The sequence below is a fragment of the Canis lupus genome, chromosome 33 (genome assembly GCF_048164855.1).
Source record: "Canis lupus baileyi chromosome 33, mCanLup2.hap1, whole genome shotgun sequence".
Taxonomy (NCBI): domain Eukaryota; kingdom Metazoa; phylum Chordata; class Mammalia; order Carnivora; family Canidae; genus Canis; species Canis lupus.
The window spans coordinates 4,549,557-4,621,645 of NC_132870.1; the positions used below are offsets into that span (position 1 = coordinate 4,549,557).

A 72,089-nucleotide genomic window follows, 5' to 3' on the forward strand; every position below is an offset into this window, starting at 1 on the left:
GCAAAGGTTCCCAAGACTATGGATGACAGCCCCTATGTCAGTACTTAGTGGCTCCACCGACAGGTGTTTCTCTGTATAACCAGACAACAGGTGTTTCCCTGGTGCCGCCTGCCAAAAGCCAAGGAGCCAGCTAGAAAACAAAGCCCATTTGTGAAAATGATTAGTGTAATTAAGAGCTATAGTGATGCAAACAATAAAAATGCATACATTCACACTTACACTTTCCCAAGTCCTTCATCCTCTTGATAGAGGAAATCACAGACCACATCTCCCAGCATTACAATGTACTTTAAAAAACTTTTTAAGCTTTATTTATTGTTTCCCTGATGTTTTTCCTTTCTTAATTCCCATCACTCATTTTGCCCATCCCCTCTCCTCTCTCTCCTTTCACAACCATGAATTTGTTCTCCACATTTATGGGTCTGTTTTTCTCTTGGTTGTTTGTTTGAAAGCATAAAACTCCTATAAGAAAACATAGGCAGTAATTTCTTAGACATCATCCTTGGCAATATTTTTCTGGATCTATCTCCTCAGACAAGGGAAGCAAGTGAAAATAAACAATTGGGACTACATCGAAATAAAAACCTTTTGTACAATGAAGGAAACCACTAAAAAAATAAAATTTTCTCTACATCTTGTTATTTCCTACCAACATGAACTGTTGGTAGGAATGCAAACTGGTGCAGTCACTATGGAAAACAGTATGGAGTTTCCATAATAAACTAAAAATATAAATACCATACAATCAAGTAATTCTACTTCTGGGTATTTATCCAAATGAAATGAAAACTTCAATCTGGAAAGGTATATGCACCCCTATATTTATTACAGTGCTTATCTACAATAGCCAAGATATGGAAGCAACCTAAAAGTGCCCACTGTTCGATGAATGGATGAAGAAAATGAGATATGGGGTGCCTGGGTGGCTCAGTTGGTTGAGCGTCCGACTCTTGGTGTTGGCTCTGGTCATAATCTCAGGTGGTAGGACTGAGCCCAAGTCAGGCTCCACTCTTGGCACAAAGTCTGCTTCTCCTTCTCCCGCTGCTTCTCTCCTGACTTTTGCACTCTTTCTCTCTCCAAAATAGATAAATAAATAAAATCTTAAAAAGAAAAGATGGTATATATACACAGTGGAATATCACTCAGCCGCAAAACGGAATGAAATCTTGTCATTCACAACCACATGGGTGGACCTGAAGGGTATTATGCTAAATGAAATATGCCAGACAGAGAAAGGTAAATACCACATGATTTCACCTATATGTGGAATCTATAAAATAAACCAAATGGACATACAATGTACTTTTTAAAAAGATTTTATTTATTTATTTTTTAGAGAGAGAAAGAGTCGAGGGAGAGGCAGGTTTCATGCTGGGAGCCTCACGTCGGACTGGATCCTGGCACTCCAGGATCACGCCCTGGGCCAAAGGCAGGTGCTAAACTGCTGAGCCACCCGGGCTGCCCCGGGCTGCTCTACAATGTACTTTTAAAAGCTAATGTTCTTGGGACTATTGGGTGACTCAGCAGTTGAACATTTGCCTTCGGCAGCTCAGGGCATGATCCTGGGGTCTGGGGATCAAGTCCCATATCCAGCATCCTGTGAGGCGCCTGCTTTCCCTCTGAACTATGTCTCTGCCTCTTCTCTCTCTCTCTGTGTTTCCCATGAATAAATAAATAAAATCTTTAAAAAATACTAATGTTCCTGCCTCTTTTGATGATAAATGGAAATGATTAGTAAGCCATCTTTTCTGATAAGGATCCTCATTCTGGATTCACATTATTGTGTCTTTGGGGGATTACAAGGCAGTGTATGCTGAAAGGAGGCTGCCTTTGAGGAACTTATGATTTATTGGAGACCATTTATACCCATAAGAAAAGTGAAACAGCTAAGCAATAATTGAGCCACAATACATTTGGTCATGGCCTTCATCACAGCACCGAGTTCCATTGTATGCCCCTCTGGGTTCCAGCAAGAAACTGCCTCATCTACAACCAAGAAAAGTCTTGATAATAATATAGTATGTGTTCCTCAACCTCTTACTTAAGGATCATGCAGGAGTTTCAAAGAGGGAGCAGATAGCAAAGTAGTTTGCATAATGCAAATTTAAAAAAATCTGTGAATATGAATTAGTCTTTTTTTTTTTTTTTTTTTTTTTCCAGGATCTAAAGATCCTGTCACTGCTCTGGTCTGGTATGGGCCAATGGTAAAGACACAGATAGATTAGAAAAAGTCATGGACTTTATCAACATGATTTTTATATTATATATATACAATCACAATATTCAAAATAAATTATCTGTGTTAGGTCCTTTGGCTTCATTTAAATCTCATTTGTATTTGTTTACATGGGAACTCGGGGTAGTCATGTGAGTAGTTCAATTTTATCTGTGACATACTGTGATTACTGAATGCTTTTATACTGTGGTTACCAAAAGAATGGTCCAGGATTTTTGAGCTAGCAGTTTTGCAATGTGGAAAAAAAAAAATAAGAGGAATAAAAAAGGCTTTTCACAAATAATTCTCCTAGATGTCACAGAAATGGGATACTATTTTACAAATTTTTTGTCATTGTCATTGCTTTGTTTTATTTATATTTATATTTATTTATTTGCTTTGTGTTTTTTTAAAAGATTTTATGATTTTATTTATTTACTTGAGAGAGAGAGAGAGTAGGAGCAGGGGGAGGGGCAGAAGGAGAAGCAGACTCCCCACTAAGGATATCCCAGGATCATGACCTAAGCTGACGGCAGACCCTTAACAGACTGGCTCCCCAGGTGCCCTTTGCTTTGTCTTTTTAAAACAGCTTTTGGTGAAGCTGAAATCACTTTTTGGACTTCTCAGAAAGTTCCAGATTTTAGAAAAAGTATGTAAGGAGTATTTCTCTAGAATGTGATACCTATGCTTTTCTTGGAAAAAAAAATCGAAACAAAAGCAAAACATCCACTTGCTATTGCTGAAGATATCTTTACGGTTTTGTGTATTTCCCTGACAACAGTTTCATCTCCGATTTTGGCCCCCCTGTCCCTTTAACACTGAAAAAAAAATAAGCATCTTGTTATTAGAAAGAAAAACTTAGTCTGCGTGGACTGGCTTTCAGACTTTGAGAAATCAGTTTTGATCAAATAACTTTTGGAACAAATGGTCTTTGACTGGGGTGGTGAATGGATAGCCCATGTACCCTGGGTTTCAGCAGCTTCCTATCTGTTTATCACTGGTAATAGACTTGGTCTCACTTCTGTTCTCTTCTCTCCTATCTCATTTGGCACAAGAAGGATGTCCTAGAAGAGGACACTGTGCCTCCATTCTCTCTATCCCCCCGCCCTCATTTTTCTTGAATGAGTGCCCACTTGCTTATGGCCTCTCTGGATACAAACCAAACATCCAGAATGCTAGAGCTATTCCAATGGCAGTATTTCTAATTCAACCATTTTTCCTCTCACAGTCAAGAAAAGTCTCTGATTCCCCACTCTTACCACTGAACACACTTCGTATGGGGAATTAAGACCAGAAGTACCTACATCTTTCCACGTATGCTCAAAATGACCTCTCTAAACATGATTAGATACAGAATGTGCCAGGAACAACCTGTTACAAAGGGCAGAAAGGGCTGTTTGGGGAAGGGAGGGTGACATGATCTTTAAAAATATACCTATTTTTTTGTACTCATGTATAATAAGCACTAGGAATCACACCCTTCATATTCTATGACTAGTCATAGACTATATAAGAGGCTTCCAGTACTCTCAGAACAGTGATTCCCCTAGAATTGGAAACTGCATGCTAAGGTACCTGGGAGCCTGTAGTGCTTTGGGACTCAGTGCACAGATTTATCAGAAGTGAAAACCAAAATAGCTGCTAGGTTAGTTGAAAAGCACCCAAATGAGCTTTATCGTTGAGGTATATATTTGAGCTTTAATTAAGCTTTGAGTTACTTTTAAAGAAAAGATCACTGATTTCATTGAGTCAATTCAAGTCACAAAAGACCCACTTCTACTGGCAAAAGTTGCTTTGCTTTCTGACTCCACATGAAATAGAGAAAACCAGCTGCCTTTGGCCATTTCAAAATAAGTGCCTCCTCAGAGGGAAGAAACGGATGCTAGAGACAGAGGAAGAGCTCTATAACCTCAGGACCCGCAGAATTTCTGATCACACACCGCCATGCGGTCTGTGCATTGTCTTTGTTTCCTTCTCACACAGTCTCTCCCCATCCTTCTCAGCCTATTCAGCCTTCTTTCAGCCACAGGGTATTTGTTATGTAGTTGCTGCCAATTTGGCTGGTGAGAAGTCAGGCCTGGAGGAAATAGAGGGTCCTGGAAAGAACATGGACTTAAGGCCCCAACAGGGTCTACTCCTGCCTCCTCCCACAAGACAACTGGGCCTCCATTACAAACTATGGAAGAAAACCTCACTGACAGGTCATCAGGGACCTGGTTAGCAAAAAGTGATCCTGCTACCTGGATACCACCTCTCAGTGTGTGAAGGGGTGGCAGGAATGCAAAGGGAGGGCTGGCCATAGGGCCAGGTTCAAGCAGCTCACTCAGGAAAACATTCTGAAAACCTCTGGGCTCTTGTGTGCTTGGATCAAACAATGAAAATCAGTTCTTGTTTTCAAGTGTAAGAAACCTCAGACTAGGGATCCCTGGGTGGCGCAGCGGTTTGGCGCCTGCCTTTGGCCCAGGGCGGGATCCTGGAGACCCAGGATCGAATCCCACATCGGGTCCCGGTGCATGGAGCCTGCTTCTCCCTCTGCCTGTGTCTCTGACTCTCTCTCTCTCTCTCTCTGTGTGACTATCATAAATAAATAAAAAAATGTAAAAAAAAAAAAAAAAAGAAAGAAACCTCAGACTGGGCAAACCTCGCAGAGTGTGAGCACCCCCAAATCCCCCAGAGATTTGGCTCCACTAAGGCTCTCTGAACAAAGCCTGGGCAAGATCTGCTGGTTCAGTAGCAGCCTGGTTTCTAGATTGGAGAGCCTCCGGGGACTCCCAGCAGCCTCCCGCTGGCACTGCCCAGGGTTGCTCACCCTATCCCACGATTTACCTCCTTACCTTCCCTCTGTCCCTGCACCACGCACATAGGATGGACCAGGCACTGGCCTTACCGCCTGACCCACGGCTGGCCTCTGGAACCTCTGGCCTCTGTTTACAATCAGGAGAAGGTTGTTAGTCATGAACATCTCCCTTCCGCGAAGGGAAGCGTGGTCACTGACTTTTTTTTGGCCCTGACTTCTTTCTCCCTAGACTTTTGGGAGTCCTGTCGCTAGTGACCGGCTCATAGCTACTGAAGACATGAGAGAAATTTGCCATCTGGTTTCCCAGGCAGAACTAGAAGAGGCCTAGGAAGTAGGCAGGTGCTGGTGTTAGGCGAGGTGAGCCTGAGGTGGTGGGGGCGGCGGCAGGTATACCTGGGAGAGTGTGTGTGTGTGTGTGTGTGTGTGTGTACACGCGCGGGAGGGGGGTGGCGGGGGTTGGGGGCGACGTGACGCACCTGCCCTTGGAACCTGGCGCCTAGGTGGCTGGTGGCCACTAATCTGTGGATTCGTTTTCCGGGTTCCTGGTTCCTTGTCGGGTGGCGATGAGTGGAAACTAGCCCTGGAGGACCCTTTGCTTTGCCTCCGCAGGTGGCCAGTGGCACGCACCTTCTCCGGGTCCTCGCGTCCTCGCCGGGAGACTGCGGGGAATTAAGACCAGCACCGCGCCCGGGCCCTGCGTGGGTGTCAGCCTGCGCCCAGGGACCTTGGCCCGGCTCTGCGGAGGCTTGGGGGTGGGCCTCAGGGACGTCTCCAGCCAGGGGGCTTCCGATGATCCCAGAAGTAACCAGAGGAGAAGTGGTCGGCACTCTCTGAGTGGAGTTTAGGGGAGTAAAGAGCCTGGGGTGGCCCCCACGCGGAAAGGGGGATTCTTCCGGCCGCACATCTGCGGTGAACAGAGGCTCAGCGGGGTCGGCGGCTCGGTGGGTTGGACCAGGCTCGGGACAGGGCGGGCGCGCCGCGGGGCACAGGGCGGTCCCAGCTCTGCTAAGCTGCGGTGCCGGGGGCTTGCAGGCGAACCCCGTGAAGTGTCGTCTTCTTTCACTGTTCAGCTTCTGCAGGTCTTTTTTTTTTTTTTTTAAATAGCCACACACATGTTTAACTCTCCTTACAGATTTTAAAAGTTTAGTGGGCCCCACCCTGCTTGCTTGCGCACACCAGGAGGATTCTGTTCCAAGCACGCACTACTCACCACCCTCCAACCCCGCCTCTGCCCCAGTATCCAAGAGAGTTGAAAAGGAACCTAGGGTCTGGGTTCCAATTCAATCCCTGCCGGCGAGAGCTGGTCACTTCTCTTGTCTTAGCGAACACAAGGCATTTCCTAAAATCTTGCCCTCGGATCCCAGAGGAAGTCTGAGTGCACCTCGCCAGCCTCCAGGATGAGGTGGACTAAAGCCCAGGCTGATATTGTGGCCTTCCTAGGTCATCTCTAGACAAAAGTATGGTCCTCTACTGGACTCTTGCAGCTGAAGAGAGGGACACAAAAAACGGTTGTTTCAATGGGGGTGTGGCTTGAAAAGCTGAAGACAAGAGGCCAAATCTCAGCCTCCAGAAGCTTGGCCAAGTGGTCTTCAGCTTCCCAGGTTTGGGGAAGAGGCTGAGGCTGGAAGTACTTCTGCTCTTTCAGCGGACTCCTGAGGGAGAAGAGGAAGAGAAATAAACAACCGGATTTGTTTGGAAAATCTTTGCCCCCTGAGGCATGGGATAGACTGTGTGACAGGAAAGGGAACTTATTAATGGCATCCAGTGGCACCTACCTATGGGCCTTTAACTCTGACAGCTTTGTCACAGAACCAAGGGCATCACCTGCAGAAGGCACAGTGCCCAGGTCAGCATCCCACAATCATTCACTCAGGAAAGAGACTTCAGGCAAGTATACTGCTCTGAGGGACTGCTGTCTGTTCTCAAATATCCACTTTCAGGATTGCCTTGTAAGGCTCTGCTTGCCCGCACTAGCTAAAGCCAGAAGTCTAGAGTAGAAAGAGAAGGGGTGTTCAGTCCAGGACAGCATCTTACATAGTGTAATAGGGGCATGTGCCCAAGCTATGCACGTCGTGTGTGATATGACCTTTCTTCCCCACAGTGGCTTCACTGGACCGTACAGGTGATTTTCTGTTTTACAGCTGCTTTGATGTTAGATATTGTAGTCATGGAATATTTCCAATCCTGGAAAACCTAAATGCCTCTTACAAGCTTTTCATTAGTGAGATAGGAACCCTTAAATGGGAATCCAATAATGGATAAAGCTACATCTTAGCATCAACTTCAGCTTATGTGAATCGACCTTATAGGTCACTGTTACAGTCTTTTCATTAAAATGACCAATGAATAATGTATCAGAGTGCAGTTTAAAGCTCCAAATATGTTTGCAGACAAACATTCCAAGAATGCAAGTCAGGTATATTTCTCAGATAATTGACAGTAGAGGCACTGCACACGCGGAAATTCTCGGGTTCTCAGGTTTCCTGAAACCCGGCGCGCGCATCATTAATCATTCATTGGGGTCGGTCCTTCAGTCAACTGCAGCTCAGAGTCAGCCCGAGCGAGCCCTTGGCTAATCCTTCCTGCCAAGGGGATCCTGGGGGGACAGAGGACAACCGGGCGGTCACCCCGTGTGCTGGTGCCCAGACCGGCCTCTCCTGCCCGGCTCCCGAGCGCGCCGAGAGCGGACCGAGAGCTTCCCGTAAGGAAAAGCAAATTCGGCAAAACGTTGAGCACGACCCGGCGTTTCCAGTAGGAAAGTAGCTCGAATCGTGGCCTAGAGACTCAAAGTGGCTCCCCCACTGCCGAATAAACCCGTGCCTTAGCTGCTGAATAAAGCAGAGACCAGCAGCCACAGCAGCCTCCTCCTGCCGCGCGCACTAAAGGCTTCCCAAGTTGGACTGCGAGTCCCGGGGGCGGGGCGGGGGGGGGGGGTCCCCGCTGCAAGCACTCTGAAGTGCTGGGAGTCTCCCGGCCCGACTTGTTCCCGAGGGGTTCCCGGGGAGGGCTTGTGCAGGCGCTGTCTGCTCGGCGACGGGAGGGGACCTGGACCTTGGGTGCTGGGTGGGCGGAGTGCGTTGCTGGGACGCGGGTGGGCGAGGTGGGCGAGGACGCGAGCTCCCTTCCCCGTTTGGACCCCCCCCCCCCCCCACCCCGGCCCGGCCCGGCCCGGCCCGGCCCGTTGCGGGTGCTGCTGCCCGGGGATTCGTACGCTCGAGCGGAGCCGAGCGCCGCGCAGCCTTGGCCCCAGCGGGAGGGGCGCGGGGCGGCGCGGGAGGGCGGCCGGGGTGCGTGGCCGGGTCTGCGCGTGCCCGGCGTCGGGGTGCAGCTCGCGCCCTCCCCGCTTCCCCTCCCACTCGCCGTCTCCCATCCCCTCCCGCCTGCACACCCCCGCCCCCGGGGCCGCCGGGCTCCCTCCCGGCCCCGGCCGGAGAGTACACAAAGCGGCGGGTGAGGGGAAGCTTCGCAGGCGTGCACGGAGCGGTGAGGTCACCGGCGGTATAAATATCCCAGGACCCGCGCCGAGCCCCGTTCGAGTGGCCTCCCCGCTCGCTCCCCCTCCCTCTCCTCCCCGAGGCTATGTCCACCCGGGGCGGCGAGGGGGGCAGCGCCAGAGGCACGCAGCCGCGCGGGGGCTGCCGAGCCCAGAACCGGCCCTACAAGATGCGCTTAGAGCCCCCGCGGCTGGAAGAATGAGCTTGTCCCTCCTCCTCCTCCTCTTCCTCAGCCACCTGATCCTCAGCGCCTGGGCTCACGGGGAGAAGCACCTCGCCCCCAAAGGGCAACCCGGACCCGCTGCCACCGGCCGGAACCCGGGCGGCGCGGGCGGCAGCAGCACCAGCACCAGCGGGGGCACGACGTCTTCCTCTTCTTCCTCCGTCTCCTCCGCCCCCGGGGCTTCGCCGGGCATCCGAGGAAGCGGCTCGGAGCAGGGCAGCTTCCAGTGGAGCCCCTCGGGGCGCCGGACCGGCAGCCTCTACTGCAGAGTGGGCATCGGTTTCCATCTGCAGATCTACCCGGATGGCAAAGTCAATGGCTCCCACGAAGCCAATATGTTAAGTAAGTTGCTCGCGCTCCCGGCAGAGCGCGTCCTAAGCGGACGGCGGGGGACCCGGGAGGGACCGCGGTTGTTTTGCACCCTGGCCGCCCTGGCCGCCCTGGCCCTGGGACCCCGCCGGCCCTCGAAACCGCCGCGCGCGGGGGGTGGGGGTGGGGGTGGGGGGCTGCGTCTCCCCATCGCGGGTAAGAGGAAAGGCGATTCCCGGCGTGTGCGCTGCCAGGGGCTGGAGCGCGACACGGGCACCTTGTCTCCAGGTTCCCGGGGTCCCCACGAGGGGCCTCCAGCCTGTGTCTGGAGCAAAGAAACAAAAATCTGCCTCTTTGGTTTCTGTTCATCTCCTGCTTCTGTTTACTGAGACTAGCATTTTCTCTTGAGGCATCAAAGTGCATCCCTTTTCCTTGTCCATAACTGAACAGTTTATTTTTTTTTTAGAAGAATCAAGTCTCACATGCTGCCCCCCACAAAGGCCACCAGAAACCCCAAAGTAATATATATTATACATATATTTATCCGTGTTTATGTCTATTGCATATACATATTTGCACATTGTATACATAGAGAACATGTATGTATATTCGAGGGGAGACCAGACATCCCCTGCGTAGAGGAAGGCAGTGATCTGGAAAACCCGACACGTTTGGGGAAGGATACGGGATGGACATTCGGGTGACTGATTTCCGAGTTGGGTTCAGCAACGTTTAGTATGTTGAGACCATGGCAACACCTACCTCGTTAGGAAGCGGCCAGCCTTTGGTCCCCAAGGACAATCAAGGAAAAGTTCTTTATTTTGGAAGGAACTCAGAGGAGGTTCAGTTCCCTCCAGGTGTATTGTGTACTTTTTTTTTTTTTTTTTATGCTAAGCTTTAAATGTTCTTTCGGAGCTTTCTCTTTAGCTCTCTCTCTTCTCCCCTCTGCCCACGGCCTCTTTCCCTCCGCCCCATCTGCCTAGTCTTCCCGGCCTATCACGCCGCCCTGATTGCTCTCACTGCCTCTAGGCAGCTGATGGGGAGACGATCTGGGGGCGCGCGCGGCCCTGGGGCGACCTTGGGGGCTTTCCCTCGGTAGGGCCGGGCCGGGCCGCTCATGCAGCAGGGGTTGATCCAGCAGACAGACCTCCGGCCGGGCCTGCCAGGTGTCCCGGAAGAGCGCGAAGGTGGCGGGGAGGTTGCGCGGCGGCGTTGGGTCACCTGGCCGTCGTGTGTCAGCCTGGTAGCCCCAGGTGTACTTGACTTGCTTCGCTTCAAACCGGCCCCACGGGCCACCGAGCGTTCGCTGCCCCACGCTGGGGAGGAGCGCGGGCGCCACAGCGGGGCTGGAGGCGCGCGCGTCCTGGGGCGGGGGGCGGCGGGCGGCGGGCGGGCCCCTCCGGGGGTGCAGGAGGCCCGCGGTCCGCGCCGCCCCTGCCTCCCTGCCTAGTCCGGGCCCTCGAGCCGGGCCGCTTGCCGGCCGCCTGCGCGGGTTCGGGCGGCCTGGAGCCCCATCGGGGACCCCCTGCGAGTCCCGGGGCCTCCCGCGCCGCCCGGAGGAGCCTCTCTCCAGGTTTCAAGGTTCATTTCACTCTTTTCAAACAGCTCGCCGTCTTTGGGGTTGAAGGGCAAAGTCTGGTAGGGTGAAGGGGAGTTTGCTGAGATTTCAGGCGCAGCGAGGCACATGCACTTCAGTGTTTCCATTGGCCTTTCTCATCCCCCCCCCACCACCTCTTTACTCCATCAGACACCAGAGCTCATTCCCCACTTCTTCTTCTTTCCACCTTTCTTTTACAGGAGAACTGTTTCTGTGCTGTTCTTGTAGTTTATCCAGGTAATCAGCACCAGCACTAGATAAGTTCTGTGTTCCCAAGGGAGGACCCAAAGTTAGATGCAAAAGCTGCAGGTTGGATCTCTGGGTAAGGGCGGGGGTGGGGTGGGGTGGGGTGGGGTGGGGAGGATAAAGGAATGTATCTAGGGTGGGTTTAGGTATACTGGGGATCTCGGAACACCAGACTCATTCCCAAGATATTCACCTTCTCCTCTTGGAAAAGGCAAAGATTTTTGCAGCTTAGGCCTTGCCATAGAGGGAAGTTATAGAAAAGCATAGGAAGGAAAATGAGAACAGATCAACAAAGAGTACATTCAGCTAAAGGAGGCATTGACCAATATCTGCTATTTCCAAGGTATACTTTATTTTAAAATCCACTTCGAAAGATACCTAAAAAAGAATAGGGATGTTTACTAAACAGCATCTAAGTAAAACCTCCTTAACCGTCCCCAGTTCATTCCAGTTTAGAATAGCCTTTCAGAGTTTGGTTTGTATCTTTCATATGGCTTGCCATCATTCACTCATTCATTCATGCATCCATAACAGGCTACCTGCATCATCATCAAGCTTGACATTTTGATTACTTTTGAGAGTTGGAGGATTTTTTAGTTTGTTTTGCCTTCCATAGATTTTTCTCACAGAGGAAACCATAGCTTAAGTATTTAAATTATGGTGATTTTCTGCTTTGTGATGTCTGGAGTGTCCAATACTACTAACTACGATTTCATTACCATGGATGGATAAAGAATTTATGAAATATGTCATGTTTAGTGGGAAAGCATGTAATTTGGAAATTTAAAATAAGTTTCTGCCCTAAATAGCTGTGAAAGAGAAACAGAAGCCTGCTAATTATTGGGTGGTCATATAACTCTTTGAAAGCAGCACTTGACAGTTTCCCAACACATACATAAACTAAGGCATTGGTCATGGGCTGTTGGTTAGAGGACAGAAGGAAACATTTGCTGTTTAAGTCTCACAAGAGATGCTGAAAGCTGGGACCAAAGAGGACCATAGAGGATACACCAAAAGTTTTACCTTATCATCTCATTTTACTTTCTATGAGTTAGCAGTAATAGAAAACTTACATTTCTTTGGGCTCAGGATGCTACTTCAGAAAAGAATAAAAACTTTGCATCAAACTGTCTTCTAACAGGTTCTTTTAAACTCAGTAATTTTCTGTAATGTTTGTCAGAAGATAAACACACACTCATATGTTTCAGAACTATCATTTGACATTAAAATTTCTGCAAACTGTGAATATTTTCTAAGTTTCGCCATCAGAAGCACACCCTGGTCATAGATTTCGAAACACAATTTATTTAGTTAAGGCATACCACTCAATGTGTTCTTCGCTTCTCTTATACAGTAGTTATCCCAAGTTTTGGAGACAGAAAAGATAGTCAAGCTCATTGCAGATACACTCGTATTATGAAAAAATACTACTGAAAGATGAAGAAAAATGGACAAGATGGATAATAAAATCCAATTATTAAATTGAAACAAAGATTTTAATTTATATGCTTTCATGTTTAGTTTCAGAGCTTCTGTTGACTTACGTGGGGCCACTGATGAATAGGAAGTCAAGTAATTATCAGTTCAGGGAACAGAAGTTGAAGCTATGGCTACACAAGTCAAAGTGTTCACATAAAATATGAAAATTCTGACATATATTCTGACTAAACTGAACCCTCAATTTTACCAATTTTTATTTTTATTTATTTATTTTTAAGATTTTATTTATTTATTCATGAGAGACACAGATAGAGAGGCAGAGACACAGGCAGAGGGAGAAGCAGGCTCCATGCAGGGAGCCCGACGCGGGACTCGATCCTGGGTCTCCAGGATCAGGCCCTGGGCTGAAGGCAGTGCTAAACCGCTGAGCCACCCAGGGATCCCAATTTTACCAAGTTTTAAAAATCAAAATTCACTATCAATGTTGATGTCATGTAAATTCAACCTTTATATAGTCCCCCATGCCTAGCTAAACCAGAATCTGTAACTGAATAGAAAACATCAAATGGAAGATTTCTGTTACTAATTTAATCACTGAAAACTGCTAAACTGGATATTTCAAGACTCAGATTTGATAAAGATGCAGCATATCTGTTGCTGTGTGAATGCTAGTAGAGAAATTTCAGTTTTAAATTATTTTTCTTTGAGGATTTTCAGATGAGCTGATGAGAGCTTCTGATTACCTGTTATCATGTTATTCACTGAAAAAAGGGGGACACCTATATAATTTTATCAACCATCATTAATAGATTCTTGTATTAAAAAATATGGAAAGGACTAAGGTAAACACCTAGATATATATTTTCTTACTGAAAAAAACTTACTTTGTAATGCATGCCTATGCTTGTAAGTAGGTGGATTAAACAACCTGTGTATAAATTCTTGCCTCCTTCAATCTGGAAGTCAACCCCCAAATTCTACCAAGAGAAAATAGCTCTTTCTGTTAAGTGCTGGTTTTTTCTTTTGATCCTCTTACAGGTTAACACCCTAGGAGAGATAACACATTGTCACTAGCACTGTAATAGGAAACAATTACACTGATCCTCTCCCCATGCCCCATCCCCCAAGCGAGAGAGGGCCAAAGCTGCATAGGGAGTCCTGAAAGACAAAAGAGAGGTAGTGAGAAGGTCAAAGAAAACAATCCAGTTTAGCAAATATTCATTGACTATCTGTCTGATCTGTGAGATACACTTTGGCCTTCCACAATTTTGCTTAGGAATACCATCTTGGCATCCATAATGTGAATTGTGAATTCTCATAAGGTTTATTATTACTGATTCTAATGAGAGTCAGGAAATTATTGAAATTAAGAAAAATTTAGTTTTACAGAAATGTTTTCTGGGATTTATGTATTTGTGATTTAATGCATGTGGATATAAGATACTGTATAGAATTCTTTAGTGAGTTACTGAGATTTGGCATGGTAAAATCAATAATTGCATGATGTCTTGGAGGTGCAGTCAGGAGGTTGAATTGTAGGGCTTGTAGAATCTGCTCCAACATTCTAGTAAAAAAGACACTGTGAAATTACCGTTGAAATTACTTTGGAAATTACGATCTTAATACCGTTCTCAATATTACATCATAATTACATGATTTAGAAGATCATAGCAAAATTGCCTATGTAAAAAATAATTATTTCATCTGATCTCATCTTTATCTTTCCTGCATCCCTCATGATTTTAAATAGAATAATATATGTAAAAGCATGTTTTTAAGTTTTCACTTAAATATAATTTTTATTTCATTTTTTTAAGGATTTAATTTATTTGTTCATGAGAGACAGAGAGAGAGAGAGAGAGAGAGAGAGAGGCAGAGACACAGGCAGAGGGAGAAGCAGGCTCCATGCAGGGAGCCGGATGCGGGACTCGATCCCGGGTCTCCAGGACCACACCCCGGGCCGAAGGCGGTGCTAAACCACTGAACCACCCAGGGATCCCCTAATTTTTAAAAATTATAAAATCCAAAAAAAATTATAAAATCCATTAATTCCCAGGCAATATATCATTTTTATGCTGGAACTTGCAAGAAAAGAAACCAAGCAGTGTATAATAAAATAATAACACTTTCCATGTATGATTTCTTCTTCATATAATTTGTTATGATGCAAATTTTACATAGCATATACACACAGAATGTATATACAGTGTGCTAGCAAACAAGTGACTCAAAATGTGTTTTTTAAAAATAGAATATGTTACTTGTCAGAAGCTATAGTTTACATGGGCAAAGTGGTGCTCCCATTGAACAAATATTTATATTTGTAAGGGACTTTGTCTTGACCTCTCAAATGTTAACCTGTAAAAAGATATATTTAATAAGAATTTTATCTTTTATGCTACCATGTATTTTTTCACTTACATGTCTGTACAGGTTTGCGTTTGCCAAACCAAGTAATTTTCCAAAGAATGGAATAAAAACTCTCTAGCAATGTAGAATCATGAGTAAGTTGGGGGAAAACATACAACCAACTTTTCTTTTCTACCAATTCCATATTGTCCCTTTTGTGTTTCTCTTATTCCACACATAGACAATTTCTCATATTTCTGTGTCTCGTTTTTTTTTTTAAAGATTTTTTTTTAAATTTTTATTTATTTATGATAGTCACACAGAGAGAGAGAGAGAGGCAGAGACACAGGCAGAGGGAGAAGCGGGCTCCATGCTGGGAGCCCGACGTGGGATTCGATCCCGGGTCTCCAGGATCACGCCCTGGGCCAAAGGCAGGCGCCAAACCGCTGCGCCACCCAGGGATCCCTGTGTCTCGTTTTTTAACACGTTTACACAGCATTCATAATCACGTCCCCCATCTTCCAAATATCTAAAATCATTAATGCTGTTTTAATATCATACTGTAATTGTGATAGAAATATAACTTTGTATCATGTTCTATTTATGCTTTATTAATAACATGATCACAGCATCGTGATATACACATCGTTTATTGTATCTAACTTTACAAAGCATTCTGTATGCTTTGTCACTATTTGATTAAATGATAATGCTTCTAAATCCTTGGGTATGCATCACACACCCAAATAATTTGTACATCCAAATATATTGAAAAGAGCATTTTGAAAACATTTTGAGGAAATGTTTCTTTCAGAGTTTCTTCTTAAAAGCAAGAGTAGTTCCTTTCTAATAGTTTTTTGGGATTTTTTGTTTTATTTTCAAGAAACATACACTAAGAAAGTGGTAGTGGCAGTTTCCTTGAAATGTGTTTTATCTAGTCTGGACTAAATAACTTTTAACAAAGACAATAGTTCTTCAGCTACCCCTTCCCCCCATGAACTTCCTGACAAAGTGTTTAAGAAATCAGGTTGAATAAGCAGCAGTATTTGCTATGATTATAGGTACTAGCTCACATTGTACAAAAAAGTGCTTAATAAAAATATTCATATATACGTATTTATATATATCATATACATGTATATCCACAGAACTACTTTTTTGTTAACTGAATAATTTTATATGTACTTCAAATACTGCAGGGTGAGGTTACTATTTTTAAAAATTCTGGTAAATTTCTCTATTCAACAGAATACTGTTGAGATATCCTAATTAGTATATATATTCAGAATATTGTATATTGAAAGGTTGAGATTTACTTCCCTTCTTCCATCCTTTCTTCTTTCCTTCCTTTCTTCCTAAGATAAGTCTCTTTATAGCTTTAGTAAAGTACATTATTTTGTTCTCTTCCCCCCCCCACATACCTCATGAACTATGGTGTGTGATTCTCCTGACACAGTTGATGGACTTTCAAATTATTATAGGAGACAGAGGATATTGATTTGATATTGCTAACTATGAAATACTAAATATAAGCAATAATGTAATGAAATACCTCATTATTTTTTTTTTTTTGCCAGGAAAGCCATTTAAAATGCAAGATGTCTCAAAGCATAATGCGTTAAATGCTCATTGAGCCAATAATCCAAAATTATTTATAATGCTTTCAACATCTTTTTATGTGTAATCTTTAAATGAACTACTCATTGAATGATTGAATATGGTGTATATTGATTTGTACTTGTGTAGGTATTATAATTTGGAAAGAGGGATTTATTTCATGTAAATAAATAAAGAATTTGTCTCTGGCTTTCAATGGTTTATATTAGTCTTGGGTCAGACTTTATGAGCTCTAATATTAAAAGCAGTATATTATCTCGATGATAGAAAACAATGGATGAGAATTATTTTGAAAAGTATTTAAAGAAATTCTTTTAGATTCCTTTACAACTTGAAAAAATTCTATGGTTAAATATTGTTGGGACACCTGGGTGGCTCAGTGGTTGAGCATCTGCCTTCAGCTCAGGTCGTGATCCCAGGATCCTGGGATCGAGTCCCGCATCAAGCTCCCTGCAGGGAGCCTGCTTCTCCCTCTGCCTATATTTCTGCCTCTCTCTCAGTATCTCTCATGAATAAATACATAAAATCTTTTTAAAAATTGTTTACTAAAAGTGACTTATCACTTGTAACAAAAAAGGATTACTAATGAATCAGAACTAAATTTTTGAATTTTAAAATTTGTTATTTTAAGGGAACACTTGTGTTCTAGGTTGTTTTTTTTTAACATTAATGAAGGTCATGAAAAATAAGGATGTTAAATACTATGGGTTTTTTTTTTTTAAATCACAGCTATAAAGAATGAAAAGAATCTATGTAGAAATTGAATTCACCATGATTTATAGAGGAGTCTGTGTTTTATTTTGGGATTTCTGTCATCCTAGGTATTTTGGAAATATTTGCTGTGTCTCAGGGGATTGTAGGAATACGAGGAGTTTTCAGCAACAAATTTTTAGCGATGTCAAAAAAAGGAAAACTCCATGCAAGTGTAAGTAGAACCACTTTCTATTTGTTAAAGGTGTTATGGAGATTTTACATTTGTAGAATGGAATGAAATGATTTTCCACATTGTTAGATGAACAATTGGCTCAGAGGACTTAATGATTTCTTGGGTTTTTAAAAAGTATGTGTACACTTAACCAAATTAATTATACATGTTTTTATAAGTAATCATATTCATATTTCATTTACTTGAAAAAATAAGAGTCCACAAAAAACTTAAGAATAAATGATTTTGAAAATAGCACTCTCAAAGTGATCGCCATTATTTATTTCTTAAAATTGGTCCAACTGAGGGAAATATGAGAATACTAATAACACTACATAACAATTAAAATGTGCATTTTTCTCGTGATTGTGCATACTTAGTAGATCAGGTTCTTGTTCAATTTTACAAGCGATTCATGATTTCAAAAATTAGGTGTAAGTAATATATTTTCACAACAATAAGTATGGAGAGAAACCAATAATGAGAAGATTTTGATCTTTCTTAGGGAAATTCAATTTATCCATTTGAAGACTCATTTTGTATTTTTGTTGCATCAAAAACGATACTTCTTAAAATTATGAAGACAATTTTGCACTCAAAAATTTCTTCAAGCTATTTTACATTTTTAAATCAATTTACAAACTACAGATTTCTATTTTTGTCTGAACATGCTCATTAGTTGAGAAGCATTAAAACATTTGAAAGATAATAAACTATGTCAGATTAGTTTTGCTACTCACAGATATGACTTACAGATTTGATTTAGTACATATGCCCAGCACTTAAAAAGTGATGTATGCTTTTTCTGTAGTGTACTAAGATTTGTCACATTACATCATTTTTTCAAGCAATTATTATTTAACTCTTATTCTCTTTGATTTTTACTAAATGAATTGGAGAAATAATCACTTTTCTGGTTTTTGAAGTATATAGGAACTTTTAATTAAGAGTGTAATCAGTTGAAACTTACTATTTATGATTTTTACTTACAGATCTTTAAAAAAATTCATTGAGAATTTCACTTGCTTCAGTGTGTAGGAATTTCAGTTTTCCTTTTTCTAGCATTCAATTTCCCTTTTTCTAAAGGTGACTTGTTAATATCTCATGGAGGGGGTAGCAGAATTCAAGCTATTTCTATAATTATATGAGGACTAAATTAGATAAAACTTTAAAACTTTTAAAACAGTATTTGGTACATTGTAAGCGCTCAATATATACTATCTATTATTTGGTAATCTAAATATAATAGATACTAAAATCTCAGTTGATTGAGATAAATGAAGAACCGTTGCTAACCTCTTTAATCACCAATCAAAAGAATTATAAAAAGATTTACCTGCTTTATCTTCTGAGGTGGTTATTGTAATTCAGCAAACTATAATATTGTTTTCATAAGGTAATCACTCCTCATTTATTTATTTTAAGGGGCAAAGTTCTGCATCACTGCGCAAAAGTAGGACATGCCATTTTATTAAAAAAATTTGATTTAAAAAAATCAGCATGCAAAATAGAAGACAATGATCAAACACATCTAAACACAATCGCTTTTCCACAGCCTACTTTAAGGTTGTAGAAAATTGAAACACTTTCAGAACCTAAGCATCATCATAAAGTGCAGTGCACTGTAAAGAAACTCTTTTATTGGTTTGTTTAGGGTGAGTACCTTAACTTTTAAATTGTTCTGATTTATGCTCTAGTACATGCAAAAAATAGACTAAACTTGAGCCATCTTAAGGATAATTGCCACACTACTCAAAGTATTACAAATGGATGCCAATTAGAAAGGTCACACCGAGAGGTGAGGATACATGATTCCCCTGTCAAATGCAAGTAACAAATTTTCAGAAATTTGACCCAAATGTTTAAGGATGGCTGGCTGAAATAATGCAGATAATGAAAAAACAGCATCTGTTATTCTTTCTCATCTTGGCAGGCTAAAGTTATTTCATGGAATAATGACTTTTAAACAGTACAAAGCAAGTCTTGCTCTTGTCACTCACTGAAGCTCTTTGATATAAAAGTCATTCTAATGACTTTGAGCTGAATTGTAGATAAAAAATAAAGCCCTACAATTATGTGGATTCTTTTTAAATCAATTGTCCAAGCCCACTTTCTCCTATCTGAGCTTTTATTATCACTTTTTCTTTAGATGGAAACCTAATTAAATTATGAAGTGATTTATTTTTAATAAAGTTTAATTTAGAAATAGTATTAATCCTAGCAATTATCAGTTTTATGCCCAGATGGTTTCTTTCTTGTTTTCTTCTAGTTAAACACATTGAAAAATTGTTCTTGTAACTTTAGATATAATTATTTGATTTAGTTTTGATCTTCACTAAATTGCATTGTCACTTAAAAGGCTGAAAACCTTTATATTCTTAGGATTAAATGTGTAATCCATGAGCTGCTTTAAATTAATAAATTAATATGTGCAGAGGCATTTAAAGGGTACTTTATAATCATTTTGCTGTATATACAAGCATATATATATATACATATATATATATATATACAAATCATGTTGTACATCTGAAGCTTACACAGTGTTATATGCCAACTGTATCTTAACAAAACTGGAAACATTTGAAATTAATAGAGTTTATTTATAAAGGTAAATAGGGTTTTATTTATAAAAGTAATTATGAACCAGAATTCTGGGGAAAGTAATTCCCACAGTATATTGAAGAATATTAATGGATAATTGTAGATTTTCAACTCGGTTTTTATAGTAATGATTAGAATGCTAAAAATTAGTTGCTAGGCACAGACCATGTATTTGCACAGTTCTTTAAAAGCTCTTTTACTCACATTATCTCATTACATGATTAGGTGAGGAAAGAGTCTTAGATATGTTAACTCATTTCCCAAGTTAACACAGTTAACAAGTGACTGAACCAGAACCATCCTTTTAAATTTCTCTTTCTCTGTAAATGCTATAATGCTTTTTAGGGAAAAGCTAGTTGAAAGAAGACACTAAGTTTTGTTTGGAACCAGGTACATTGTTTTCTAGGAATTAATAATCACATAGTTTAATAATATTTTCATACTACATGTTAAAGAATAAATATTGGGGTATGTCCTTACAGTATTTTTCTTGTGCTGTGGACCCCCTTACCCAAGCTCTGTTGGGACTCTTTTTTTCCCATTTATTTCTGTGTCTCTGGTATTTGACTTTAAAGTCTAGAGAAGCAGAGGGATTGTTTGCCACAGAACTTTTCACAGACTTTTACACGTTGGTCATTCAATATGATGATACGTTGCATAGGGAACACCTTTCAAGATGAACTTTCAAAGCAGAAGAGAGCTCTGTTTTGTTTACTGAGATTTTTCATTTAGAAAACGCTTCATTATTCGCAGACGCAAAGATGGTGGATAGAAATAAGAGCCCGGAATGATTACACTTAGGCAACATTCGTGCTGATTTCTGTCTGTAATTCAGTAAGAGAAATTGTATTAGAACTTCATCTCTGTGTGTGCTTCTTCCGGCACTCATTCAGCCTACAGAATCTAGCAACCCACATGCAGCTCTCCTTACAGTCTTTACCAATATCCTCCAAATATACAGGGCAGCCAGATTCCTACCGAACAGGTTTTTTCAGCATTCTTTATGAGGAAGAAGGTGTCTGGTCTTCTCAAGATGTACTGGGAATCAATGAGAGTGGGAGTAGATGCCTCCCTGATTGCTGTGAGGGTTCGTCAGAGCCTTCTCTGTGACCTACACTCTCCTTCTCAATTTTCTGGGCTGAGGTACTTGTGGAAATGAGCTTACTTCTCTTTGTCACTGTCTCTCTGCCTGCTTGTCTGTTCCTGTTCCTTCCTCACCCTGTTCCTGCTCTCTCCTCAGGTTTGTTTTATCTATCAAAATCCCCCTAGAAAGCCTTTCTGGATTTATCTGAGGTAGGTTCAGATGTAGGAGTGAGAGACCTTGAGTGTAGTGGTTATGAACACAGATTGCGTCAATCTAGTTAAATTAAACCTAGTCATTTTACTTAATCTTTCTCTTCCTTGGTTTTATCAACTATAAAAAGAAGGAAAACTAAAGGAGCAATCTATTGTGATAGTTGAGCGGTTTATTTATTTATTTATTTATTTATTTATTTATTTTTAAAGATTTATTTATTTATTTATGATAGACATAGAGAGAGAGAGAGAGAGAGAGAGGCAGAGACACTGGAGGAGGGAGAAGCAGGCTCCATGCAGGAGCCTGACGTGGGACTCGATTCTAGGTCTCCAGGATCAGGCCCTGGGCTGCAGGCGGCGCTAAACCTCTGCGCCATCGGGGCTGCCCAGTTGAGTGGTTTAAATGAGATAATACATATAAAACACTCAGCATAGTGCCTGGAAAGTATTCAGCATTTCATTTTAAAAAGATCTTCCTTAATTTGCTCTCAGGCAGCTGTATAATGATCCAGTCTCCTCTCTCAGAACAAGACTTTGTGATTTGGGGGTTGGACAGCTGTGACCCCTCAGATATTTAGACCAGCCCCAAATCCTTTTTTATCATTGACCTTTTTTTGTGTAGGTCCAAATTTTTTGTGCCTACGAAGTCCCTTATCTCCAGAGTTTTCCTTTTTTTCAAGGAGCCTAATTTGAAAGCAAAATTCCCAGGCGCAAGCTCTTAAAGAGGCAAAGATTTCTTCAATCATAATCTCATAATTCTTTTAAAGCCCTGGTGCATTTTGTTTTTCCCTAAAGAAAATGTAAATCCTGAACAAGATGGTTATAATGCATTTTTCAGCCTTTTTTAACAAAGTATGCATGATAGCTCATTGCCTATTGGGAAAAAACATTCTAGCTTATTTTAAAGGTCCAGAGAGAAGCATGTGGTGGAATTATTTTTGTTTCTCAGGGTTTTAGGGGATCATGTTTGGAAGGAAAGCTAATTGCAGAGTTTACGAAACAGGCATGGAATGTGTGCTTGATCAGCCCTAAGCAAGGACTAGAACGTCTTCCTTTCCTGGTTTCAGAGGGTGCCAGCTGGCTTGCCCAGAATGGGAGTCTGGACTGGACTTCCTGCGCTGGGGGCAGTGTGAGGAAGAGTATGCAGCCTTAATAGCTAGGCATGTTTACTGAAAGGGGAAATGGAGACTTGAGCAATATTTACCATCATTCTAAAAAAATAACGTATTAAGCACTACACTCTCCCAGTCGAGCCCAGGAGTTCTATAAAGGCATTTGAGTAGAAATTCTACCTGCCCTCTAAGGGCTTTCAATTTACATAGTAAAACCAAATGTCCAGCAATGTAGGCTAAAAAAACGGGCTCAGGGCCCTGCCTTTACAGTAAATGTCAGTTTTCCCTTAATTTCACAGTATGTTAATCTAGCTAGAGAGCCTGTTTTATTGAGGAAATCTGGATGTGATGCATTGACTTGTAGCTTCAGAGATCCATTTTAGCCCAACATGAGGGATGGTGTTCTTGTTCTTCATTGGTTTGGGGGAATGGTATTGTTCTTCATCAGTATTTTAACATGGATCAACTTTAAGACAAGTCTAGGAGATGCCCTTGGGTTTGTGTGGTGTTAAAGAGCTGGAACCTAGGAAACTGGGAAATTGGAGCTTTAGGTCACAGGTGCCCAACCTGGCACTTGGTAAACATCGGGCTTTCGTGGATCGTTTTCTTTACTTGTCTGCCTTGGAGAATTAGATAATAGTGCCTTGCTCGTCATGAGATTATTGTGAGAGTGAAATAAGAGATGTAAAATCCCTGGCCTATAGGAGCCCCCAGTAGCTCAGTTTTTTGAGTTAAGAAGAACATCAGAGAGAAAACTCTTAGCTTGCCCGCATCAGATCACACAGGATGCTGGTTAATGAGGCAATTCCAAGGACTCCGCCTTTGATTTACTAAGACACAATCTCTGGAGGTAGGGCCTGGGGAATCTGCATTTTGCACTGGCTCCTGGAGTACTTTTAAGTCAATTCATAAAGTTTGGAGGGTGAGAAATCCTGTGGTTCGTATTCTTCGTTACATTACCTCAGGTCGGTTTATTATTAAATCCAGCTTGCATATTCCCTTGGTCACTCAGGATGAAGAATCGAGACATAGAATGGACAGATGTCCAGTGCCAAACAGGAAGTAGGCTCTGCCCTGAAGATAGCATAGTATGGCTGCAACCCCTAGAAGGAGCCTATGCAATCAAGAGTAAAAGGCACCCCTTTGGGCGCATGCTGCCCTGCATTGGGGTATTCTGTGTGGAAGCTGTTGGAGCAGGGTCTGCCTTTTAGCTTTTAATCACCACCAAAGGAGGATGTTTTTGTTTGGGGGAACATCCACCACAATGATACAAAGCAGCCTAGGATACAGGCACCTTGGAGGGGCAGCCCCATATGTGGGAGTCGGGATGGGATGGAAGAAGCACTGAAAGGAGGCAGGTGTGTGTGCAGTAAGGGAACTTTGCTTAAAGTACAGTTTGGTTTATAATTGTTTTTTTTATTACAGTTTATTTTAATTATTTAATAATATCACAGCCCACAATAACATTTTAATTATTTGTATTTGGTTAATTATTTCTTCATAAGGTTTTTCAAAAAAGGGAGGCAAATCAAAGAAAACAAAGTGAAATGAAGAATGGAAATTGATTTTAATTTTTTTATTTATCCCACAAACTCCAAGCATTGTACCGGTGTTGGTCCAGATTCCCTCCTATCCCCATACCCCTTGCATATACTACCTATCTACTTCTGTTGTTGCACCAAGTGAGAATTGCTGCTTGCTTGCATAGCCTAACTCATTCACTGCAAGATCCTCAATCATCACACAACAGGATATTTACTAAGGAACAAAACTATGTTAAGAGGTTTTAGAAAGCTTCTAAAAAATAATGTTTCAGAAAGAATTTTCTGTTTGCCTTACTTGAACCTCAGATTTCAATTAAGCAGAATTAGTCCTTTCTAAAATATCCCAGTTAATCAAAGTTTCTTTGAACTGAATTTGACCTTTCTTCTAAACATCCATTGTGAGTTCTCACTGTGTGAAGAGATGAGTACAATCAAGGCACAGTGTCCTTCTAATCCAAAATTTCTTGTTTTCCTTAATTGCATTCTTTTCCCTCCTCTGAAGAATTAGGCTCTCCAAGCAAAAATAGTTTTAAGTTTTATTTATTTGGTCCATGAGGACTATATTAAATTACATCAGGACTATGTGAAATTACCTAAAAGTTAGCTGATATTTCATTTTAATTTTGCAATTATTATTTGTTGAATGTAAATTGTTTTTACACTTGCAAGATCAAGGAGAAATTAAGAGAAAAACATATAATTTAACTCAACAAAGAACATGGACAGCGCCATGTCTGTATTGTTTCTCATTGTAAAAGTGGCAACTAGCACAGTGCCTGACATGGGATACATAATCAATAAGCAGCTGTCATTAGACTTGTAAACTACGAATTTGAAACAAAGGTATGGTTTCTTTAAGAACATTTTAGTGTTTGGTCTCATAGTGGCCGATGGTGCTAGCAGGAAGAGGTGATGGGGGTTCTGAATTCAGTAGCTTATTTGAAATTTCATTCACCTCTCTACTTCACACCTTAACAACAGAAAAAGTCTTCATGGCAACCTCACTTTTTCTAGAAAAATAACGTAGTTCTATTATTTAAAAATATGTATTTTGCCAAAGCACTTCTTACAATTCACAGATTTATTTTTTTATTTTTTAAGATTTTATTTATTTATTTGAGAGAGAGAGGAGAGAAAGAGCATGAGCAGGGTGGGGAGTGCCAGAGGAAGTGGGAGAAGCAGACTCCCTGCTGAGCAGGGATCCTGACATTGGGCTCGATCTCAGGACTCTGGGATCATGACCTGAGCAGAGGGCAGACGCTAAGTCAACTAAGCCATCCAGATGCCCCAATTCACAGGAGATTTAAAAAATTAAAAGTAGCTTGGAAAATGTATTATCCAAAACTGAGTAATGGTAAATGTATATATATTTAAATAACTGTATATTTAAGACCTATATTGCTTACTGACTCTCTGCTACAAAAATGGTTCATGCATGATATTAGGGACAGGAATTCATTGCTTAGAGTCACCATCTTGTCTGAACAAGGGCAGAAATAGTGACAGAAGCAGTCAATCCCTCAAGAAGAAACTAGATCTCCTGATGAAAAAATTCATTGAAATGTTTGTTTCAAATAGTTCTGTTCCATCACAGCTGGGCAAATTTTTCAGACAAAACATTAATTTAGAAGTCAATTAAGAAAGCCAAAATAGTCTGACTGCCTTTACTCCTATTCTAATGAAGGAGCTGGAAAGGCTGCGGGGCTGCCAGTAATGCACAGGTCCTCAGGTTCTGGACATCTCTGCCCCCAGTAACAGGTGACCCTTGAAAAATCTAGAGCTAAAATCTATTTCTTTTTTTTTTTTTAAGATTTTATTTATTTATTCATGAGAGACACACAGAGAGAGGCAGAGACACAGGCAGAGGGAGAAGTAGGCTCCCCACCGGGAGCCCGATGTGGGACTCGATTGCAGGACCCCTGGTATCAGGCCCTGACCTGAAGGCAGACGCTCAAACACTGAGCCACCCAGGCGTCCCTAGAGCCTGAATCTTAAGAAAGAACTTAAGAACACAAATCTTAAGGAGGAAAAGAGTAAGGTTTTAGATGGAATAATTTTAGGAGGTGGAGTTGGTGGACTTTCACCCATATGAAGACTCTAAGATAGAATTGCTATAGGTTTACATTGCCATGGTGTGTGTGTGTCAGTAAAGAAATAGTTAAATAATGTAGTATACTTAAAAAAAAAACCTGTCAAAACTGAATAAAGAAATCACTGCTATCCTTTTTTCAGGAAAATGGATTTTTGCAAAACAAGAGTAGAGGTCAGGTCAAGGTATAATGTATTATATATCTTTAAAAATATTTTTCAAGTACATTTGAGGAAAAAAAATATGAGGCAGGGTAAATATACCTGCTACTCTCTGATGAAACCTCCTATACCTTTTCTAAAATGCTTATTGTTTTATGTAGCAGAAAACATTACAGATGACTATAGGTTTTATTTTAAAATAAAACTTCAGTATTATTGAATGAAGTGGGAGAGCATTTAAGTCCTTTTAAAACCTAAGCAACCATAAAAACATCTACATTTGACAGGAAGTCTTTTCAATAAAAAATAGGAATAGTAAATGTATACTCTACTATAATGACGTCAGCACAGCACCCTTGGCCTAGCCATAGGCTGGTAGGGTATGCTAGGAAGAGAGGGATGCCATGGTGGTGGTTCTTTAAAACATCCGCTTCCAGCTGCTAGAGATCAAATCCAGCAAATCACCAGTACGCTTGTGGAAGTTCTAGATATATATAACTCCATAGCCTTCAAGTAAAGAGCTTTATTGATTGAACTATACTTGAATGTAAATAAATTGGGTAAACTGTCATATATAATGTAAACGTGCTGTTGGAAGCGCTCTGAAATTGGTTGTCTACCAGTATTGTCAGTACTTTGCACAAGTCAAAAAATTAATGTGACCATCAACAGTAGATTTACATAGACTGCCTTCCAGCATTCTGACTTTCAGATGACAGCGTTGTGCGGAGAAAAGATTGGCTTAATTAGAAAAACCAAGATAAAAAAAGAAATCTTAATTCCAGTACAGTACCTTTTGGTCTGATATGAAAAGGATATCATCTATATATTTAGTGTTTTTCTCTGTAGACATCAACATATTTGGTATTCACAAACCCGGGAATTCTAGGCAATGGTGCTCCTTGAAATTGTGAAACATGGTGGTCTGGCCTAGGATAGGAATTCTCATTCTTTGGGAGTTTTGGCCTCTTTTGCATTTGATGAAAGCTACCCATATTTTCCTTAGAAAAATATTTTGGTACTCACAGGAGCCCTATGGATAAGGATGTGGTTAAGGAGCCTAAAGCTAAGACCTTGATTGGCAGAATCGTAGGTCTGATTCCGTGCTCATATTCTTCCTCCATACATTTTCCTTTAATTCCTCAACAAAATTGTCTGTTAAAAATTTAATTAGAAATTTCGAAGTAACTTAAAAACAGTAACAGAATTCAAATATATTAAAAGTTCCTCTTGTTTTTATGTACATTGATGTTATTTCACTAAGTACACAGTAAACAGAAAATCATCAGCATTGCAAGCACGGTAAACTATGTATTTTCAGAGCCCTTCCTGGCCCACTTGGTCAGCCCTACTTCTTCTTCCTCCCACCACACATCCTATATGGAAGTCAACACCTGTAGCAGGGTCGTGCTGACCTGTGGACACACTGTTCCTGCTCTGAGAACACTTTCTTATGTCACCTGCCTTGCTAGTATCTTGTTGTACTTGAAAACGTAGCTCAGATGTCACCTTTTCTAGAGAGATTTCCCTACCCTCTGCCTGGTCACTTCCATCCTCTTAGATTCCCTTCCTCTATGCTACCTCAAGGGCAGACATTGCGTGTGTGTGTGTGTGTGTGTGTGTGTGTGTGTCTGCAGAGGGAGAGAGAGAGAGAGAGAGAGATCTGGATGAGGTATTGCTAGTGACTCCAAAAGTAAATTTTTTCTTCTTGGCATCAATATTCTCTCCTGTATCACTGTGTGAAGATGTATTTTTTCCTAAAGAACTCTAACACATGCAATATTAATAGGGCCATATGCTACCCCTCTCTCAGCACCATGAATCACACTGCTAACACTGAAAAATGTATTCTTGTTTCAAAGGAATAATATGACCCCATTTCTCCGAACATGAATTCCTGTTTTACGAGGCAATTGTTCCTTAGTAATTCAGTTCTATTTATTTTCTCGATGGCTTAAGAGGGGGAAAAAATCTTAAAATATTAAAAGTCAATTTTTTTTTTTTACTGCCAATCTCAAAGTAATTTAGAACCATAACAGAATTTCAATATAACACAGTTCCTGTTATCATTTTTATATAATTATTGATACTATTTCACTAAGTACATAGTAAACCGAAATCGGCATTACCAGGATGAATAAAGTAGGAGGACAGAAATGCACACGGTATTTTAAAGCAACCTTTTGAAAGAAGCAAACGTCTTTGCAAAAGAGAACAGGGAGGCGGTGGGGGGAGGCCTGGGAGGAAGGCTTTGGTGAACAGTTTTTGGGTTTCCTTTTACCGCAGAAGACCTCATTTTATTAGATGCTGAAATATTGGTACGACCTCAGCTTCTTCTTCTCTCCCCCCCAGGCCAAGTTTACAGATGACTGCAAGTTCAGGGAGCGATTTCAAGAAAACAGCTATAACACCTACGCCTCCGCAATACACCGAAGTGAGCCCGCGGGCCGGGAGTGGTACGTGGCGCTCAACAAGCGGGGCAAGGCTAAGCGGGGCTGCAGCCCGAGGGTCAAACCCCAGCACGTCTCCACCCACTTCCTGCCAAGGTTCAAGCAGCTGGAGCACCCAGAACTTTCTTTCACAGTTACTGTCCCTGAGAAGAAGAAGCCACCCAGCCACGTCAAGCCAAAGGTTCCCCTGTCTGCTCCTCGGAAAAGTCCCAACACAGTGAAATACAGACTCAAGTTTCGCTTTGGGTGAGACTCCGCGTGGCCTGGTGAGAAACCATGCCTTGCCCTCGGGAGGCTGCATGGGTCTTTACAGCTCCCAGAAGAGCGAAAACAACACAACACAACACAACACAAAACACAAAGAACCGTTTGGATGCAGCCGCAAGCTCTACCTACTACCCTGCATTGAAGTCAGGCCGTTCGTTTCACTGCGGCTGAAACAGAAACGTCCTCTGACGGGGACTGCACTGGAATTGTGTGTTTGATGCCGGGAGCGCCAAGACGTTTCGCTTTAGGTTTAGTGCACGCTCTGTATTTTCAGAAAGTTAAACAGCGCGGACTATGTGATTTTCTGGCTTTTACAGATCAACACGAAAGAACATACATGAATACATTTCTATTTTTGGTTTCCAAAGAATATTTTGATGCAGATAAAATATTTTATTAACTTTTTTTTTGTTTTTTGGTTTTTTAAAGTACCTCTGCATTGAGCATATTTTCTTACTTTTATTATTTTAATTAATATGACATAACCATTTGAATGCAGTTTATGAATATAAATGTGTTTATAGCCCATTTGTAACAAGTGGATTTTTTCATTTTTCTTATTTATTGCACTTTTGATTATTATTATTATAATTTTTTTTTTTTTTACCGTACCGCAGATAATGTAAGTTTAGTTCTTCATCTTAAAAATGCTTAAATCCTCTTCAACGGCACCAAAGGCTTAGGTCTATGCATGTGTGCATGTGCGTGCACGCGCGCGCGCGCGCGCGCGTGTGTGTGTGTGTGTGTGAATTCATGACAGTATGTAGAATCCTACCCCTTTGGTGGCTGGGCTGCAACGGGTTAGGGTTAAGGAGAAGATATTAGGATTTTTGATGGAATTACAATCTGGAGGTAAGGAAAAGGATTCTAGGCACAAGTACACTACGTTTGCAGCATTTATTGGGATCTAATTCTGCCTTGCCTGTATTTCTCCTTTTATCTACCCACCCTGCCCTCATTCTTGAACAGCTGGAGGAATACATTTTATTCTGTCCATCAAGCACACACTATGAAACCAGAGTGCTTTAAAATACCTCTTGTGTGACCCTCTGCTATCCCCACTGTAGAGATCCACGGGTAGCAACCCACTTAGCAGAAAAACGTGAAGACCTGTAGGAGATGAATCATGCCACAGCTATGCACATCGAGTCCCATTGTCAAAAATATTCTTATTACTCAGACTAGAGCCCTTTGAGTTTGCTATCCTAAAGGTAATCGTTCCAGTGAATAGACAGCCCTTTAGGATAGATACTTTCTGATGTAGATTTTTTTAAAAGCTGGCCATGCGGTATGGGGAATTTAATTTGGGAACTTGATCATTGAAAGTGGCACTTAATTCTCAACCCGCATACTGAATATTGGGCATGAATCACGGAAAATTTAACTTGAGAGAATTTACATAATTTATATGTTTTCTTGGGCAATCATTTCTATGAAGTTCTATAAAATGTGAGTGTTTACGTTCAGAAATGTGCCAATAAAAAAAAGTACAGTTAAAGCTTAGAAGTATGTCTTTCACAGGAAGAACAAGAGTTCACAGAAAGCTTGTGTTTTCTATTTAAGGACGCTTCTTTTAAAAGATCCTGACAAACTTTTTTAAGGTATGGTTTATTTCGGTGCATAAATGTGCAGTAGAAATTTATCACAATTGAACCAACTACTACTTACACAGATTGCTTTTTTTTAAATGGAAACAAACTATACACGTATAATATGAAATCACCGATCAGCAAAAACATCACGCCTATACTCTAGTATCATATTTTATTATAAAGTCAATAATCTGACTAAACATTGTTTGCATTTAATGCATGATTTTTAAAAATATAAAATGAAATACTACAAAAATTTTCTTATGTATAAATTTCTCTTGGGTTAAATGAAATAAGATTTTGGAGACGAATATGTCCAACTGTTATCCAACTGGCATATCACCTAAATGCACAGTACAAAGCTGAAAATAGCCTTTAGTTTATTCTAATATGTTAAGAATTGTGCACCATGTATCAAGTTCTTAGTACACAGGAAAAATTAAAATCGTAAAACAGAACAGTAGACATGAGTTCCTAAATGGGCAAGGAAAAGATGGTATTGATGATTAACAACAAACTAAATTAATGCATATATTATATTAGGCTAATGCTGCTGGTAGTTTAAACCATAAAATAATAGCTTATCTTGTAGTCCTAGTTTGATTTGATTAGTATATGAAACTCAAAGTAGGATAGTTACTAAATATATGTTATGCAAGTCAGGACTCATTAATTTCAAAATTTAAAGGCAAGCTAAAATTTTTTTAAAAATCTAAGTTACACGTATCTTCAGTTTACTGGCCATACACAAGTACATTTAATTAATGCTCACTGAAGCTTAAAGTTACCTAAATTAATTAATTGAAGGAACTCAGGTACAGAAAACATGTATAAATATAACTCCTTACTACTACCTAGAACTTTTGATGAGGGGTCCTTGCTTATGTTGTTTTTGATAATTTTTAAGTAACTTGGCCCACCTAACATCAAATGAAGTTGTTTAATCATGATTATGTTTATCTAAAAACATCAGTGATTTGGCATTAAAATTTAGGGACCTAATGGGCCTAGGAGAGAGATGGCAAATACCTTCCTATTGACAATTCAGTTTTACTAATTATATTATGCTTAATTTAATTTAAGATATTCTTTATTTGGAACATCTATAGAGATAAATAGAGGTTAACAATAAGATGTAATAACACTGTGGTTTTTATTTCACAAATGATACTGTCACTTCCTTCTAAAGAAACTAATTTGAGAGTGTGGGTGTATATAAATTATCTTCGTTCTTTTGCTGAGTTATAGTGGGCCAGGAGTTCAAAATCATGTGATGACAATAAAGGATAACGACAAAAGTTATTTCTGAATATAATAATTCTATTGTTTTAGATGACTTTGCTCCTTGAAAGTGAAAATAAAACACCATAAATCTGATAGGTAAATTTTCTATAAAACTGATCTTGAAATAGAAAATTAAATAATTTTCTTAAATTAACATTTTTTACCCTTCCAAAAGACAAAGAGACTAAGCTGCGGCTTCCCACATTTTTAATAACAGAATGAAAATATTGCACAAACTGAAACCTTGAATTATGGCACCACTTTTACAGTTGCAGAAAATTGCTTGTACATTTAACTTTTTAAATTTTATTTATTTATTTATTTATTTATTTATTTATTTATGAGAGAGAGAGAGAGAGAGAGAGAGAGAGGGAGAGTGGCAGACGGAGAGAGAGGGAGAAGCAGACTCCCCACTGAACAGGACCATGGGATCATGACCTGAGCCAAAGGCAGACACTTAACTGACTAAGCCACCCCGGTTCCCCTGTACAGTTAATTTTAAAAATAAAAATATTGCTGGCATGGCTGCATTGAGAGACAAACAAAAATAATTTATCAAAGGAGTTCTTTTTTTTTTTTTAAAGTTTTTTTGTTTTTTATTTATTTATGATAGTCACAGAGAGAGAGAGAGAGAGAGAGAGAGAGAGAGAGGCAGAGACACAGGCAGAGGGAGAAGCAGGCTCCATGCACCGGGAGCCCGACGTGGGATTCGATCCCGGGTCTCCAGGATCGCGCCCCGGGCCAAAGGCAGGCGCTAAACTGCTGCGCCACCCAGGGATCCCTATCAAAGGAGTTCTACACTTCCTTTAAGATTTATTTCATTGCTACATCTAAATTTTGATCATATGAAATCTTTTTTTAAAAGTTTTGAGAGAAGGAAACTTCTGGCTAAATAAACATGACTCATCAGCTTTTGTCTTTTAGTAGTCAGTCCAATTGTACTAGCCAGTTTTTGAGATAAGATTATCATATAATTTATTAGTCAAAGAAAAGACTTAGCTCCTCCATCTGACTTTGCCTGTTGGAAAGTCTCAGGTGAGGGAAGGGAGGAGAACCCAACCCCAGCTGAGCTGATACAGGCGCTTTTACATTTAAGAACCACAAACATTCAGATATACCATGAGACAATTGACCTACAAATCATCCATCAGTATGTAATTTTATGTAGTAAAAATAGTGGATTAGAAATCAAGAGCTCTTACACACTTTTTATTTATTAAATTATCTTTTTTTCTGACTCTGCCATATATTTACCACAAGTCACTGTCTAGCCCTTGTTTCATTGTCCATCATATAATCTTTAACATCATTTCCAGCTTTGTCATCATTGATTGGATGAGTCTTAAAACGTTGAGGTAGGAAAAAAAGGACATGGTTCCTTCTCAGATAAAACTAAAAATCTATGTCCAGATTATACCAGAAAACCACATGAAAAAAATTGTCAGTAAGGTGATAAACATAGATGCTTTTTATTTTTTAATATTTTATTTTGAGAGAGAGAGAGAGAGATCAAGCATGAGTGAGGTGAGGGGCAGAGGGAGAGGGAGAAGCAGACTCCTCGCTGAGCAGGGAGCCAACTCGGGGCTCGATTCCAGGACCTCAGGATCATGACCTGAGCCAAAGGCAGAGGCTCAACCAACTGAGCCACCCAGATGCCCCAAACATAGATATTTTTGAAAAGCCTTGGCTTTGATTTAAAAAATAAATAACAAAGTGTGAGATTAGATCAAGAGATTTACAAAATGGGGATCAACTTTGGGTATGCATTTTATGGATTTTGCAAGTTTGAATTATTCCATGGGGGAGTGGTCAGAGTAGTATCACCGTTCATTGATAATCAATAGTTTTAGGACCTTATTAAACATGTAATTTTTGAACATATCTGTTTTGACTAAGATCCCACTTTCTCTATGAAGCCTTCTAGAAATTCATGATGTAATCTCATCTTGACACAACTCCTCCAAATAAATATAGCTCATGACATAACTTCCCTCATCATTCCCTTACTTTCCCAATTATTCTGTAAACATAATCTGAGATCCTGCTTTGCACAAAGCACTACGCTAGTGAGACATTCCTTTATTTGCTCAATACTTGTTCAGCATGTTCTTTTGTGAATGTTAACATCAGTGTACACTCTGGGTTTGAATTTCTGGAGGAAATATATCTGCCCTCATTTGCACATTGCCCAACCCAAGTTCAGGCTAATAAAAAGAACTTAGGAAATGCTCTCAGCTGATAGCAATTTTGAATGACATGTCCCTCTGACTTAATGACTTCGTGAAGCCTATGAGATATTCTACTTATTCCAGAACTTGGTATATAATTGCGTTTACATATAGGTTCCTGGCACATGTCAGGTGCTCAGAAATGCTTGTAGGATGAATATAGGTACTGAGATTTGATGAAGGTAATGACGACAGAAGCTCATGTGGCGTAGGAAATGTCACATACTCCTACAAGAGTAAGAACCCCTGCTACACCTCTCACTGTACTTGTACTTCTCAAACACAAATCCTGAGTCCAAACTAAAAATATGCACTTGCAAGCTGCATTTAAGTAACAATGAATTACTCATTGTATAAAACTTCAGTTTCATTGGTAAGCCTACAAATATGTTGCTGTGCAAATCCTGCTGTTTTGCTATTTGGAGGCCAAACAAGCAGTCCGGTGAGGTGTCAGTAGGTATCAGTGGGAGAGTGAAGACATTTGTTTTTGGTAATTTGTTTCTAGATGTGTTTTTTCTCTTAACTCAGATAAACTCTCTCAGAGAAGAATGACTTTCTCTGTACCCTACAGAGAGATTAGCGAATACATAATCACTGTGTGACAGGTCTGGTTCCAACGTGTTTCTCATTTAATTCTCTGTCGTTTTCTCTGTGGGAAACCCGGAAATTCATCAGATTTTCATAAAAGGAGGTGAATTTCTGCTGAGGAGGCAACACAATGTTTTTTACTCTCTGGAGTGCAATTATGTCTCTGCTTCCACAGCAATATTTCATTTTATCATAGGGTTCTCTTTGTAGGATGTGTGTATTCCGTAACCTGTTTCCATAGTTTGACACAGGTTATATATTTACATTTTAAAGTTTGCTGGTTGTCCTACATTCTCCTCAATAATGGGCCCCAGAGAGTAGGTGTAACTGCCTACTAGAATATTAAATGGACCAGAAGGGTATACAAAGACCTCCCTAATGGTCACATCCTAATGAAGCATAGGACAGAATAAGTTTAAATTTTAGAAACGAAAAGTAGCATGAAAGTTGTATGTTCTCAGCCTATTCTGTTTTGTGCATAAAGGATGCATTACAAAGAGGTGAAAACATGTTTTAAAATAATGACAGAATAGCAGAATAGCAGTCATAGCCACGACCACCATCCCCCCACCCCCCAGACCTGCAGTACTTGTCAATTAGGATTAGGAGGGAAAGTCATGCCCATTGGTGTTGCCACATTAGTTGTTTCACTGGATAATAAAATTGGGTCAGCTCCGAGAGAGTCAGTTTTCTCTTTAGAAATCATGTCTGAGATTCTTAGCCTTTACTACCTGGAGAGCAAGAGACCAAAGGAGAAGGAGACACACATCCCAGCTTGCTGGCCCAGAGCACAGACCACAAGATCTCTCTACCAGTCAAGGGAGTTTAATGTTTAATGATGCGAAAATCAACTCCGTCTAGCAAACTCCCCAGTCCAAAGGAGCTTACATACTCAAACTAAAAGAATAATAATTTCTTGGTCGCTAATAATTTATGGCAGAAATCTCTAATCTCTAAAATATCTCTAATAAAAACATTCAATGTTCATTTAACCCCTTACAGTACGCTGGCATTGTTCTGGATTCCAGGGCTAAAACTAAAATAAAGGACCTGTGTGTGTGTGGATGGGGGAAACTTATATTCTTGCTTATATTATCAGAGCAATGAGTCATATCTTCTGTGCATTATATCCAGTTCTAAGTTAAATGGCACTTATTCTTGTTAAAGGAATTTAATACATTACAGTACCACTTACCACAATGGACTCAAAAGCTTAAGCTATAGGTTATATTACATAATTTGGAAGTATTTCACCAATTTCTTCGGCTCTCCTTTGAGAATTTATAGGATGTTTTCCACTGGTTATTGACAAAGATGAAGATTATTCTATGTTCATAATAAGATAATTAGGAGTCTGATAGAACATATGAAAATGGAATGTAGGCTTTTCTAGGGAGACCTCAAATTTCAATGGTCTATGAGCAACCCTCGCTTGATAGCTAAGATTGGAAGGTCAGTGACCATCTCATTTCGGGATTTCTCAAAAATGGGAAACACTGACTTGTGCTTGCCAGAGTCTGATTTATTTCCCAAGACAAAGATGTACACAGGCTAGAACAAGTGTGTGGATTACACAATGAAGGAGCGAATGTGGCCTTGAGTCTGCCCTACCTTTTCAGCTGTCTTTCTACCTGTATGCAAGAAGCTGGAAAATTGTTAACAATTTAGCACTTAAAAAAAAATGAAAACACTACTCCCCACTGTTCCTCTTAAACAAAGGAGTATATCAGACCCCTTTGAGAACAGCTGCTGCTTTTGGGGCTGCTAGATTAGTGCAAACGAACTGCCCCCAGGACAAATGAGAGGGGTTTGGCAAATGTTGCTGTCTACCTTCAGTGCTCCAGAGGTACCCTTGCAGTGGTTTCAGACAGCGTGCCTCTAACGTTGGCCTGCAGTCAATAAATATTTCATGTCTCTTGCCCTGAGGGTGTGCTCAGAGGACCACCCTGCAAGTATCTGCCTCTGTGGTCACAGCTTCATACTGTGGGCGTAAAGGTGGGTGTTGAGCCAGAGGCAGGATGTACAGGCAGGATCCAATGTGGTTAAAATTTGGGATCACTGGTCTGGCTGTAGGGGATCTGGAAACTTCTTCATGTCAACACTCATTCTGGGAGGAGAAGCATGTCCACCAGAGGATTATCATCAAGCATCAGCGTGACTCACTCAAGGGTTAATGGAAGGAAGCATTCATAAGAGGTGAGGTTGCAGGTTAAGAGAGAAATAGAGGCCTCTTGTACTTTTCACTAGGCTTTCATGGTTGGGGTTAACTACGATGTTGTCTTCTGTTTAGGAAGGACACTCAAAATTCCCAAAAGGCATGGACCCAAGGGGGAAGGAATCTGTATCTCCTTAATTCTTTAATTAATTAACTAATTTTATACTTTATTTATTTATTTGTGAGAGACACAGAGAGAGGCAGAGACATAGGCAGAGGGAGAAGCAAGCTCCTCACAGGGGGCCTTATGTGGGACTTGACCCCAAACTGGGATCACACCCTCAGCCAAAAGCAGATGCTCAACTGCTGAGCCACCCAGGGGTCCTCCTTAACTCTTTAATATATGTTATGAAAACATATAACATGCCTCAAAACAGTAAAGCAACAAGTAAATATCTAATGAACTGAATGACTTAGGATTTGGTCAAGTGTCTAACTGCCTGATAAAGAAGCTTAAAGGCCAGGAAAGTAGAGCCAGTTTTGTGTTACTAGAACATAAGAGGAAAAAATGAAAATGATGTCTCACCTAATGGAGGGTGGGTCTGGTTGTTATCAATTATAATTTGGATGGCTTGCTTATTATTTCTTGCTTGTTTTTTATGGACACTGGTTGAGTACCTACTGTATACCTGATACAGTAGTAAGTATTGGGTAATTAGAGATAAATAAGGCATGGTTTCTTCCTTTAAGAAGCTTAGAATCTAGGATGGTCTGCTGGTCTGCTGGCTCAGTCTGTAGAGCACATGACTCTTCATTTCAGGGTAGTGAGTTCAAGCTCCACTGGGCGTGGAGCCAACTTAAAAAAAGGGGGAGGGTGCACCTGAGTGGCTCAGCTGGTTAAGCATCTGCCTTCAGTTCAAGTCATGATCCTAGGGTCCTAGGATCCAGTCCTGCATTGGGAATCCCTGCTCAACGGGGAGCCTGCTTCTCCCTCTCTCAACCCCCTGCTTGTGCTCTCTTCCTGTCAAATAAATAAGAAAAGAAGAAGAGCTTAAATTTGAGATGGGAAGATAGACAAATAAGCCCCATTCATCCTATGGTGGAGGGGCTGGTCTTGGTGGGCAGTAATAATTAGTATTAGTAACCTGACTATGATAATTTTACTACTACCACCTTCCATTGGAATAGCAGGTTTTAGTTTAGCACTTTTTGTTTGCAGAATACATTGAACTACCTTATCTAATTAGATATAGAAGGAAATCATCTAAAAAGAAATGAATAGCTTCTAAAGTGTTAGCATTTAACCTTGGATATTGTGGTGCTCTGGGCAGATTTCCTCTTCAGTCCTGGGGCACTCATTCCCAGCTACTGGGAGATGCAGTTGCTCAAGGTTGTGTCCCTGGAACTTGGGGAACCACCTTGTCTTGTTCTAGGTTACTTCCACTCCCAGAAGCAGTGACTGAGGCCAATGACTAGCTGATTCAGATACAATGGCCTGGCCCACTTACTACAATTTGTAATAAATAAAGGGACATACTAGCTTCAAAGTAGGGCTAGGATCATCTGAGGCCTCTGTTATAACCATACAGAGGATCACCTTCTTGCTCTACTCTGCCTTCTTCACTTCCTTAGAGGTAAGGATGCAGACAAAATACAACACACTCAAGTTTGAATTCCAGGTAAAAAGTGCATAATGGTTTAGTTTAGTATATTTAAATATTTCATGGGCATCCTGTATTTTTATTGATTAAATTTAGCAACCCTATTTACAGGTGTAACTCTCAAGAGCACTCCCCAATAAACTTCCTCTGTGCTATTCTCAGCCACAGACTGTTTATAGGAAATACATTCACATAGGAAAAGGTATGATGGTCACTGAGCACTTAGGGGAACCCTGCCTGAGCTAAAGGGAAAACTCAGACGGGAACAAGAGGATCTAGAAAGGTCTCTTTCACATTTGTCTGGATATAGTTCAACATTCTCATAGATATAAAAGATCTTTATGCTCACAAGCAATGACCAATTGAGAAGTTTCAGAGGCTGTAGAGACATTAAAATATTATTTCTCTCAAGTGTGATCTTGAGGCTTGAACTCTGCTCTACCACATGATATTGGCTCTGGATCTGTGTGTTTGTGTAGGTATTATACCAAAGCACAGGGACTGTATTTCCTAAAATTATACAGGGAGCGTAATCAACTTGTGACTCATCACCATCGTTTCTGAAAATCTCTTTAAAAGTTGGTCACTCCGGGCAGCCCAGGTGGCTCAGCGGTTTAGCGCCTGCCTTCAGCCCAGGGCCTGGACCTGGAGATCAAGTCCCGCATGTGGCTCCCTGCATGGAGCCTGCTTCTCCCTCTGCCTGTGTCTCTGCCTCTCTCTGTCTCTCATGAATGAATAAATAAAACCTTAAAAAAAAAAAAAAAGTTGATCAGTCCCTCCTTCGTGGAACATATACTTTTTTCTTTCTTATGAATTTTCCAAAGTGCCACAAGCTCCTGGTCTTTCTGACAGTTCAGTAGTGGCTCCTTCCTTGTCTCTTTGGCTAATTCTTCTTCTACCTGGCCTCTAAACCGTGCAGGATCCCAGAGCTGTTTCTGGTTCTTTCCTATTCTCTCTCTAAACTCGCTCTCTGTGACCTCACCTCTGCTTCAAGTGCCATCTCTATGCTAATGGTTCCCAAATTTTAATTCCCAGCCTCAGCCTTTCCCAGAGTTCCAGGTTCACATGACGGCTGCCTCCTCCACACTGCTACTTGCGTGTCTGGCAGGAATCTCAGACCTAGCGTGTCCAAAACTCAACTCTCATTCCCAAACCGGTTAAGCTTCCTGACTTCCACAGGCTAATAAACAGCATGATGATTTATTTATTCAGTGCCTTGAGCCAAAATCTAGGAATCATTCTTGTGCTTTCTCTTTTCCTCATAAACCTCATCCCATCCACCAGTAACTCCTTTGTCTGAACCTTCAGAATGAATCCTAAATCTAACCACTTCTTGCTATCTGTACTCCATACCCTAGTCCAAGCTACCCTTGTCTCCACCTGGATCCACCAGTTTAGCCTCCCAAGGTGGTATTCCCTCTTTCCAGTGGCATGGCTTTTACAGAGAAGTCAGAGTGAAATTTGTATTTATTTATTTATTTATTTATTTATTTATTTATTTATTTTTAAAGGATTTATTTATTTATTTATTTATTTATTTATTTATTTATTCATGAGAGACACACAGAGAGCCAGAGACATAGGCAGAGGGAGAAGCCTATGCAGGGAGCCTGATGTGGGACTCGATTCCGGGACTCCAGGATCACACCCTGGGCTGAAGGCAGGCACTAAACTGCTGAGTCACCCATGCATCCTAGAGTGAAATTTTTAAAACAGAAATCATGCCATTCTCTGGCCTAGAACCCTCCATTAGCTTCCCAACCCATTAGACTGGATCTGGATCGTCCTCCTCTCTATCACATCACCTGCTCTCTGTCCACCCCACTTGCTCTGCTCAAACCACAGTGGACTGGACCATCTTCCCTCCAGCTCTTCACTGACCCCACTCCCATTCCTCAGATATGCATTTCCTAATAAATCAGTGTAAAGTCTCCTCTCCAAGATTTTCTGTCCCATCCCCATCTTATTTTCTTTTGCTTATTTTCCACACTCCTTAACTGTCCTGTATACCTCTGTGTTTACTGGTTTCCCCATGGGGATGTAAGTAGTCTGTTTCCCCTCAGTAGAATATAAGCACCTTGAATACTCAACATTTACTGATTAAATGAGTGAGTACAGTCCTGCGATAGCATTTGTTTTGAAAATATTAAATTTGTTCTCACTTGATTGATATATGAGTGAACAATGTGAGCATGATGTGAATTCTGGGTTTGCTTATCTGAATTTCATCTGTCATAAATACTGGGCATTTCAGCTGAACCAGGCTGCATAGGAATATACAATACATGCAACACATATTTCATGAGGTCAGTGAGCCACACCTGTCCTTAACTAGTTTTATGACTTTCCACCTGATTTTCAGATATATACAACGCATAAAGTTTCCGGAATCAACAATTCTAGGGTGTGTGTGGGGGGAGGAGTTTTTCCCACCAACAAGCAATTCTCTGACACTGGCTAGGCTCTCCTACAATTCAACTCAATTTTGATACCACCTATCCAGAATAGCATCAGATCCCACAAGTAAAGAGCTCAGACCCACAAGATGCCGTCCACTTCAGATCCAATCACAAGCCCAGTTTGTTCCCCTGTGCTTCTGAACAAAAATTCCAATGCCTCCCTTCCTCAGGTTGGCTTAATTTGTTAGAGCAGCTCACAGAATTCAGAAATCAGTTAAATCACTAGATTGCCAGTTTATTACAAAGGATTTGAAAGTGTGCAAATCAACAGCCAGATGAAGAGATACATAGGTGAGGTTCCAAGTAAAATGGAGCTTCTGTTCTGGAGTTTGGGGTCCAGCGCAAGGTACATGGAAGTGTTCTGGTTCACCAATACGGAAGCGAATCAAACCCTCTCCTTTTGGGGTTTCTATGGAGGCTTCATTATATAGGCATTACTGATTAACTCTTTGGCCACTGGGGATTGTTTGACTCCCTAGTCCCTTTCCCCTTCTTGGAAATCACCGAGTAGAACTGAGAGTTCCAACTCTCTAGTTATGTTTGGTTCTTCTAGTAGCCAGCTCCTATCGTTCAGTGTTTTCCAAAAGTCACCTCGCTAACATAAACTGTTGTGAACAACAAGACATTCATTATGCCTTTATGGCTCTGAGGTGATTTCAGAAACTGAGGACAATTGATTAAATGTTATGACAAAAAATGCTCCCATTGCTCTTATAGCTCATGAAATTTCAAGGGTTGTGGAGGGCTGCGAGCCACAAGTCTATATTTCTTAGAAATCACAATATTGAAGTCTCCCCCCTGAAGAATGTAAGCACCTTAGGGGAACTCATCTTGTTTAACATATTCACTAGCTTCTTTGGACCAAGCAATGCGCCTAGCACATAGAAGGCACTCAAGGTTGATAGAATGAATGAATACAGTCAAGCCTGCTATAATGCTTGTTTTGAAAAACACTAGTTTGTTCCAATGCAATTAATATACAAGAGAACAATTTGCGCATGATGTGAAGTTGACATTTGCTTACATACAATTCATCTATGAAAAATACTAGGCATTTCAGCTGAGCCAGACTGCATAGAAATACACTATATATACTATACATACCTCATGTCAGTGAGCCACACTGTCTTCATCTTGTTTTATGACTTTCCACCTGATTTCAGATAGCCCTCTTTTAATCCTGTTATGGGACTGAATTGTGTTTCCTCCTTACATTCATATGTCAAAGGCTTAACTCCCAAGGTGATTGTATTTGGAGATAGAGCCTTCAAGGGGATAATTAAGGTTAAATGAGGGCATAAGAGTGGAGCCCTAATCTGATAGGACCAGTATCCTTATGAGAAGAGGCAGAGCCAACAGAGCTCACTCTTTCTCCTTACAAATACGCAGAGGAAAAAGGCCACGTGAGGACAACATGAAGAAGACACTTCTCTGAATGAAACTGCTTTAAAGTATAAATCTGAACAAAAATCAACATGGCTGCATGGATGCTTTGGCCAGACTCAATTTTAAACTAAGTGACCTTTGTCCTTTCTTCCATAAACCTCCTCTCCTCCCATCTTAGCCTTTTGTTTCAGGAACCCCATGCCACCCTGAAAACAACTAACTATGGAGGCTGGCAGCACCTACACAATTCCTGTCAAAACCGGCTAGATCCAGTATTGGCCTATAACCCCCCAGCTCCTGGGGCAGGTTTGCAGTGTTTTTGAAGGCCTTAGCCTGCTGCAGCTTCCTTTACCCAGCAAAGCAATAAAGGATCTTCCTTCTTCATCCACGAACTCTGTCTTCATGTTGCATATTTTGACTCCTGGGCACAGGGGTCCGTTTTTGACAGTATGTAAGCCAGGAAGAAAGTTTCTCCACAAACCATATCTGCCAGAGCCTTGATCTAGCTCTTTCAGACTCTAGATCTGTGAGAAAACAAATGGCAGACTGACACAAACCACTTGACAATGACTCACAAGCTACAACTCTACCCATGGGCTGCTCCCTCTCTTCCTCCTTTTGATTTCCTCCTCTTTCTTCTCTGCCTTTTTCTTGCTCTTCCTCTCTTTTCTCTATTGTTTTCCTTCATCTCTTTTATGATAAAAGTTTTGCCTCACTTTTTTTCTATCTTTCTTCTCTTTCTCTTATACAGAACACACTGGAAGCTTAAGTACAAGCAAAAATAAGACCCTTTTAAAAGTAAAATGTTGCATTCATTATAGTATTTAATGTTTCTTAACCATGTACTATGTGTGAACTCTACTCTCATTTTTATTCAGTTTCTATCCTCTTTTATGCATGTCTCATGAAGTTTTGAGTGCTTTACCCCCAATCCGAGTTTCTCATGGGTCCTGTGATTTTTATTGCACAATTCTGCATATTGCAGCAATTTTTAGAAATGCATATGTTGGGTTACATCAGAAACGACACTTTTATCCTTACAGAAAATTAGAATTAGAAAATCTTATTTTGCAGATGAAGCAAAAGATTGAGACATTGTGGGTGAGTCACATTGTGTTCATATTTACTGTGCCAGGCACACTTCTGTCTTGTAGCTTCGTTTTTTTTTTTTTTTTTTTTTTTTAAGATTTTACTTATTTATTCATGAGAGACACAGAGAGAGAAGCAGAGACACAGGCAGAGGGAGAAGCAGCCTCCCCACAGGGAGCCCAATGTGGGCCTTGATCCCGGGACTCCATCCTGGGACTCCAGGATCGAGCCCTGAGCTGAAGGCTAGACCCCTGACTCACCCAGGAGTCCCTGTCTTGTACCTTTTGATATTAATCCTTATTTTTAGCATCAGCAACCATCTTTAATCTGATTATGTTCAAAGTAGGTTGTCTTTTTGTGGTGATATTTGCCTTGGCAAAAAGAAATAAGGATATGACTTAGCTAATTTAGGTCCACTGTCCGCTGCTAACAATGCAGTATGGATTAAAATTTTCAATGGTATATACTTATTACTGGCTTCAATACATTGAGTCAACAACTGCTTGAGCTCCATGCTTTATTTCGTTTTGTAGGTCAAATGAACATTCATTATTAAATAATACCAGTTTCAAATCATATAGGTCAGTAACCAGGTAAAGTAGCTTAATATATAAAAGACCATTTTATTATTGTTTTAAGGAGCCATGCATTTTATGTGAGATAGTATTTTTCAAACATGTACTATGTGCAGATCTGTAAAAATGACTAAGGAAGTCTTAATTCTTCCTTTGGTTGTTCCATGTATATTATCTCACTTCCTGTGTAAGTTCTCCAAAACTGGGAGCCATTTGTGTGTACTGTTCTGTGATGGGAAGAACTGAGACTGGCAGATGGGAGTCTGTGACCTGACATTAGCCCTGCCATGAATTAACTAAAAGGGCTTGAACATGTTAATGAGGCTTAACTTAATGATTTCTAAAGTTCTCAGTAAAGTGAGCAGGTGTATTAGTCAGGGTTCTCCAGAGAAATAACCAATAGGATATTTATATTTATAGAGATATATCTCTATCTCTATCCTTATCCATTTAAAAGATTTATTATAGGAATTGACTCATGAAGTTATGAAGGCTAAGTCCCATAATCTGCCATCCACAAGCAGAAGATGACTGCCCCAGCTCAGAGAAATTGAATTGATGCTCTCTCCACCTCTCTGTTCTATCTGGGCCTTGATGGATTGTATGATGCCCATCCACCTGGGGAGGGTTGTCTTCTTTACTCAGTCTACTGATTCAAATGCTACTCTCTTCCAGAAAGACTCTCACAGACACACTCAGAAATAATGTATTATCAGTTATCTGGGCATCCCTTAGCCCAGTCAATTTTACAGATCAAATTAACCATCACAGTTGGGTTTTCTACTGCTTCTCCTTCAGTCCACTTTCCAAATTGGCCACATTTAGAGCTGCCCTTTGTTCAGACTATAAATGGTATCATGGAGAACTCCGTTCTTCCACCAAAACTCCGGAGACTTCTGCAAGCTTTCCTAGCAGGTAAAGAGGAATAAGAAAAAGAACTTTTCTAAGAACACATAGTTCTTGAAACTTTTGAAGATGTGTACCCAAGAATGAACAATCTAACAGTTATAGACTACTGAGAGAGGAAGAGAAGATGCCAGTAAGATATGGCTAGTTCACTCAAGATGGTTAATGGGGTGAATACAAAAATTAACAAATATTTCTTTATTTCCTCTGCTGCTATAGGCCAGCTGTCAAAGGTTCCTTTAACATTATTCCGTTCTGGAGTAAGAGCTGATGAGATTATTCCAGTGTAAAGATAAGTAAAACCTTTAAATTCCAACTAGATTTAAATATTGTTTTCAACTTCACTCTCAAAATAGATCACGTATCCTAGTGTAGCTCTCATTAACCTACTGATATATAAGCTCATTTCTCTTTTAAGATTCTTTTATTCTGACAGTGAATTCTTTCCAACTGAAAAGAAGGGGATAAAAAAAAAATCTAACAGCTAAAACATGAACGTGACAAAAAAAAAAACAAGGCAAATACATATATGTATATACTAAGATACAGCAAGTTGGATTAAGTTGCTTCCAAGGCACCATCCAAATCTAAGCTTTTACAAAATATGTAAAACTTACTAGTTGTAAACATATTGATTGACCAGCTGCTACGTTGTAAACTAGAATTTATGTCTTTTGTTCAAAATCTTACAGAAGTGGAAAACCATGATCATAGCCCTCAAAGGAACGACCTTGAGATGTGCTTAAATATTGCAGTGATAAGCCACACACCCCATAGTGAGGTACTCATTCGGAAAACTCGTGATCTTGTCTCTGGGAGAGCCGATAGGACTAATTGTCCACATATCTTGTGTTGAAGAAATGAGAACACTATTGTTATCAACAACAACAACAAAATGAGCAAACTGATGAGTTCTACAAAAGATGGTCTGTTTTGCCTTTAAAATACAGTAGGGGGCAAAGGAAAGGGCACTTTAAGAAAAATGACACGCATATTTTTAGCAGAAGTTATGACCACTCATGTGACTCAACACAAAATATGTCACATCTCCATAATAGCTTCATGCTTGCTATTGTGCTAATTGAACTATGTACTTCTGATGCATTCCCTATTCATGTTAAGTGTGGGTAACAAATGATAGAAGTCAACAGTCACGGCAATTGGACATACTGAATATCTTTCTTCTGTGACTCTGAGTCAGTCTCCTCAGTGGATTACTAAACACATTCCAGAAATCTCATAAGTTACTACTGGTCTAAAAATGGATATAATTAAAGATGAGTAAACCTACCGCAGAGTTTGATGTAATCTTTTAGGGTAATTAACACAAACTATTTACAATGGACTTTTATTCTACTTTTCTAAAGATTGCATATATGTTACTACAAGTTCATATAGCTTGCCATTACAAAAGTGACCCCCCTCCCTAACGTATACATGCAAAGAAAGCAGATGCCTGCATTGTAACTGTTCTATAGGAGGTAAGATCAGTACCTCTGGTTGGAACTTTGACCAGAGCCAGGTGAGGATATGGGAATCCTTCACAGATTTCATGACTTTAAAGATTTACCAGTAGACACCTTTGGGTTTCAGAGTACTGTGCTCTGAAGTAATGACTTCCAAAGTCTAAGATCTGATTGTCTCAACTAAGGCTGCTTTTATTGTTATACCACTAGCTGCTTTCCATGGTGTGGGGAGAGATGGCTCATTCCAAAATTCTCCTTTTCACGTCTGAAAGAGTGTTATTAAAATCTGGAAAAAAAGTTCCTTTTCTTGCTTTTGCTGGCTTTCTTTTAACTCTAACACTAACTTTCCATAGTAGGGCTTTCTATTCTATGTGGACTTAATAAAACAATCTATGAAATAGGATAGACACTTCTGAATAATTCATTTTATCTTTTCTTTTATAATTGAGCATTACTTCTTAGAGGCCCAGTGCTCTCACATTATTTCTGTAGCCCCCCACAACTGCTTCATGTGAGTAATTTTCTCCTTTGCAGGTTGATGAAATTGAGGCTGAGGGATTATATCAATCTCCTCAGATCACAAGGCAAAGCTGAGAACCAAATCGGGTTTGTTTTTTTTTTTTTCCCTGTATTCCAAGCTTTGGTTTGTACAGCATATTCATTCTTGGAACTCTGTTACGTATTACACAGTTCAAAACCTAAATTTTTCCTTCTCTATAGAGATAGCTGTGGGGGTGCTATAGGGTTTGGAAAGAGCAAATGGTCAGATGTACATTTGCTTCTCAGAGCCTACTCAGGGAGAGTACATGAATTCGTGTGCTGGCATATACGAGAGATTCTTCAAGCACTGAAGAATAGCATGACAAAATGAGAGGCTAGCCATGGAGTCCAGATATTGAATTGACCTGCTTTAATTACCCTATGCTCTTAGAGGCGCCCATGGGATCTTCAAATCCCTTTCTGACCCTTGATGCAAAACACGGAAGTTTTCTTTCCATCATTACACCCAGAGTTATGCCTAGATGTCCTGTCATATCAGGGATTAAAATAACCTTTGGCTTGTTTTTATTACATCAAAGAAATAGAAAACAAATTGGAGAAATCAATAGTCACAAAAATTCAAATCCTGCCTTTGAGCTAGTTTAGTCTCACTATAATTTGACCTGATTACAAGTTAGGAGTAGTTGAGAATATTTTCCTTTTTTTGTAGCTGTCAAAATTCAGTTGATACATCACAGATCCCTAAAGCTATGTAGGGAACTCTTCCCTTAATTCCATCCGCTTCATTTCTAAGCATCTATAATAGTCACACAGCTGGGTTCAGTGAGAGTTCTGCTTGCCATGAGCGTGAGATCATGCCCTGAGTAATTACAGTGAGCATGCAGTGAAAATATGTGTGAGTATAATGTCAGGAAATCATGCAAATTTTATTATCTTCAGTGAAGTGGTAGCTGGTAGAGAACTTGTCAGTATTTGCAACTTGAAGCCTCTAATTACCTTGATTTACTTGTAGTACCATTCATAACCTTGCTGCTGTGCTGTTCCTGACAGCACTTTTGCATTTTACAAGAAAGGAATAATGCCACATAAATAATTTAAAAACAATAAATCATTTAGAGTGGCTTTAAACCAAGACCTAATGCAGTAGCTGGCTGACTTCTTGCTGCACTTGACAGGTAGCTGGCATGCAGAATTCATCCGTGCCTTATAAGTATTTACTTTTAAAATTCACAAATCCAAAATTGGGTTGAGGGGGAAAAATGAGACCTAAATTCCTTTCTCCTGAATAGTCAGTCCGTTTCACCGTTTTGAGGCCAAATATGAAACAGAGAAATTAAGTTCTATATAGGATAGTTCTATTTAAAACACAGATGTGCTGAGTTATGCTAGTAGGTGAGTAATTAAGACTGATTCTCCAAGCAGAGCTGGCTGAGTGTTGGAGGAGTATATAAACATGCCTGTGGCACCATACCCACTCCCACCCCCACCCCCACCTCGACCCGAGCTGGAGGGAAAAGACTGGAAAGGTTGGGGAGTGGGGATAAGAGAAGAAGCTGATATGTCACCAGCTCCCACCTACTCTCAGGGGAGGACATGCTCTTTCTCTCTGGTCATCTCTATTCACATAAGACAAAGCAGATAATGAAAAGCAAAAACCCATGGAGAAAAGCTTCTACTTAAGAAAAAAGGTAGGACTGCTTCCATTATGCCTGAGGGAGAGCTGGGTCTGCCAGCTGCCTTTGGACAATTGAGTTCCTACTGGGTGCCAAGCAGGTCATTATCTCTTTTAATCCTCACAACAATTCTCTGAGGTAGGTATGATTATCCCCTTTTATAGATAAGGACAAAACCTGAGTTAGATTAAGTAATTTGCCTGAGATCACCAGCTAGGAAGTGACTATCAGAATTAAGTCTGAATGGGTCTGACTCAGGCAGCACCCTCCCTGCATCCCCTGCTTTGTCACACCCACCGCTCCCACAAACCTGACTTATTCTTAACTCCACGTACAAATCCATGTATATGTTTGACATTTAGGCAGTCCTGGGTACATTCAGAATGGTGGAAATGTCCCTCTTCGCCCACTCCAGAAGGGCCCCCCCCCAAACATCTTCTGTGTAAATAACTCACAGAGGGCAACAGGGCACACAGATGGCTTGCCTGAAGTGGGTGACTTAATCTCTCCTTTGTACATTGCTTCCCCCCCCACACCCAGGGTGATTCTCCCTAAGTTCCCAGCTACCTCCTTGCCCTCATCATGTTTCTCTTTCAGGGGAGACTCCCCCAGACCTGTGAAAACCCCAAAGTGATTTTTCCTTCCCAGATGCCAACATTCACATATTTATTTCCTTGGGCCAATGGTCTCAAAATGTTATCCTGCATAAGAATCACTTGAAGGTTTCTCAGCTCACCTTGCAGCTCATGCTCGGAAGTGGTAGCAGTGGGATCTTAAAAGCAGTTCCAGGCTGGGATTTTTGGATGATATTTCTGGCTAAGCCTTGTTCTCTGATGCTGAGTGATTATTTGGGCTTACATAGGTCCCTAATAGATTCTGTGCTTAAAAAAAAAAAAAAAAAAAGAATCACTTGGAGGGATTACTACTATCTTGTGAATTAAAGATGTGAAATGCTCAGGCCCATGGTAGGCTTTGGTAAATGCTGTCCTTTTTATTCTAACTTTTAGATGTCCTCCTTTTTTCTGACTTAAGTTTAACCATGGTGTTTCTAGGCTTTGGGCATCAGTTTCTATTTACCAGCAGCAGGTTCCTCGAATTCATGCATTCACAAGGAGGAAAGTCCTGGGGGGGGGGCAGGGGGTTACCTTTTATTTGCACCATGTGAGAAGGCAAATGTAAGATACTTGTGCCCTCTCGTGTCTGCGTGGCATGCTCAGAAGACCTTGTAGTCTAACTACGGTTGTGCATCATTTAGGGGAAAATATCATTTCTTTAGAAATGTACTCGGTTCAAATGTCTTGGAAGTGTTTCGAGGACAAGAGAGTTGTTCTTTAAGAACTGAAAGCAGGGGATCCCTGGGTGGCTCAGCGGTTTGGCGCCTGCCTTCAGCTCAGGGTGTGATCCCGGAGTCCCGGGATCAAGTCCCATGTCGGGCTCCCTGCATGGAGCCTGCTTCTCCCTCGGCCTGTGTCTCCACTTCTGTGTGTCTTTCATGAATAAATAAATAAAATCTTAAAAAAAAAAAGAACTGAAAGCAAATGGCAGAGTTCAGCTGGTAAAATCTGCTAGAAGCTTCCTAACGCTACTGAGAGGCAAATTGGTTTGCTAGAGGTTAGGCACCCATCAGAAGGGAAGCAGGTGCAGACTTGGGAAAGCTAGCTGCCAAAGAATCTTGCCTTTGGTGGGGAAAGATTGCTATGGAGGAAGGAACCTGGTGGGTTTTTACCAACTGCTCAGTGAAGTGGTTCTCAAAGTGTGATCCTTGGACCAGCAGCACCTGAGATCTTGACAGCATGCATTTTCTCTGGTTTCACCCCAGACCTCCTGAATCAAACTCTGGGCATGGGGCCTAGAAATATGTATTTTAGTAAGTCCTTCAGGGGATTCTGATGAACAGGAAAGTGTGGCAACACTGGTCTAGAGCAAGTTTTCTCAAAGGAACCAAAAGGGAAGGAACCAAATCTCTTGACCTGAGATTTTAGCGGTGACTGGTCTGTCATTGCCATTATAGTCATACCTAAGGACAATGAAAAGCACCAGGAGGGCAGAAGTCCAGGTGATTCTCCACCCTGGCTGCACATTGGAATCCCTGGGGGCACTTAAAAAAATGCCATTCCAAGGAGATTTACACCACAGAAACAAACAACAAAAACCCCAGACGGCTAAGACCACACCTAGGAAAACCCACTCTGGATCCTAGCCAGTCTTATTTCATTGTTCTGAGGTGGGAAACCAGGGGTCCTTATTTTCAGTGGTTCCTTAGAGGACTCTAATGCCATGGCCTGTGTTCAGAATTATTGTTGCAGATACTTGAAGTTTGGAATACTGGAAAACTGAAAATACCATGAGGGAAGTTAGTGATATTCTCTTAAAAGCACAGTGTAACGAAGTTTGGAAGATAACCGCTGCCATTTAGCTGGGTTATCAGACCTGTCACACTTGGGAGACCCTATATATCGCAAGGTCACTGCCATTGTTCCCACTGGGAACTCTTAACAGCCTTGATGGGTCTGTTTGGCCCACACACAAGTGGCTCACTGCCCTTTACAACTATCCTCTGTATAAGGGGAAGGTAGGGAAGGTCATGGAATAAACTTTGGTGTCATAGTGAGAAAATCCATGTTGGACACCTGCCTTGCCACTAAGAACGTAGAATAACTTAAATGTTCTGTACTTGTTTATTAATCTCTTCCACCCAATAAGCTTTCCTCCAGCTTGAAGATAAAAGCTTTACTCATAGTTTCTTTTGTTAAATGAAAAATGGACATTTGTACATTTTGTTATTAAGAGACTACATAATCAGTGTACCACAGATCTCAATCCTTGAGTCTTTTTCCTTTGACTTTTTCATTTATTAAAGTTAACCTTTCACTTTTCAGTAAGACAGATGCTCTAAGGGAAATGCAGAAATTGCCAGAATTATCCTTACACTATGAACTGAGAATGTCCACTTTACCTCTTTCAACTGAAAAAATCACAAATGCAATCACAGGTGCAATCTGTAAAGTTACCTGTAAAGTTTTGATAAAAGAAATGGAATTTACCATAGAAAGTTGAAAAGATTCTTTAACTGCCTTTTAAAAGCTGCCTTTTCTTTTTTTAGACTACTGTTAGACGTGCTTACATTGGATTTCATGATTTTTTTTTTATTATGAAGCCAACTTATAAGCCGAGAAGGGCTTGGCTGAAGCACAGTCCTTTCCTCCCATAAATGATGCTCCAGATCATATGCAATTCTGAGCGATATCATATGAAGCGTATCACACAATTACTACGGTCTATTCATCATGGTTGGTTTCAACTGCTGGGTTTGGAAATCAAAGAAGGATAGGTTTTAAATGGAGTACTTAGGATAGATATGGCCTCTACCTTTATTGCTCCTGTACTCTATCCTTTTTACATTTTAATGCTATAACTATTCTTTCTGCTATATATAAAAGATCTCTATTTCCCCTGTGTATCTCCCTCCCATTCTTTCCCTTTTTCCCCCTTACTCTAACATATCTCCAAGAATTATTAAATCAGAAAAGCTCATTTGAGACTTTCATGTAAACTTTCATTTTTGTCGAGACACAGGTCAACCAATAATGCCAGTTTTCATTCATATGCTTTTAACCAACCTTGATACACATATGTGTCTATCAATACAACAGATATGCTCATGTGCACACATATATACATACCCCACCATCCCCTGCACTGCACACTTTTGCAGCCTCAATAGAAAAGCCATTTCCTTCTCTTTCACTGATACATGGTCTTGGAGGTAGTCAGGTGGGCCAGGACTACATGGTAAAATGGGAAGGTATTGGACTGGAGGAGACAAGACCTCCTCTAGTTAAAGATGTACAGCACTTTTTAACTAGCATGAAAGAATAACCAATTGAGATATTAAAAAAATCTTTTACATAATTGGCAGATGGGATTGAAAAATGATATTGTGATTTAGTAAACAGAGCCTATACTGCACCTCTCTCATTTGGGTCTTTGTGGCTTGTGCAAGAATATTTTTCAGTTATAATAGCTATTTAAAATCTGGGGCGCCTGGGTGGCTCAGTTGGTTAAGCATCTGTCTTCAGCTCAGGTCAAGATCCCAGGATCCTAGAATCTGGCCCCGCATCAGTCTCCCTGCTGGGGCGGGGGGGAGGGGGGTGTTTCTGTTTCTTCCTCTCCTTCCTGCTTGTGTTCTCTCTCTCTCTCTCAAATAAGTTAAAAAGTTAAAAAATCAAATAATTTTGCTCTCGCTGATATATTTTAAGTATTGATAACAATTATTTAATACATTGTAAACTATGTTTTATCTCCTTTTCAATCTCCATGTATATTTAAAATGCATGTTATATACTATGTAATATATAATATATGTAACCATTATATAATCTATTATATATAATGTATTACATGTTATATGTAATCTATTATGTATAAATCTAATGCTATTTCATGTTGATAAAGGAAGACTACTCATGTAGAAGACAGTTTGTGACAGAAAACTAGTAACAAAAAAGACCCTAAGTAGAAGAATTAGTATTGAATTTATCCACAATCAAAGGCAGTTATAGTCCTTTTTTGAAAACAAACTGAAACCCCTACAAATCTTACTGAGTATTTATAAGGTGAATGCTTTATTCAGCAAGAGAGATGCAAAGGGTATATATCAAAGTAAATTCTCAACTTTGAGTTGTGAAGTGTTTCAAATACATATTAAAAATTTGACAGGTAGAGTTCCTTTATGACATAATTTCTGTGGTTCTTATGAGACTTAGGGAATTAAATACCTAAGAGACTTCGCAAATTCCATTTTATACCTACTGACACTCAATCATACATCTTGTTCTCTTTTCTTCTATCATATATGGATATAAACAAATTTCATGTGGGAGAAATTTCAAGCTGAGAAAAAAAAGGTTGGGTGGATCAATAGGTATGCAGAAGTATAGGTAAATGGGTGAGAAATACTTGACTCCCCTAGCCAACGTCTCCATACCTTTTGAAATCAACCCTATTAATAAAAATTTGAGTCCACATTAAAACAAATTTTTGTAAAAATTTTAGATCTTTAGGGACACCTGGGTGGCTCAGTGGGCGTGATCCCGGAGTTCCAGGATCGAGTCCCACATCGGACTCTCTACATGGAGCCTGCTTCTCCCTCTGCCTCTGTCTCTGCCTCTCTCTGTGTGTCTCCCATGAATAAATAAATAAAATAAAAATCTTTAAGAAAAGATTTTTAGATGTTTAAAAATTTTTTTAAGTTTTTTTTTTTAAAGATTTTACTTATTCATGACAGACACACAGAGAGGCAGAGAGAGAAGCAGCCTCCTCGCAAGGAGCCGGATGTGGGACTCAATTCTGGGACCAGGATCATGCCCTCAGCCAAAGGCAGACGCTCAACCGCTGAGCCATTCAGGCATCCCAACCATAGTGCATTCTTACTGCCCTTAATTATAATTAAATGTGAGTATAAGACATACAAATTAAGATAATTAGGCTAAGAACAGGAGTAAGATTCAAAGTTGTGATGCCTGAGTGGCTCCGTTGATTGGGTGTTCAATTCTTGATTTTGGTTAGGTTCTCGATTTCAGGGTTGTAAGATAGAGCCCCTATGTAGGGCTCTGGGCTGGGCGAAGAGTCCACTTGGTATTCTCTCTCTGCTCCTCCCCACCAAAAGATTGAAAGTCTATTTGAGAACTATGTGTCAAGCACTGTGCTAAATTTTTCTGTGCATTTTTTCATCTCATCCTTTAAAGTACTTCATAAACTAAGTACTCTTTATTATGTTTAGCTTACACTTAAAGATAAACAGGCTTAAGAGATTTTGTGATTTACTCAAAATGACATAGTCACAAAAGGGTGGATCTAAGATTAAAAGTCTGATGAAGATTAAAATTCAGATCATTCTGGATAGCAGCTAAGGCTCTGGATTCAATTCTAGATTGATTTTCTTACCTTTTTACTAATAAGGATGCTCCAGTGCTTCACTGAGATGAAAATCAACAGCATTTCAATACACTTTATGGGGGCATGTTCGGATAAGTCATTTGTAAGTAAGCATTCTTGTGGTTTGCTTTATTATGAATTAATGATAACACAGGCTATCAGCTCTGCCAAATTTTAATATACATTCAATAACTGTTTTTATAACAGTTAAACCTTTGTCTTAAAAAATGTGAGTGGGGAATTGTCAAAAATATGAAATACAGCCAGCCAGACTAGAACACGAATTGCTTAAACTTTCCCTGCAATTATATATATTTTCTTTATACAAGCACACAATACAAACAATCTTAGCATACTGCTGACATATCACAGATTCATCTATTTCTTTCTGATGAGGGATTTTAACTTTCCCTTAAGCAGGGCATCTCTCTGTCTCTGTCTCTCTTCTAACGTCCAGATAAGACTCCTTAGAAGAGATACTATTTTCTCAGGGGAACTTCATGATCACCCTCCTTGCAATATTCCTTGGTCCTGGAGGCCACATCCTAGGGTCAGTGGGTTGCCCCTGAACTTGGTCCCCTCTGTGGTAACACACTCTGACCCATCAGCTGAGTTCATTTAATGAGTGCCTCAGAAACATAATCCTAATGAAGACAGCCATACGTGAATGAAAGATGGATTTTGCACCAAGTCAGAGAGCCATGCTGAAAGCCTCAGTGTTCATGGAATCTGTTATATCATTCTTCACTAATTTTTATTGCTTTGCTATCAGCCTTGTGCCAGATGCTGTGTTTTTATTTTTACTCAGTGTGCTGCAAAGTGATCACGGGAGCAGTTTCCTAATTAGAAGGGAAAAGTAACTGTTAAGTGGCAAGTATTTACATTTTAAGATATGGGGGATACACATATTTAAAGTTTCATTGGTCTTTTGTGGACAGATGTTCTATTGCCTTATTTATATTAATACAAATGTACTGTACAGTGAGTGATATGACATTGCTCTTCTGTACTTTTGATTTCTGTGTAAAATCATTTTATAAAGAAATTTGTCTTATTTTATTGAATCAAAGACTATGGACCCTGTGATTAAGTAGTAGAATCCTTTCAAAATAAGTGGTATTACATTTCTATATTTGAAGAATGGCAATATTTTTACTGTGAAGAAGTAAAGTATCCAGAAAAAAACAATTGTTCAAGCAATTTATATTGAAGAATAGAAAACAAAAATTGGAGAAATGTTTTATCAGAGATCATCATATATTAGTAAAAAGCAGATTTTTTTTTAAAAGCAGATTTTGATAAAAATGAAAAATCCAGATAATTGTCTAAGTTCTTACACCTGGACATAATACATTCAATTGTTTCATTTAATGCTAAAATATTGTAAACTATCATTTAAGAAGAATTCCTAAGAAGTAAAATGATTTCTATTTGAATACAGAAAATACTAAGGAATCCACTAAGGAATTGCTAGAACTTGTGAACAAATTTAGCCAGGTTGTGGCAACAAGATCAATATATAAAAATCAATATATTGTGTGTATATATGAGTTTATAGTCTACTATATACCCTTGCAATGACCAATTCAAAAAGAAAATCAAGAAAAAAATTTTGGGGTGCCTGGGTGGCTCAGTCAGTTGGGTGTCCAGCTCTTGATTTCTGCATGGATTATGATGTTGGTGTCACACAGTTGAGCCCTGCAATGCTCTGGTCAGTGTGGGATCTGCTTGGAATTCTCTCTCCCTGTGCCCCTTCCCCTGTGAGCTCTCTGTCTAAATGGATAAATAAAATCTTTTTAAAAAATCTTAAAAATAAAACAATTTAATTAAAAAAACCATCAGAAAGAATAAAATGCTCAGGAATAAATTTAACAAAATACTCTGAAAACTACAAAATATTTTTTAAAAGAAACGAATAATCTAAGTAAACAAACATATTTTGTGTTCATGAATTGGAATTAATGTTACTAAGATAGCAAAATTCCCCAAACAGATCTATAAATTCAACATAATCCCTATCACAATCCCAGCTGGCTTCTTTGTAGAAACTGACACACTGATCCTGAGATGCATATAGAAATGCCAAGTATCCAAAATAGCCAAAGCAAGTTTGAAAAAGAAAAACAAGGTTGGAGGACTTACATTTCCCAATTTAAAACTTACTACAAAACAACAGTAATCAAGATGGCATAGTATTGGCATAAAGATAAACCTATAAATCCACGGAATGGAATTGAAAGTCTAGAAATCAACCCACATAGCTATGATTAATTGCTTTTCAAGAGTGTCCAAGACCATTCAACATAGAAAAAAAGAGTCTTCGCTGAATGGCACTAGATCAACTTTATTTCCACCCTGAAAGGAATGAAGTTGGACTACTACTTCAATATTGCATGCGAAAATTAATTTGAAATATATTAAAGACCTAAATATAAAAGCTAAAACTCTAAAGCTCTTAGAAGAAAGTATAGAGATAAATCTTCATGAGCATGGATTTGGCAATGGTTTCTTACACAACAAAAACGTAAGCAACAAAAGAAAAAAATTAAACAGACTTTACCAAAATTAATTGTTTTTGTACTTCAGAGGATACTGTCAAAAGAGTGAAAAGACAACTCATTAATGAGAGAAATTGTTTGCAAATCATATATCTGATAAGTGGCTAATATTTAGAATACAGAAAGGACTCCTATAATTCAATACTAAAAAGGCAACCTTTTAATAAATGGGCAAAGAATATTAATAGACATTTCTCCACAGAAGTCATACAGAGGCCAGTAGTCCCATGAAAAAAATGTACAGTGTAATTAGTTGTCAGGGAAATGCAAATCAAAACCAGGCTGAAATACACTTTACATTCTCTAGGGTAGCTCTAATAAAAAAAAAATCAAACAATAACAAGTCTTGGTAAAGATGTAAAGAAATCAGGATCCTCATTATATGGCTGTTGAGAATGTCAACTGGTGTAGACATTTTGGGAAGCAATGTGGCAGTTCTTCAAAAAGTTAAGCATGTAGTTACCATTTTACCCAAGAATTCCACTCCTAGTATACATTCAAGAGCAATAAAAACATAATCATGCAAAGATATGTGCACCAATTTTCATAAAAGCATTATTCATAGTAGCCAAAGGGCGAAAACAACCCAAATGTCCATCAACTGATGAGTGGAAAAACAAAATGTGATATAATCCATATAGTGGAATATTATTCAGCCAGAAATTTAAAGTACTGATACAGCTATAACAGAAATGGAACATAAAAATATTAAGCTAAGCAAAAATTCACCTCATATTATGAGATTCCATTCATATAAAATGTTCAGAACAGGCAAATATATAGAGACAGAAAGAAAATTGTGGTTGCTTACAACTGGGAGAGGAGTCTGGGTGGGTGGGGTGATAACTAAAGGCTACATGGTTTCTTTTTTGAGGTATAATAATGCTCGGAAACATGTTGATTGGTTGCACAACTCTTAATATACTAAAACCACTGAGCTATAGACACTCTAGGTTTGTGAATTGTATGTTATGTGAATTAAAATTCAATAAAATTGTTGCCAAAAAAGTATTATTTCTGAAGCAACAGACATTTTTAATTTTAAGTATCTAGACCATCCAATGAGAATTTTCCAATTATATTTGTGCAAAATAAGGAAACATTTTTGACTGTTTTTTGAAGGGAACTTTATTCGGTCTGAATGAATAAACATTTAATATACTTTCAAAGTTCAGGTTCATTTAAACTTTGAGTTTGTCTCTTATTAGCATTGTGAAGTTAATGGTTGCAAAGGTCAAGGGATGTGAAATTGGAGAACAAATTCTTTAGACGTTTTTCTTTCTTAAACAGGTGCATCCTATCTAGAGAAACAGTTGCTGTAACCCTTATATCCATTTTTTTCATAATATCTCAGTAGAAAATACTATTTTCAGAAAGTATTGTCTTGCCAGTGAGTTATACATTTACAACCTATCATTCTTGCCCGACTATGAAAATAATCTTAAGGCATCACTCCAGAATCCTAAGAGCTGGTGCAAGAGCCAACTGTGTTTGCCTCTCGTCTCTCTTTTGCCTCTGAGCCTTTCTACTTAATAAATCTGAAAAAATGTATTAGTCACAGTGGTTTTGTGTTCTGCTTTCCTAAAGCTCTGTTCTAAGCAAGCCGTTTCACTTCTGTACTAAAATTTCCCTCCTTTTTGCCATCTTTCACCCTGGGCTTTTCCAGACCTAAAATGTCAAAGTGTCAAGCAGATGGAATTACATTTGGAGCATTGGTTTGGTAGAGAATGACTCCATGCTTTTAGGAGATCTGTAGTTGTATTATTTTTAAAAACAATGCGCTGTTAATAAAAGAGTTACTGAAACCAGTCCTCTGTCCCAAGTAACTACTGTGTTTAGATAAAATATTTGATACTGTAAAGTAAAAATCAGCATAGGCCATTTGTTGAGATACCTAGGAAGTTATAGTAGGCCAGATTTTTGTTTAGTAATTCTCTAGAATTGGTACACTTGGATATACTTCAATTTTTTTTTTTTTTTTTTTATATTTGGGCTAAAGAAGCTAAAACAGCTAAACTTTTACACAGTTAGAATGGCTTCCTTCTTGCCAGGGTCATCTTGTTATACTCTTGCAAAGAACTGACACTAGAGTTCCCTTAACTAGAAGTGCACAAAAACACATTTCTGTGATTGGGAGGGGAGTCTTCTCATTTTTCCCCTTCCCTTCACATATTGGCTTTTGGACCTATAGGATTGTGATTACGTTTTAATGCTTTGTAGGATACGACAAGGGAAAACATGAGTACTGCCAAACAACCCACTGGGAATCAAGACTCTTTCACTTTCTCTGGTTTGGGATAATAGTTCGTCATTCAATAAATATTTATAAGCTAATTCTACATGCAAGATACTACCTAGATGTCTAACCTCATTGGATTTAACTTTTTTTCATGCTCGCTTTGGCAGCACATATACTAAAATTGGAACGATTTCAATTTTTTTTGTCTGTAAAATTAAACATGATATTTAAGCTATAAACTAGATTTTTCTGTGATCCAGAGAGCAGAGGTTAACACATTTGACATTTCTTCCAAAGAGATCACCATTTTTACCAGTATTTATACACTTAAGACAATACTCTCATTCGCTGAGATGTTCCCTGTTTTTCTAAATAGTGTTAGTAAAGTCTTGTACATGTCTCGAACTAAAATGAAAGTCACTCTAAATGAATATTATGGACACGTGTGTATAGCACTATTGTCCCTCCCAGTTTGAGGAGTTAAATGGCTTAAAGAATCTGCCACCCAGACCTGGATCCCTTCCTTTTAGCTAGCTGGGATTCCAGAATTTCCTATTAACAGGGCCTCCACACTGCAGGTGTATGGGGTGGATGGGCCAGAGTCAGAGCCAGATGAAACCTTTACACTGGGTGTCCATAGCATGTGCATCAGGAACAAGAGAAGAAGGGAAAGTGGACTCCCGGGCCATGCAAAACTTTGAGGCTGTGGGCCTGGGAGTGGATAGGGACTATTCTTTATAAAACATTCTCCTACGTGCATGTTTCCATGGTTGCTACTTCTATTCTGCAAGGAACGCACATTTGCAGAACAAATTAATTGTAAACCTGGCCCAAATGGTCAAGTTGGTTAAAATAAGCTCTGCCCCTCCTTTGTTCATCGATCAGTTATATTGGTGATTTCTTCCCACCATATCCTCCCATGGTTATTATGGCCTCTTCTTAGTCCTTGCACTGCCATGGGCCATCTACCTGGTCTGGGCCCTCTCCTTTGGTGCTCCTCATTCCTCCTTATCCCAAATCAACATGGAACATTTGGTTCCAGAAAGTACTGCACTGCTGTTAAGTAGCTTACTTATTTAATTAAACGTATTTTTGATGATTCACTTACCAATAAATGTGTTCTTTTTTTCAGGCAACAAGAGGCTTAATCTTGTTAAAATCTACTGCTCAGAAGGCATGTGTAAGGACAGCAGCCTCCAGAGTGAAACAAAAACTCAGTACATCCTAGGCTTTAGGAATTCAAATCATCTGGTGAGGATCAGTCTTGATACTGTTCCCTGGGTCCCTTTGGCGTTTGCTCATTCTGGTTAGTTTCCATCACTTTTGTTACCATCAGTCCTGAGCCACTCTCCTCTGGGTCATGTACAATTGCTTGCTGTTGGTGGGAGGAAAACTTTTGTAAATACTTCTTTCTTTCTTGGTACTAAAACGGAATAAAAGGGAGACAGATTACAAGAATCATGAAAATCTTTCTTACCAAGCACCATGTGCTCTGCTACAACACAGTTGTTGAAATCAAAGAAACCTTGAGCTCAATAATCATGGAGGAAAACAATTATTTCAATAGGAGAATGTAGGAGTGGTGGCTAGGAGGATATGGATTCTAAAAACAAAGTTATTTTAAGGAGCAACACTAATGATCCTGGGTTGGAATCGCAGGTAGGCTGCAGTGGGAGTTGTCTGGCAGGCCTCATGCCCTTCCCACCACACCATACCTCCTTTGCCTGGAGGTAAAGCTGTTTTCTTCAGGGCAAAGAGGCAGCCTGCTTTCAGGCTGGGGAGATTCAGGCAGGAGCGCCACCCACAGGAAGTCATGCTAAATGCATTACTCAGAGAAAGATGAAGCAACCTAGAAGAAAAATTCAGGTCAGAAGCAATGGTCAAGGTCATCCTGGAAAAGTAGGGTGAGATATCCGGCAGAAAGGCAAAGTTAGATTATAAACTGAAGAATAACAAATGTCATCAGCAATTTAGAGGTTAGAAACTGGGGTATCAATGAGGACAATTGGTTCTGGATCAAGAACCTGACCAATGATTGGAAACAGTGGTCATCTAATGTCAGGCATACAGACCTCATGGGTTTAGGATCTTATGACTTTAAGTGAAAAGTAGAAAACATGGTTTCTGTTTTATGCAGCTCATTTCTCTCAATTAACTTCGCTGTTTAACTATGACTTGAAGGAAGCTGTAATTTATTACCAGAGTCTCTCGTTAGACAAAAAAAAAAAAAAAAAAAAAAAAAGGAGTTACAGGATTTGAGAATGGTTCCCAATTAAACATAACTAGACCTTGATTTCCTAAAATCTAAATCAGTGCTATATTGTTATATGTCGGCTTCTCAGGAAAATTGTCTTAGTTTTTCTTGACCTAACAAAAGGCTAATTATTATTTTCTGTCAGTATCCAAAGACTTAAATAAAAATTTTATTAGCCTAGAAAAGCTATTAATTAAGGTCAATTAACACGTGGAGGAACAAGTCAGTTATGTGATCATGTATACTATAATGGTCGATAAATTATATAGGCCTATAATAGAAAATGTACAAGTATTTTATAAAAATAATACTTTGCTCTTGAATATTTATGCAGGTCAAACTTTCAGAAATCAATAGGAGTTTAAATTTTATTTTTGAAATTACTTAGGTTATTTTTAGTCTTATTTATTTTTAAGATTTTATTTATTTATTTATTTATTCATGAGACACACAGAGAGAAAAGGAGGCAAAGACACAGACAGAGGGAGAAGTAGGCCCCATGCAGGGACCCCGATGCGGGACTCGATCCTGGGCCCCAGGATCACACCCTGGGTCGAATGCAGGCACCGAACCGCTGAGCCACCGAGGGATCCCCCTATTTTTAGTCTCTTTTAAATTAAAAATTAGATTCCCCCCTGTGTATTAGTAATTATTTGGAAATTTAGAGTGATTTAGTTTAATCAAAATGATTGCCAACAGTCTATTGTTGTAGTCATGATTCAAGGCAAATATTAGATTTTTGATTGAAGTAAAGGACAATATTCTTAAACTACATTTTAAGAAAATTTAGGAATTTATATCATTCTTTCTGGAATGCATAATCTACTGGGAAACATTATGAAGGAACAGAAAGTACAGACCTGTTTTTCTCTCCAGAGTAGTTATCAGAAGAGGCTTTCAGAGTACTTTACAATCAATTTTTATTATCAGTCCTTTATAAAAACCTTCAAAAATCCAAATAATTGACTCATAAACTAAATAGCAAATGGAAAGGGGAAAAATTAAGAAACATAGTTCATTATGCATGGTATCATAAACAGAGGCCTAAGTTACAATTAATGCATTCAATTATAGATAAGCATGTATACATTTTCAAGTTTTGGTCTTTACTAAAACTTTATCACAGACTCACTCGCAGCCATTCCAGTTGTGTTGCTGCCAATCATGTCCTCTGTCTCAATGTTTTAGAATGCAAATCAGAGACATTAATGCTGATGTGCCCTGGGAGAAAATTCTCAAAGAAATTTGAAATTCTGAGGACAGTAATAATTTTGAAAAGATAAAAATGTGGGCTAGCAATCGTCTATTTGAATATGCATATGATAGATATTCTGAATGCACATGGAAAAGAAGTTGTTTTAGGAGAAAGGTAAAACAAATCTGATAGAAATGTTAATGATTATAGAAAAGACAATGCCTGGAGATGCTTTAATATGGTCACACAAGTACATATTTGTGTTATGTCCATTAAAGTAAGTGTGCATGTAAAGTACTTACTGCTGAAACACCAGAAATATTTACTCTTTGTTATCGAAATCAATATTTTTTGTGTTCCTTTGGCTAATGTTAACATCATTTTGGCAAATGGTAGTAGGGGCTGTTTATAAAAGCTTTTAATTTTTTTTCAAAAATAGATTCTGAGATAGTAATATTTTTGGTGTTCAGATTATTTGGCTAGGGTTAGCTTTAGTGATGTCTGAATTTTCCTAAAAATAATATCTATCTTACGTGTTTTTACATTTCAAAGTGAAACTGCTATGTAGAGATGGATGTACTAGGTGTGTAGGTGGGAGTGGTCATCCAGAGAGTAGAAAGAAAGGGGACAATTTTGAACAAGAAAAAAGATGTGGGGTGCCTGGGTGGCTCAGTGGTTGAGCATCTGCCTTTGGCTCAGGTTGATCCTGGGGTTCTGGGATTGAGCCCCACATCAGGGAGCCTGGTTCTCCCTCTGCCTCTCTCTCTCTTCTATCTCTCACAAATAAATAAAATCTTAAAAAAAAAAATGTGAAACAGGCTTTTATTTTTTTAAACAAGAAATCAGACACACTGTGACAACATGGTAGTCTTGCCAAGCATGCTGATATTTGTGGATATAAAATAATTTAGTACGATAATGTGTTTTCTTTCAGCAAAGTGCATTAGAGGGTAACAACTCCACTATTTCCTCTTTCTTCTCAGACTTCCTTCAGGTTAGACCCAAACTCTTACAGAACATGAATGTTCGATAGCATATCACAGAATTGTGAAGCTAGATGAGATCATAGAACTTATCCAACTTTACCCCCTTCTTGTAGAGAAGACAAAATTATTTTCTGATTTCTTAAAACATAACATGCTTGCATTCTTTAAGTCTCTTATTCATGCATGGAATCATTTTTTTTTCACCCATGTTCCACTTTGTATCTTGCAAACATTTTTATCATGTTGTATAACTTGTATATCATGTTGTGTAACTTGTATAAAATTTTATTTTCCTCATTTATTTCCAAAGTTGTTTCCCCAAATCTGCTAGTTCATCTCTTCCTTCACTCAACCACCTACCAGTCCAGGCTCTCTGGGTCTCCCATCCCTAAAATTTAAAATCCTTGAAGACAAAAAGGACCAGGCTTTATGTCTTGTACCTTTAGGGCCTACTTAGCACAGAGCCTGATCTGGTTATGTTATATTGTTGCTGGGTGAATCAGTTTTACCTTTGTTTTGATGAGTAAGAGCTAATGGGAGAGATGGATCAAAATGTCTTTTATTGTGATTATTGTGCTTAATTTATCTGTTATCAGAGAATGTTTGATATCCTGGAAAAGCAGAGCCAAGTACGAGTTAACTAGCTCTTAATGGAATGGGCATCCCATCCTTTAATGCTTCTGAATCTAGAGAAGCTGGTGAAGTCTAGTGATCTCTCCCCCCCCCAACCCCTTTCCTGTATTGGCTTAGTTATAACTGGGGTTGTGTTATTACAAACCCCAAAATACTTGAATATCTAATGAGCTCTGACATCGTCCTCAGAGGCTAGAAAAAAAACAGTGGTTTAAAATAGATCAAGCCTCTGCTCTTAGGAATTCTATAGAGGTCATTGTGTATTTTAGAGGGCTAAATATATTCCTCAGAGAGGCAGCCTGTTTCCACCTTGTATCTGGGGTTTTAAAGATGTCACTTTTTATTTTCTTCTGAAATATCGCCTGAATTTATTTATCTTCAAGTCAGTGCCTCATTATTTGAATTTATTAAGTACCAGCAAGTTTTCATTAAAAATCAACCACATTGATGAATTTCTTATTTTGAGCAGGCGAAAGTTTGATCTTAAGTAAAAAATCTTCTGAATCTTACTCAGGTGTAAAAAGTATGTATTAAACTTGAACTCAAGTTGCCAAATCACCCCTGGTCAGCTTCTCACTTAGCATATTATTTCTCCCACTGTTCCACACATCTTGCACTGTAATCAAATTTACCTGGACAATACTGTGTTTTCTTACCTCAAAACTTTAGCACATGTGCTTCATTCACATGGACATTTATTTGGTGCTCCATATCCCTGTCTCAGTAGTTCCTATTTACTACAAAGTCCATGTTATACATTAAATTTTTGTCAGATCAAAAAAAAATTTTTGTTGGATTTCCCTGGTAGAAGTGATTTTTAGCTGCTCAGGATTTGCATAGTGCTTCAAAAACATCATCTTACCTTGTGTTGTTATATTCATATTGTAAAGGACCTTTCTGAAACTTGGGTGCTAAGATTTAGGTTGTTTATATTCCTCACACTGAGTGTAGTGCCTTTCACCTAGTAGTTTACAAAAATGAAGGAGTAAAACATACAGGAGACATCTTGCCTATACCTTATTATATGTGAGACGGTCATAACAATGAGGGGAGTAGAAACTGCTCTGGGAATATGTAGGAGAAAATTAACTACTCAGGCAGAAGGAGAGAACTAGTGCGGAATGAAGGTCTAAGAGGAGGTAAATCTCTTCCTTTGAAGCAACAGGGAATAAGGAAAGAATTGATGTGTGAGTAGGCTTGTATATTTGACTAAAAGATATTTAATCTGATGACTTTTACTTCATTTGTGGAGTAGAAGTTAAGATTATCTTCCTTGAGACAGGAGGATGTAGGATAAAAGAGAAATGAGAAAATAGGAAAAGCCATTGTAGAAAATCAGTGAATTGAAGGAAAAAACACAGTAAGACAGTGGGGACAGTGCTGAGTATGCACTTGAAATTGGTGACTTTGCATTGACAGTGCTCTATTTCCATGTGACATTTTCTGAGTGTTTGGCAATTCAAGGGAAGCGGTGTTTTAGGGTAGAACTGGATTTCCATTCAGTCAAACAAGTTGAGGGAATTTTCAGTGAAACTGTTAGAAAAAACTTAGAGCCATTAAGAGTCCAAGTTTCCTTCTGTTCCAAGGAGATGGTTGTAGCTATGATGTTTATCATCTATCCCATAGCACAATAGTAGTTTTCAACTCTTACCAGCTGTTGACACCCATCAACCCCACTCCTGGGAGTAGTTCGTTCTTTCTCTCTTCTGGATCCTTCCTCTTATACATTGGTAGATATAGTAAGAAAGGAGAAAACTCGGGTGTAATGGCACATTTATACATCGTGTCTCCAGACGGAAGCTGTGAAACCAGAACTTCAGCACTTTGGAACAACTGAGAAAGTGTGGAAGTCTAGTAATCTCATCACAAGAAATATCTTAAATAAATTCAATGTCATCATTATTACAAAGCACAAAAGAACTCTCCGTGGCTGACGTTAAGCAATAGTCCTCATCTGCAATCCAAAGAAACTGAATAAGCACTTGGGCAACATCAGACACAAATCTCTTATCTTATTAGTGCAAGCATATGTTTTTCTTTCTTAGGATATGGTAATGTGTTGAGTCCATTTTAATAGAGCCACAAGTTCTTATTCAGAGGATTTAGCATCTCAGTAGCATAATAAGCGTGGCATTCCCCTCCTGAACTTGTCAACATACCAAAAGTATGTTTCCTATTCACTTTCCCAGACATCATAGTATATTGCTTAACATCTGGAAATAGAAAAGTGTAAGGTTTAATTTAAAATTCTTTGATTATACTTCCGCCAGGTAAGTACAGTACCAAAGCCTGTTTATTTTAAAGACATACTTATGCTTAGATTTTGCCTACATTCTTAGGACCTTTGTTTCCCCCCCTTTTTGTTTTACTCAGAACTAAGCTAAATATGGCATATATTCTCTTATTCTTACATAGCACATGTTTACTCTCTTTTACACTTTAGAATTTGGCTGTGAATATACATAATCCTTGCTGGTCCTTTTGCAAGGAATGGAATTTCTAGGATTTGGTACTAAATTCCAAGTTTCAATCTTCAAAAACCCCAGACTTTAAGTAGGAATGCATATTATTCAAAATAAAGTACTTCCCAATCATAACAAAGACTTTGCAATTGGAAATAGGGACTTGCCAAAGCTCATTAATTTCTCTGTTGCCCTCTTTTTCTCAGGCGCTAATCAAAAAGTGGTTTTGAACTTAAATTGAAAGTTAAGCAAAACACAATGGAATCAGGCCTACCATAATTTCAGCCTTTCTGTGAGGAACGAGGCTAGCGAGAATTACAGATTTTTTCTTTTTAAATATTCATAGAGAAACGGACTTTTTGAAAATCACCCTAAGTGTTTTGAGTTAGAATAAGATAGCTAGGCTCATTGACTGAAGATATTTACATAACTGTTTAAATTTAGATGCTTTAGGGATTATTTTATTAAAGAGTTGTTTACCAAATAGTCAATCTAATGAAGTTTCCACTGAAAATGTACAATCACAATGGATCATAATGGTATGATATAGAAACAAACAATGACCTGGCATTTTACTAAAATATAGGTCCTTGTAATCAAAGTGCTATAGTTTAATGAACCCAAGATTTTCTAGATGCTTTATTGTTCCTTGAGAGTGATGAAATCCTGACAGAGGAGGACCTCAAAGCAAATATAAATATAAATATAAATACTATAAATATAAATATAAATACAAATATAAATACCTTGGAGGCTTTGACAGTAAGACTCGATCTTTTGGGGGCACCTGGGTGGCTCGGGGGTTGAGTGTCTGCCTTTGGCTCAGGTCGTGATCTGGGGGGGCCTGGGATTGAGTCCTGTATCAGGCTCCCTGCAGGAAGCCTGCTTCTCCCTCTGCCTGTATCTCTGCCTCTCTCTCTCTCTGTGTCTCTCACAAATAAATATATAAAATCTTAAAACAAAAACCCAACTTTTTAGTAGTGCATGATCATCATTCAAAGCCATTTTTATTGTATACTACTCTTATTCAAGTTCATGATTACTATCTTTTGCAAACTCTTCAAGCTAGCATTCAAAGCCTTCCTACTAAGTTTCTTTTCCTAGGAAGCTTCTTTTTCTCTATGCTCACCTGCCCCCTCATAACATCAAAACAATGTGCAGCTTTCCCCTACACAGTCTCTAATCTTTCTTGCCTCCACATCTTGGAATATACCATCCTTTTTTACTCTGGTTATTTATTCTAAGTCCATGCTCCCTCTCACAGTTGGATACATATTTTTCTAATAAACCAAAAAACAGCTTTCATAATTAATTCCATGTGGCTCTTCAAACCTCTATTCACCTCCGCTTTCCTTTGTGGGTAAACAGGAGTATTAAGCGATGTTGCTATTTTTATCTTTACCATTTCCACCAATCCATTTAGATTCACTGTGTCTCTATATTGAGAATAATGCTAATATTGCCTTTTGAGTGGGTTTGTTGACAAACAAGACAATGCATAGGAAGTATTTAGAACAGAACTGGCACATGGTAGTCTTAATAAATATTCTTATACTAAACCAAATACTTGTATTTTCTGTATGTGGTAAGTGGCTGAGACTTTTCTAAGCCTTTGCTTGTGCTCAGTTCACACAGAATAATGCTTCTTTCAGGAGTGACTTTAAGAAGTCACTTTCCTATTCGCTATACCTATTCTCTAGATAGTAGAGAATATTGAGACTTATATCTCTTGTCAATTAGGACATCTTAAGTCACATGGATTTCTTCTCATTCTTGAGCTATTTGAATTTTCATATCTTTTTAGAGATTACATGATGTCAAGCTGTTAGTGGTTGTTAACTGTAGCACAAATACTAGTTAAAGATGTGACCAATCTGTGGCGCTTATGACAGTGTTTGGCATACAGGAAAGGTTCAATAAATAATTGCTATTATTGTTATTTTGTAGTGGTTTTTTTTTTTTTTTAAATAGGCTCCCCCAACATAAGGCTTCAACCCATCACCCAGAGATCAAGAGTTGCATGCTCTACTGATTGAACCAGTCCAGCAACCTTCTTTTTTTTGTTGTTCTATTTTGAGTGCTCAAGGTTTCTCTATCCTTTCTGTTCTTCTGAAATCAATGATTAAATTGCATTAAAAGGGGCACGTGAGTGGCTCAGTTGGTTAAGCATCTGCCTTCGGCTCAGGTCATGATCCCGGGGTCCTATGGAGTCTGCTTCTCTCTCCCACTGCCCTTCCACCCTTCTCCTGTGTTAACCTTTTAAAATAAATTGCATTAAAAAGTCTAAATGCCTTTTAAAATACTTCAGGATATTTTCATTAATCAAAAAACAAGTCAGTGAACTGAGAGATTATTGTGTCTGTATCACGTAAAATTTGTACATTTGTGACACCCTAACTTTTGAGATGAGCTTTTCAAATTGGGAAAGCTGACTGCCAAGTATTTTACCAGATATTTTCATTAAAGGAAAAAAAATTTTTTTACACCCCTGAACATCTTCAAAATCAATTCAAAAGTACTTAAAGAGCAATTACCACAGGCTGAGTATTGTACTATATGTTAATTTGCAAACGGTTTGTAAAATATTAAAATCTAAATATGAAATCTGAAAAGTTTTGCCAGCTGTCACGCTGGATTACTTTATTACTTATTTATTTATTTATTTATTTATTTATTTGTTATTTATTTATTTATTTATTTATGACGCTGGATTACTTTAAATCCGTTTTAAAGATGCAAAACTTTGTTCTAAAGTAAAAGTCTTTGCTAAAAAACCTTTACTTTCTAATTTTCCAGATATTTTGTCCTCTAAGAAAGGTAGCTTCAACAAAAGCAGTCTTTTATTGTGTGCTTTTTTTTGAAACTTAACAGAAGTCTAAAAAACAACCGCTTGGGGCCAAAAGAGGTCTTCAAAGATATTTTCACTGAGTTCTTTTAATTTGGAAATAAATTCCTCCTCATACCCAAACATCAGCAATGATTTGTCTTTAAGATATCATTTTTTATTTTTTAATTTTTTTAATTTTTTAATTTTTTAATTTTTTAAGATATCATTTTTTAAAATAATTTAGTCATTAAATATTTTGTTACTGTGTTTGGATACAGGATCATTTCCACAGACTTGCTAGGAGATACGCTTCTTGCAAAAATAGACCTTCAGTTACTCGAGTGCCGGCCTTGGTATTCTTGTCCTGCATTAAGACCGTTTTAGAACGAGATCAGTAACGATGTCCGCGCCTCCGCGCAGTCCCGGGATTTCTCATTTTGCCCTGCAAGGGGCATCTCCCACGTGACTCCACGCGCCGCCGGGGTTCGAGTCAGCTGAGTGGTGCCGGACCCCAGTTTGCGGCGGGTAATTCGAGAGCGGGTTCCCCGGAGTTGGAGGGAAACTTGAAACTGCGGACCAGACCCCGGGGCGGGACCGACGGCCGAGGCTCCGCACGGTTCCGTCCGGCCGAGGGGAAGAAACCGAGGGGTGGGACGTCCGGCCCGGCCCCCGCGCGTGCGTCGCTAGGGACGCTTCGGCCGAGGCGCCGCGATGGATCCGGACGAGGGCCTGACGGCCGTGGACAACATAGTCACTCAGTTCAGCACCTATGAAGACTTCCTCGACTCGCAGATCACTACGGTGGACCTGTACTACCTGGAGGTAAGGGTCGCGGCGCCGCACGGCGACCCCGCCTCCGCCCCCCCCCCCCCCGGGCCTCAGGCCTCCCCCCGGGCCTCACGCCCCCCTCCCCGGGCCTCACCGCCCGGGCCTCACGCCCCTCCCCGGGCTTCACGACCCCCGGGCCTCTGTCACGCCGCCCGGGCGTCACGCCCCCCACCCCCGGGCCTCACGCCGCCCCCCCCCCCGGGCCTCACGCCCCGCCCCCCCGGGCCTCAGGCCCCCCCCCCCCCCCGGGCCTCAGGCCTCCCCCCGGGCCTCACGCCCCCCTCCCCGGGCCTCACGCCGCCCGGGCCTCACGCCCCCCCGGGCCTCTGTCACGCCGCCCGGGCGTCACGCCCCCCACCCCCGGGCCTCACGCCGCCCCCCTCCCCGGGCCTCTGTCACGCCGCCCGGGCCTCACGCCCCCCTGGCCTCTGTCACGCCCGCCCGGGCCTCACGCCCCGCCCCCCCGGGCCTCTGTCACGCCCGCCCGGCCCTCACGCCCCCCCTGGCCTCTGTCACGCCGCCCGGGCCTCACGCCCCGCCCCCCCGGGCCTCACGCCACCCCCCCCGCCTCTCTCACGCCCCCCCCCCGCCTCTCTCACGCCCCCCCCCCCCCGGCCTCTCTCACGCCGCCCGGCCCTCACGCCCCCCCCGGCCCTCACGCCCCCCCCCGGCCTCTGTCACGCCCCCCCCCCGGCCCTCACGCCCCTCTCCGGCCCTCACGCCCCCCCGGGCCTCACGCCGCCCCGGCCTCTCTCACGCCCCTCCCGGGCGCCCGCGGCGTGCGGTGAGCGCCCCCCGGCGGTGGACCCCGGCCAGGTCGGGCCCCGCATCCCGCGGCGCCGGAGCGGAATCGCCGGTCCCCTCCGCCCCGCGCGGCCTCCGAGTGTGCGGGACTCCTGCCCCGCGTGGAGGCCGGCGCGCGAACACACGGGCACCCTCGGCATCCGCGGGCGGGGAGACCGCATCGACGACCTGCGGAGCCCCTGCCCTGGGCTGTAACGCAGGCCTGCCACGCCGTTTCTCTTTGCTTTGCCAATTTGTGTTAAAGCACAGAAGACCGTATCCTTCCAGGGCGCGAGGCAGCACCAACCTGGTGCGCGTCCCTGCCGTTTTATGGGGCATCTGGGTTTGTGGACTTCCACCCCACCCTAGTCGGTTCAGAACGCCCCTTAATTACGGATGCGCAGTACAGGTCGCCGTGCAGATTCCTGGCATTGATGGAGTAGAGAGTTGAAACTAACGTTGGTAGTTTAAAAAAAAAAAAAAAGCCTGCTGTACTGCAAAATTAGACGTCATGGGATTGCCTGCTGTGTTCCCCGCAGCAACCGTCTTCCTCCCTGCTTCTTTACAGGTGTGTGTTTGATGCGGGGATGATGGGATGCGGGCGGGGCAGAGAGCTCTTGTCCTCGGTGAGGAGAACCAGGATGGGCGGGAAGATAATAGGCCACAGGGTCCTGAGAGGCGGGACGCGAACCGTGGACCCCTCTAGCCCTGGGATATTGCCAGACGAGGCCGACGGAATGGGCACTGCCCTGGGGATTCTACCGTCCTGGAGCCAAGACACAACCCCAAATCGCCTCCTCCCTATTTAGGCCACACAGAGCGAACGCCACTGTGTGGTGCCGAGTCACAGTGGAGTCTGTGAAGGATTTGGATCCTGCAGTCAACTCCCCAAACTCTGTATCTGTAGCAACATAATTCTGCAATTTAGTGCATTGAAATTTTTGGACTCCAAAGATCACGTGAAGCATGATTTTATGTGAATGTGAATTGCAAGGTTTGTTCTTATTTTCCAAAACACATTCAGGTGCCGGTGCTAGATATGAATATAGTTTTTAAGAAGTAGAAGCATCTAATTCTGCTCCTACTCAC

The 72,089-nt window shown here is 40.3% G+C and overlaps 2 protein-coding genes and 1 long non-coding RNA gene across 25 annotated transcripts in view; 2 read left to right on the forward strand and 1 right to left on the reverse strand.

Annotated features, from left to right (window-relative positions):
• Positions 1-8,412: 8,412 nt before the first annotated feature.
• On the forward strand, positions 8,413-31,629 carry FGF5 (fibroblast growth factor 5). 2 transcript variants are annotated; one of them, XM_072810736.1, is made up of 3 exons: positions 8,413-9,071; positions 17,109-17,212; positions 28,371-31,629. In XM_072810736.1, exons 1-3 carry the CDS (start codon positions 8,705-8,707, stop codon positions 28,716-28,718), a joined length of 819 nt encoding a protein of 272 aa, XP_072666837.1. In that variant the 5' UTR covers positions 8,413-8,704; the 3' UTR covers positions 28,719-31,629. The 2 variants fall into 2 exon arrangements, with proteins under 2 accessions (XP_072666837.1, XP_072666838.1); XM_072810737.1 differs by lacking the exon at positions 17,109-17,212 and having other exon boundaries at positions 28,371-28,525.
• A 9,300-nt stretch (positions 31,630-40,929) lies between these two features.
• Positions 40,930-67,212, reverse strand: LOC140623506 (uncharacterized). Of its 5 annotated transcripts, XR_012023120.1 has the most exons (5): positions 65,752-67,212; positions 62,147-62,260; positions 60,141-60,881; positions 49,035-49,179; positions 43,699-44,660 (listed from the first exon to the last, which is right to left on the reverse strand). It is a non-coding gene; the product is annotated as an uncharacterized lncRNA (long non-coding RNA). The 5 variants fall into 5 exon arrangements; XR_012023122.1 differs by lacking the exon at positions 62,147-62,260; XR_012023121.1 differs by lacking the exons at positions 62,147-62,260; positions 65,752-67,212 and having other exon boundaries at positions 60,141-60,455; positions 60,748-62,132.
• A 2,585-nt stretch (positions 67,213-69,797) lies between these two features.
• The window catches only part of CFAP299 (cilia and flagella associated protein 299), a 628,121-nt gene continuing 625,829 nt past the window's right edge, over positions 69,798-72,089 (forward strand). For 2 of the 18 annotated variants that reach the window (XR_012023431.1, XM_072810645.1), the window contains exon 1: positions 70,985-71,568. Coding sequence is in view for 5 of the 18 variants with exons in the window: in XM_072810634.1 (XP_072666735.1) it covers positions 70,101-70,211 (111 nt within the window). In the remaining 13 variants the exon portion in view is untranslated. Of the gene's footprint in view, positions 70,212-70,980; positions 71,569-72,089 lie in introns of those variants that run through there. The other 16 variants (XM_072810647.1, XM_072810648.1, XM_072810632.1 and 13 more) reach the window with 15 other exon arrangements.

Bases quoted from the DNA above. Each gene is read 5' to 3' on its own strand.
- FGF5 (XM_072810736.1), top strand. From the start codon at position 8,705: ATGAGCTTGTCCCTCCTCCTCCTCCTCTTCCTCAGCCACCTGATCCTC. The intron at 9,072-17,108 runs GTAAGTTGCTCG...CTGTCATCCTAG, and splicing joins CCACGAAGCCAATATGTTAA to GTATTTTGGAAATATTTGCT. The intron at 17,213-28,370 runs GTAAGTAGAACC...TCTCCCCCCCAG, and splicing joins AAGGAAAACTCCATGCAAGT to GCCAAGTTTACAGATGACTG.